Raw genomic sequence first — 72,089 nt, 5'->3', positions numbered from 1 at the left:
TTTTGGGCTGTTTTCTCAATGAAACAACAAAGCTCAGAATCCCATTAAGATACAAAGAGAGAAGATGGAGAGCTTAATTCGGTTTGGTTCTCTTATAGATTTTAACATTTCCCTTAGTTTGAGTAGAGAAATACTAGTCTGGGATTTGACATTGACTGTGACTTTGGGCTAGAAACCTCTTCTCTTTGGTTCTCAGTTTATTTGTTTATTTCAAATGAATTTGGATGGTATGAATGTTTAGGATCCTGCCAGATCAATTAGTTACTACTTATCTTTCTGTCCAAAAAAGTATAAGTATGTTGCTTGAACACTGGTTACCAGCTCCATCTGGCCTCAGTACTGACCTTGGTTTTGGAATGCAAAAATCTGCATTTGGCATGAGTCCTGTCCATGAAGAACTGCAGACTAATCATCAGGGCTTAAATGTGAACAATGGAATATTAGTGCCAGGTCACCATACTGAGACTGACATGTGGGAAGTACATAGACAGTTCTGTTTTAAGGGCTCAGAGGAAGGAGAGGGGCATTTGGAGAAGAGTGGTGAGAAAAGCTTGACAGAGCAAGTGGGATTTCAACTGGACGTTGAGGATGACTGTGGTTAACATAGGCAAAGATAAGGAGGGAGGTTGTAGAGAATGGGGGTTGGTTACCAGCTGGATGAGGTATGAACAAGAAGGCAGAAGTGGAAAAGAGAAAAGCTTATTCAAGGAGGAGGCATTCAGGCCTGCAAAGATCACCAACTGCCCCTCTGATATCACTGCATGCTATCTATTTTAAATATTCCAGGCCATTTTTATTCTTTTGTTTAATGCTTATTATTCATCTGATTGGATCAACCTCCCTAGAAGTTAGTCCTACTCATATAAAACAGCAATTTTATGGGGCTTAGATAGTGCACTCCCTTTCTCAGTGCCTGCATTCCCCAATGATACTCAGTTGAGGCCACAGAAAACCCTTTCCTTCCCACTCAGTCCTGTTCAGGGCCACAGCCAGCCCATCAAGGCTAACACTACATGAGGAGGGTGTGAGTGCTGCCATCTTGACCTTCATACTCATCACCATGGACCATCATGGCCAACAGGACTACATGCCAGGTTCTCTATGCTAAGGCTTTGTAGTTATTTCATTTAACCCTTCCGGCAGCCTTATAAGATGGGGTCTGTATTATCATCTCAAATAAGGAGAATATTGCTTAGGGAGGTTCAGTGACCCACCCAAGGTCACAAGATGGTAACTGATGGAACTGGGACTTAGGCTCTTGTCTCTGATTGCAGGGAGCTCATAATCACTGCATGTGAGAGGTCACAGTGATTGAAGCTCAGGAAGGGAAACAGCCTGCCATGGGTCATGTATCAAGCACAATGGAGAAAAGGAGAGAGACAAATAAAAGAGGATCCCTTGATAGATGCATATGTATGTGTGTCTGTGTGTGTGGTCACCCACCTAGAACACAAGGGAAAAAAATTTTCTTTATTACTGGCCTGAACATCCGAAATAATTAGGGAAAACCAAACACAGTCAGAAATTCTAGTTCCTGCTAATGGATAGTCAGGGAGGAAACTCAGTCTCAAATGGGCTCTTCTTTCCAGTGGATAGTTTTCATGGTGTGTGTATTGGTGGGAGGTACACAGACCCCCTCCGCTGGCTAGGCTTCCATGGCTAATCACCCCAAGGAGTACTTACGTGGGAGGTAGAGCTCTTTCCCATTGACCAATGGGGACACAAATGCCCTCTCCTAGCTCCCTTAAGGGCTCTGAGACTCAGCCAGACCTCTGAGGTCAAGTCAGGAGGTCAATTGCCTTGGCCAGAGCCCTGAGGTGGGGCTTTGGAAACAGTGAGACCTTCAGGGCTCTAGACTCTTCTGAGCTGAAGTTGAGCTCTGTGGGGCAACTCCAGGGAAACAGGCCCTTTGTGAAATGCTCCTTTGATGAGAAACATAATATACATACAAATTGCTATTACATCAGCTTCTGAGAAGCCACTTCAATCCATTTGGGCACCTTTGATTTTATTCTCCTCCAATTCCTTTCCTTCTTTAAAAAATTTAATAAGAGCAAGTTTTCATCTGGCCTCAAGAGAGTGATTTATTTATTTAAAGTAATAATAAAGTTTCAGCATAATCCTTAGTTCCCAAGGGGGAAAGAGACTCTTTGAACAATTTATTTTTCCCATTCTTTAAGTGCGAGGGAAACCAAGAGGCTGCCATGCGGTGTCCTAGAGCCCACTGCCATGGCAACAGCCAGAGCCTCTCAGCTGCCCCACCAGAGGCCGCTGGGAGGCAGGGAGATGGGAAATGATCTCATAACACTCTTCTTCCCCTCTCTCTGCTACTAGTCCTCCCTTTAAAGAACTGATAGGCAGATAAGAACAGCAACCGTGAAAGCTTATCACGGCCAATCAGGCACCAGGTTGGAGGCCCACAAGAGGCAGGTCAGGACAGATGGGTGGGATGATGGCTCTGAATTCACGCTTCACACAACAGAGTTAGAACATGAGGCTCTGAGGGCTGTGTATGTGGGACCAGCTATGGGAGACCGGAAATCTTCAGAAATCTTGGTCTTCAGTGGATACTGGGGGATGATAGAACCACCTCTGCTAGGAAAAACCAGTGTTATTTCACACTGATCTGCTAGCCAGTGTCTTAAGCATTTTATGTGAATTATCTCATTTGGTATTTATATGAGCACATCACACTGTTATTGCTATATTTTGGATGAGTAAAACGAAGTTGTGGAAATTAGGTAGCTTGTCCAAGTTCATACAGCTAGTAAGTGACAGATCTGGGATTCAAAACTGATTGGCTTGGAGAACTCAAGTTTGTATCCATTATGGACATTGCCTCTTGGTTTGAATTGGTTAGGGAAGGCTGATGAGAGTAGTTCTATCAGTTAAGAATAGTTTTGATTGCAAATAATAACAACTGGACTTATTGTCACTTAAATGAATAGTTTATTTTCCACTCCTAATAAGATTCCGCAGGTGGGCAGCAGCTGGCACACATTCAACAGCTCAGTGACAGAGACTGTTCTTGTGCCCTTTCTCTCATGCTCAGCAGCTTCTCACAAGAAGGCTGCGCACCTCCAGACATCACATCTGTATTCAAGGCAAGAAGAAGGAAAGTAAAAAGGTTGGTGCCAGCACTGTCCATCATCTTCTAGCAGGAAAGAAAATGCCTTTCTCTCCCCAGCAAAAGCAGACTTCTGTCGTACTGGTGAGAAAGAATCTCACTAGCCTCCCAAGCTGAAAGGCAGGCTGAGGAAAGCAGGAGTTTGTCTCTCCATGCCCTGCAGTGGAAGGACAGGAATGGCTGATGGGCATTGGATGGTCAAAAAGGACAAAATGCTAAAGGGGAAAGTTGCAAGTATGACGAGAGTATCTCAGTCCATTTGTGCTATTATAACAGAATACCACAGACTGGGTGATTTACAAAGAACAGAAATTTATTTCTCACAGTTCTAAAGGCTGGGAAGTCCAAGCTCAAGGCACTAGCATTTGGTCTGGTGAGATCCTTCTTGCTTCGTTATCACATAGCAGAAGGCAGAGGGCAAGCTAGTCAAAAGAAGCGTCTTTTATTTGGGTCTCAATCCCATTAATGAGGGAGGAGCCCTCCTGGCCTAATCACCTTGTAAAGGCCCCACCTTTTAATACCATCACATTAGCAACACCTGTCTTTTGGAGAGGCCACATTGAGACTGTGGCAGATGGTGAAGCACTTCTGGGTCTGGATCTGGGGTTAATGTGGAGAACTGGTGGGAGAATAAATTGGAAAGCCAAATGGGGCTTAGACTGTGATGCAGTGTAAGTACCAATGCAGAAAGTCAAGCTTCATCTTTACAGGCATGCACTGTTGTTGCCACACTCCCGTCAGCCCCATTCTCTTGCTCCTGTCTTTAACAAGATACATGTGTTAGTGACTTTAATTTGCTAAATTTCAAAGTACTTATCCCAAGGCTTGGAGCTGAATTTCATTGCAGGAAAAAAGATTCTAAGTTCATATATAAAGAGATCCTTTGTGTTTCATTTAAAGTGGATTGTATCACTTTAAATCGGTAATAGATTAATTCTTCCTTTTCTACTTCCATTTTCTCATTGCCATTGGCAATGTTCTTTCCATAAGACAACAGAGAATCTGCCATTGATTAAAGGGATTAAGAGACAATGAAAATAACTGTTGCATTAGGTGACAGGATATGGGGTGATTTATTACTATTACAACATTTTCACGAAAGTTGAATTTTATTTTGGTTAAAACGAGGAAATATTTAGGGTCATTGGAAAAGAATATATGGTCAAATTACTGTGACAGTGGTTCTAGAAGAGAAGGATGAGTCTTAATAAATACATGGTCAGAAACTTTTCTGGAAGGGGAGCTGTTACCACAGGCTTGGGGGTGGACTCTGGGAATCCTCTCTTTGCCCTGCCTTGATGTGCGGATGCCCTTCTCCCCAGGTGAGGCCCACTGTCGCCATGGGAGGCCTGCTTTGGCTCTTGGGTTCTTCCAGACTGGACTCTCTAGGGCTATTGTAGTCTCTGGGTGACACAGAGGTCATGCCCAGGTGACTTGACTGCCAGGAACTCAGAACACAGGTCAGTGTCCCTCTTTATAGGAGATTTCTTCATAGGGATCTCTGGGCCTTCCCTCTTCTTTTCTCTGTTATGGGGTAGGGGAAACATCCTTTACTAACCTGCAGGAAAACCAAAAGTTTAAAGTGTTGCCACAAGGTCCTCTCTTGAACTGTTCCCTGGCATCAGATTGTCTTTCACCCTCATCATGATGTAAAATGCCACTCATCACCATTTTCCTTAAGAAAGCTAATCGTGTTCAACACTGTAAGCTTAGGACCTTGACAGAGGCTTTGGGAGGCTCCAGTGCTTATGGTGAAGGCTCTAGCTATGCTTCTCAAGCCCCTCTCCTTTAACACCCATACTCCTGTCATGTGACTAAGCATTGGCCCAGTTCCACCGCCAGTGTTTTCCAGGGCCTTCCCCAGCACACACATCCCCCACAACTATTGCCATCTGTCCTGGAGAAGAAATCATGGAAACTGCCAAATATGGTATCCAAAGACCCTCTCCAACTTTTAGAAAGACTCTTTACCATGTGTATGTTTCCCTACTTTTGTACTGTGAATTATTGGCCTGTAGTCTTTTCAGAAAGCAGACAAGGCACACATCCTCAATAGAATACATTCAAGAACACATGACTCAAGTCTTCATGTATTTACTGAATTCTTTTCTAGTACGGTCCTGTGCTGATTTAGGCTCTGTAGTACGTGCTGGGAATACATGCAGATCGACGCCAGGTCCTGCCTTCCAGAGGGCCAGACGTCAGAGGCCAATAACTAAGAGGTTAAATGTTGAGGAAAAGAAGCAGAGTTTGAAAAGTAGATAATAGATATAGATATAGATCACCTGCAAGTTAAGACAGCAATGATTCCCATAGGCTTACAAAAAAAAAAACAAAAGAAAACAACAACAAAAAAAGCCCTCTCCCACCGCATTCCCACTCTTGCTTTCTTGATAGGTCAGGTGAGAGCTAAGCGAGTTTTGCTGTGTCACTTCTTTACTCTGAAACTTTCTATCTACCTACAGATTAGAACCTGAGTGTCTAGCATGGCCAGACCTACACGATTGTTTTGCAGCCACTTTTCCTACTTGCAACTACTGGTAGACCCTCCTGCACTCTGTGTGGTGTCAGCTTAAACTCTTCATCTTTCCCCAACTGCAGAGGTGTTCCTATGACACTGTTCACATTACTTTAGCCACATAGTGGTCTCAATGGCCTCTTGACTCAAAATCCTACTTACCAGTTCAAGGTCAAGCAATCCTATTTAACCTGGGAGGTTGCTTCTGGGTTCCCAGGTGCAACTCTTTGCCCTACGAAGTGAACATGATTAAAAGTGTAAGTGCCAAAGCCAGACTGCTTGGATTCAAATCCTGGACCGGCACATGCTTGCTACATAGCCTTTGGCAAGTCAATTAATATTCTCAGGCCTTGGTTTCCATCTGTAAAATAGGGTCAACAATAAAATATATCAAGCATTACATAAATTAATCTGTATATTGCTTAAGATGGGGCTTGGCGCATGGTAAGCTCTATTTGAGGGTTATTGTCATCATCATTGTCATTAATATCATTGGCTGATCCCACTCTTGCAGAATTAATCCCAGATGTCATTCAATTGTTGTGACTTCTCTTTGTTCCTCCTTTGTTACTTCATGAGGTCTGTGTTAGTTTTCTATTGCTACCAATAAAAAAATTACCACAAGCTTGGTTGCTTAAACACCCCAAATGTATTATTGTAAAGTTCCGTGAGGCAGAAGCTGAACATGGGCCTTGCTGGTCTGAAATCAAAGTATCGTCAGTGCTTTGAGGGGCGTCTAAAGGAGTATCCATTATCTTGCTTTTTCCAGCTTCTAGACCACCTGCATTACTCAGCCTGTGGGCCCTGTCTTTCATTTTCAAGGACAGTGACATTGCGTCTATCTGTTCTTCCATCGTCATGCCTCCTTCTCTGGTCAGAGCCAGGAAGGGGTTTCTATGAAGGAGCTGTGAAATCAGATTGTGCCCACCCAGACTGGTTAATCCAGAAAAATCACCCCATCTAAAGGCCCTTAATTTAATCACATCTGCAAAGTTTCTTTATCCATGTAATGCAACATATTAATAGGTTCTGGAGATTGGAACGTGGGCATCTTTGGGGGCCATTATTCTGTCTACCACAAGGTCCTTGAAGGCAGATCTTCTTTTTTCCCCTAAGTATTCCTTGTAAGGGTTGGCATAAAAATGCTTTTAAGAAATGTTGAACTGAATCCAATTCTAGAGTATCAGGAAAGGAACACTACGGGAGAGTTCCAAAGAGCTGGTAGTTGTCTTCCAGAACATAGATGCTTAATATTATTTGTACAAATTATTGAAATATTATGCTCTTTTGAGTTAATACCTCAGGCAGAAAAAAATATTTTTTTGGGCCCAGGTTTCAATTATGTTAAATCTTTAACAAGAATAACAACAAAAAAAGTGTATTGGCAAGAGTGCTGAAGTCTAGTGTGTTTTATGTTCTCTTACCAGCCTCCTAGACTAGAAGGGCATTGCTATCCATGCTTTGCACAGTAAGAAATTGATGCACAGAGGAGCTAAGTAACTTGTTTAAAGTCACAGTGGATAACTCAGAAATAACATCTTGATACTGTTTTTATTTTTATTTTTATTTATTTATTTTGAGACGGAGTCTTGCTATGTCACCCAGGCTGGAGTGTGGTGGCACAATCATAGCTCACTGCAGACTTGACATCCTGGACTCAAGCTATCCTCCCACCTCAGACTCCTGAGTACCTGAGACTACTAGTGTGCATCACCACGCCTGGCTAATTATTTTACTTCTTTGTAGAGACAGGCTCTTGCTATGTTGTCCAGGCAGGTCTTGAACTCCTGGCCTCAAACAATCTTCTTGCCTTGGCCTCCCAAGTGGGAAATGCTGTGATTACAGGTGTGAGCCACTACATCCATCCCATGTTGGTATCTTGATGTTTAAGTTAGTTTTTTCTCACGGCTTGTGACCCTGAAAACTCTTCCTTGTCTCCAGTCAGGATACTCTGATCATTCCTTTCTCATCATTAAACACTCAAATTATGCCCAATTGTCTTCATGCCATCTATGACATACTCTCCTAATATGACCATATGCAAATGGCATGATCAATAATAGTGCAGGCAAGTTGGGGGTCATGTTTGGAGAATGACACACACTTCAGTTATGCTATGCTATGGGGTGTATGTGAGGAATTTGGTAGTTCATTCAATGAGTAGTTATGGAGCGTCTGTGAGTGTTACGAGTTCCCCTGCTGCCCTTCTGGAGTGTTTATAGTGTGATGATGAAAACAATCCTTCAAATAAATAAGTACGTGTGTGAAAAGTGTTAACAAAGAAGACACACAGGCTGCTTTGGGAAGAAGCAACTAATGAAGTTGGAAGCCTTTCATATAATGCCTTGAGAACCAAGCTAAAGGATTTCAACTAAGAGTCCATTGTAATAGTAGAAAAAAAAAAAAAAAAGCAAAATGAGTGAATGAACCAGGGTCGAAGCTATGGGAGCATAAAGGGAAGTCTATTAGTCCATTCTCACACTGCTAGAAAGAACTACCTGAGACTGGGTAGTTGATGAGAAAAGGTGTTTAACTGACTCATAATTCCACAGGCTGTAGAGGAAGCATGGCTTTTACCTTGAACAAGTAGCATTCCAACAATATGTTTTCAATATATGTAATGATCAAATCAAGATAATTAGAATATCCATCACTTCAAACATTTATTTCTTAGTGTTGGGAAAATTAAAAATCATGTCTTCTAGTTATTTGAAAATATGTAATAAATTGTAACTACAGTCCCCCTACAGTACTATAGAACACTAGAATTTATTCCTCCTATCTAGCTGTAATTTTGTATCCCTTAACCAACCTCTGTCTATTCCCTTCTCCTCTCTACCTTTCCCAGCCTCTAGTAGCCACTATTCTACTCTCTCCTTTCTATGAGATAATTCGTTTGGTCCCCATTATTTGACTGAGAACATGTGATATTTGTGTTTCTATCCCTGACTTATTTCACTTAATATAATGTTCTTCAACCTCATCCATGTTGCTGCAAATGACAAGATTTCATTTGTTTTATGAATGAATTGTGTGTGTGTGTGTGTGTGTATCGCACAATGGAAAAAAGTGTATACACACACACTTTATCCTTTATTCATCAATGGATACTTATCTTGATTCCATATCTTAGCTATTAGGAATAGTGCTACAATAAATTCAGAAGTGCATATCTCTCTTAAACATTGTGGTTTCCTTTCCTTTGGATATATACCCAGTAGTGGGATTGCTGGATTATATGGCAGCTTTATTTTGGTTTTCTGAGGAAGCTCTATGCTGAAACATCCCCTTTTAGATCTTCTATGATAGTTTAGTGGAGTCAGCTGATGTCTATGGGTGGGAAATAACTTTAAACATCTGGAGCTATTGGTCTGGTCTCAACCCTGGGGCCTGCAAGTCTTGGGGGAGAGCCCAGAACTTGTGCTGCTGGGCATATGAATGTAACCACTGACAGCTGTAACTAGGAGGTCACAAGTGAGGAGACCTACTACAGCCAGTAGCAGAATGTAGACCAGAAAAGGCATCAGTTCAGCCATAGAAAGAACAGAGAATACTATGTGGTATATGGCTATTTTCACCTAGTGACAATAGAAACAAAGGCAGATCCACTGGGGGCTCACTAATAAGCACATGAGGGCCCCAAATTCTCTCTTCTGACATTTGAAATGAAAATTAGCCCATTTGGCAGAAGTTCTTGGATAACTAAATAAGCCTCAGGAGGAAAGCACTAGACCCCTTGCTTATATGAACCTCTAGGATCCCCAGGAGAGTATCCCTGGTTACCTAGAGATGAGGTGAGGTATAGGCTCTAGGTAAAGAGTTGGAGGACTTGGCCCAAGGTCACATGGCCATGCAGATCCCAACACTCAGTCTTCCTTTCCAGCCCCTTGCTAGTTCTCTAGTAGGCATAGCACACTGGATGCACTCCTAATGACTCTGCCTTAACTACATTCCCCATTCCTCATGCCTCTGAGTGGAAATGTGACCCTGGAGTGGTGGCAAATCATAAATCCTTCTGAGGCTTTCTGCTGCCCAAGCGTTGGTTGTTTCCCATCTAATTTTTTATATTGTCAGGGATAGTTCTTGGAAACCATTAGATGTATCATCTAAGGGCCCTTAGGCACAGTTCTGAAATGCTGAGAACTCTTGTCTTGCTTGTGGGACTCTGGAGGTAAAAGATGAGTCTCCTTCTCCAGACCCTTCCTAAGAGGCTGACAGTAAGACCAGGAGCACCTTAAGGTTTCAGCAGAGTCTGCAGGGCCCCTGACAGTGCATCGTCCTGGCTCCCACAGATTTCCATTGTGGTTGGTAGTATGCATGATAATGGTAGTTTAGTTCTTTTCCCTTGAAGATAGCTTTTAAATGTGCTCTGTTGGCCTCTTGATGAAATAGCTTCATGCATATTAATGACATCTTTTATTTACTGAGCAGCACCATTAAGCACTTTGAAATACCAGATTCCACCCAAGGTCTCCGGGGAGACAAGCCAATATCTCTAGACTTATTGGATGAATTGTCAACTGAGGAAACAAAAAACGCTCAGTAACTTCCTGAAAGCAATACAGAAAGTCCCTGAGTTACATGTGCTGTCTGCCTAGCAGATGGTTATGGTCTTGATTGGGTAGTATTATATCAGGCTTCCGGCATGCCCATTCATTCTTATAACAGGCTTTTATTGAGCACTTGCCATGTGCACAGCACTCTATGGGACACTGAGTGTGAAGGAAGGCGAATAAAGACTAATAAGGCACAAAATGAAAGGGCAGACTCTGTTTAAGAAACAGTCTGGTCTCTGCAAACCTGGGAGACTGGTTAGAGTGTAGAAAGCAAGATGCAAAAGGTGAGACGGCAGCACACTGTTGAGGACCTCGGGGGATTGCTGTTCGCACATGCTCATGCTTCTTGACCCAGTAACTCTACTTCTAGAAATACAGCCAGTAACAGAAATGAGTTAGACACAGGTGACTTGGAAAAGGCGACCATTATGTAGCATTCAATGGGGAAAAAATCTTTAGACCAATGATTTTGTTTTTATAAATGTATGTGTACATGTTTGGGATTGTATGCATATATTATGCCTGTAGATAAATAGATGTGAGTAGGTAGGTAGGTAGATAATAAAAGATAATAGAAATAACTAAAAAAATTGGGGAATTTTAGGAAACATACATACAACTAATGGCAATGTCAGCGGGGATAGAAAGAGGCACCCCCACCAACATTGCTATTAGTTGTATGTATTCTAATTTTACGTTGTATTTTAACAATCAGGTTAGATGTGATTTTGCTTGTTTTTTATTTTAAAAACAAACTACTCAAAAATTAATACCTAAAAGGCATTGTCCCCAACCTCAGGGACCTTATAGTCCAGGACAGAAGACAAAGAAGCATTAACAACACTATCAGAAAAAAATAAAATAAAACAAAAACACTATTAGCATATGAAGGGTGTCTTCAATGAGTATATATAAGATAAAAAGAAAAGGTGTATATAAGGAAAAAGGGCTGCATGTTGAAAGAAAGTTTCCCACCAGGAGTGCTGGCCAATGACTTCTTTCTTCCCTTTCTAGAGTAACGCCTGCTAGTGAATCCACTCTTTAGGTTCTAGGGCGGCTCCTCCCCAGATCCACTCACCTAAGGAGGGAACTACAAGCCAGTCCAGGATCCCGCAGGTAAAGTGTCAAAGATGAACCAACTCTTACTAGGCCTCCATTTCAATCCCACTACCACTATCCGTTTGTTGGAACAGAGACCTATAGGTGTATTAGGGCTGATCTAGGGGAAGATTTTCGTAGCTTTATTGATGTGAATTTTCCCAGGAACATTGAGCTTTGTTTGCCATGTGTCAAGACTAACTAGAGATAAGGTAACATAAATGAACTTTTCACTGTGTGTGTTTATGCAACCCAGGGCAGGATCCCTGAGGTGGCACTCCTCGAGGATGAGGAGGGCAAGCCAGGCTGATGCTCTGTGCAAGGTGCCTGCTGTGTTCCTGCTGCTGCTGCTGAAAGTCATGCCCATCAGGGCAGAGACACATGTTGTAGAGTATCAGTAAAAGTTCAAAAATACATGTGGAGGGTGGAGATGGCAAAGAAGGGTGCCTTATTCTGATGGAAAAATCTAAGATGGCTTCACTGGAGAGGAAACTCTTGTGCTAATCATTGAAGGATTGAATTTTAATTAGTAGAGAACATGGGAAGGTTATTATAGAAAAACAAAATGCAAAATCTACCACTCAAATAGGGGCTAGCATTTAAATAGCACTTACCCTGCCAGGTTCTAACTGAGGATCTTCACATAGAGTGAATGAATGAATCCTTACAACAATCCAATGAGGTTTATTTTACTTACCATCATGTCCTCCAGGACCATCCATGCTGTCACAAATGACAGGATTTGATTCTTTTCTGTGGCCGGACAATGTTTAATTGTGTATCATACCACATTTTCTTTCCTCATTCATCAGTGGACAATTAGGTTGATTCCATGTCTTGGGTATTGTGAATAGTGCTGCAATAAACATAAGAGTGCAAATATCTTCTCAATATGCCAATTTCCTTTTCTCTGGATAGGATGCTCAGTATATATGTGATTGCTGGATTACATGGTAATTCTATCTTTGGTTTTTTGAGAAACTTCTATACCGAAACATCCCCTTTTAGATCTTCTATGATCTAAATACTGCTATTATACTCATTTTACAGATGAGGAAACTGAGGCACAGAAAAGTTAAGTAATTTTCCTAGGATCTCGGAGGGAGAAAGTGGTAACACTAAGCTTCAACCCAGGGAATCTGGCGCCAGAGACCTGCTCCTAGCCTCTGAGAACCTTTAACTAAGTGGAGGAATAATGAACTACAGGAGGAATGACGAGCCACAGGAAAAGGAAAGGTGTGAAGCACCAAAGGCAAAGCATGCACAGCGGCTACTCCACTGGCGTGGCTGCAGTAGAGGCAGCAACCCTTGGGTGATGAGCTGGCACTGCAATGGGATGGTCCTTGGCCACTGAGTAAAGGGCTAGGAACTTTGTTTGAAAAATCGGGAAGCCACTGGACTTGTTTTCAGAAAAGGAGTAACGTGCTCTGGCTGCTGTCTTAGAAAAATATCTCTGGTGAGGACAGGAAGACTGAATGTAAGAGGAGCGAGAATGAAGATTTAGAGGCCAGTTAGATAAGAGTTGCTGAGGGACTGAATTAGGTGGAGTCATCTGAGTGAGAGAAGACAATGGAAACAAAAGGCCCTTGGTAGATAAGAAACCACCTTCTATCTGCTTCTGCTTCGCCATGGGGTCCCTGGTAGGAAGTGAATGGTGAAGACAGAGGTACAGCCTGAAAAGAAGCTGGCAGCGGTAACTACCATCTTCAAGCAGTCCTCTGACCTCTTCTCAGCCTTCGCTGACTTACTTGATTTTCAAAACAATCTTGCCCCATCAGCACCTTCTCCCAAAACTCTCCCTTTCCCAACCTTGAAACTGAAAACTTACACATTCAACATGCCTAGGACAGTGTTTCAGAGTGCCTCACTGCACAACAAAGCCAAAAGCAGCCAGCACGATTTTGGCTTTTTCTGGTCCTGGGGGAGGTGGCTTGAAGAATTCCTGGGGGTTTGGAAGCAGAGACGCTAAGCCCGGGCCCAGTTTGCTCTACTCCATTTGTAATTTCCTCACACTGTAAATTGTAGACATTACAGCCGGGCACTCTCTTTATGGCTTACTTTCATCTTGAAATGTTCCCGTGCTACGTTTTCATGTAACTTATGCACCTCAAATGTTGTAAAAACTGCCGTAAAAGTCAATATAAATGCAATAATGTCACGTAGGTCAAAGGCGGCGGAGCAGCCCTTTTGAGCAAACAATTGGGAAACTAGAGGGAAAACTCAATTGCTCCATGTTGCAAATTGATTAAAGATATGAATCAGAAAATTAAAGGGCTTTTGGAGTTTAGGTTATTACTAACTGCTTTACTTTATGGAGCAATTACTTTGATTCTATCTTGAGTCCAGTAAAGTGACTGCTGGCATATGGTGAGATGGGGCCCTGTGTCTTTCTTATTAATGTGAATTACTCAAGATCAGGCTAAATGAATGCATACATGCGTCTTAGCCATGTGAATTCATTTATTAAGCAATGTATCTAAAATTGTAAAGAAGTAATTTATAGTTAGGGTCACAGCTCGATTAGCCTAACTTACATGTTCTTTTCATCTGCCAGGAGGACAAACCCTATTTTCAAAGAGTGAGATGTTGCAACAAGTCACCTGTATATTTAGTTTATGTATTTTTAGGCTATGTTGGAAGTGCAGAGAAGCATGGGGCATTGTGTACATGAGCTGGTATGTGCTACCCCCAGGTTTGGCCTATTGAGCTAAGTATTGAGATGTCAACCTCATCTGATTATCTCAGTATCTGAAAGTCCATAATGAGATAGCCATTCCTTTCGAGCTTAAACCTTTTTGTACTGAGCTCCTTGTATAAGTATCGTAGGATTGAAAAAACTGGAGCTCTGAAAAAAACCTTAGCAATAATTAATTTGGCCCTTTGGGCCTTGGCAGCCGGGAAGCTAAGAGCTAAATTTAATATTCAGTTGTAGTAATTACTCTGCAATGGATTCCTGGCCTAGCATGAGGCCAGGCACATTCAGTGGGTGCTCGGTGAGGGAAGGCTGAATAGAGGCATGAGAGATAATGAATAATAGTCACATTTATTATTGCTTACTGTGAGTGAGAGCTTGCAAGTGTGCCAAGTGCTTCACAAACGTTACCGTAATTAATCCTAACAATAGTCTTCTCAGCCATTTTCATGACCATTTTACAGATGAAGAAGCAGGCTCGTAGAAGTTAAGAGACTGGTCTGTGTTCACCCATCTTGGATTTGAAATCAGATCTCTGTGACCCCAGAACCAGCAGTCCCATCTCCCATCCCAAGGAATGATCACATGGATGCTCACAAGGACCTGAAATTAGGAAACTAGGGTTGCCCTCAGAGTTATTTAGAAACACATGGCATATCAGAACAGAGATTAGCTGTTCCTTATAGAGAGAAAAGTTTCCAAACTAGGTGATTTTGTTGTAAATGTATTAGGAGTTTTGAGTCATCCTTAGGAAAGATGGATCAAGAAGAAATATTGTTCAGCAAGAGAAGCACCGACCCACTGGAAATCAAGGAGGCAGGTGTGACTGAGAGACCGGGTGTCATAGCTGGGCCTTGCCCACCACAGTTCTGTTGGCATCTGAATATAAATTCACTGATTGTCAGAATTCCCCTTTTCTGTTACTGTGCTCACCAAGAAGCCTTCTGGTTTGGTTTCGGCATCCCAGGTATGTCTGTCTACAGGCAGAAATGTTCTGGCTATACCCAATCTGATTGGCACAAGAGTTATGGTATCTGGGTAGATTAATTAGCCGTCTGATTTATACAGTGTCTCTGGGGTTAGTTGGAGACCATTCCTGGCCAGGCTACTCATTCATGGGAGCTTACCAAACCAAGTTTCTGAGACTGCAAAGCTGAGAGTCAAATCCTGGACTGCCAAGTTCCAGGAGCTTAGAAGGCAAGTCTCCGAGGCCCCCAGGGCAGGCCAGCAATTGCCCTTCCTCAATACGTAACTTCACATTTATTCAAATTTTTATGAATTACTTTATAAATTACTATGCTCTGTTTTCTTTAACAATGATTCTGAGTCAGCTGGTCACTATTTTATTTGTTCAGTTTTAGTCATGTCTTATAAATAAGTTATTTCAGACTCTTTTTTTTAAAAAAGGGGAGGGTGCCAGGCACAGTGGCTCACTCCTGTAATCCATCCCTTGGGAGGCCGAGGTGGGTGGATCATGTGAGGTCAGGAGTTTGAGACCAACCTGTACAATATGGTGAAACTCCATCTCTACTAAAAATGCAGAAATTAGCCAAGCGTGGTGGTACATGCCTGTAATCTCAGTTACTTGGGAGGCTGAGGCAGGAGAATCTCTTGAACCCAGGAGGGAGAGGTTGCAGTGAGCCGAGAGTGTGCCACTGTACTCTAGCCTGGACAACAGAGTGAGACTATGTCTCAAAAGAAAAGGTGGGTAGGGGGCTTTGAAATAAACAGATGTGTCTGTATGAGGAAAGCCCAAATCAACAAGAAAGATGATATGGCATTCCTGCTGTGATCAGAGTAGTGAACGAATAAGGTACAGGGAAGTTATGGTAGAAAGAGGCAGAAAAAATAAGAAAGACAGTTTTAAACTCTCTAAAATTTTTGCCAAAGAAGACCCAATTGTCTCACATCTATTCATTCATCCATCTGTCTACTAATCCATCCATCCATTCATTCCAGCCAGTACCTACCAAGAATTAGTCATGTGCCAAGCACTGTTGAACCTAGGAATGTAAGTGGAAGGTGATGATTCTATTGGCAAGGCGATCCAACTCTTCTTGCTAAATGTTTTATGCCATGTGCCAGGCCCAGACATACTCATCACACAATGGCATGAAGGGTGCCTCTCTCAAACTCCTGTGACTCCTTCCACCCTAGCCTTTTCCTGCACCTCCTTTCTGCAGGAGGATCAAGGAGTCTATAACAGGCATTGGAACAAACTTCTAATTGAGGTTTCCAGTTAGAAGTGGGAAAGGGGTTTGGGGTTTAGGACCTGGGGATTTCTATAGTCCTTGAATCATTTTATAACCCTGGCTTGCCTTATGTGTGAATAATTTTAAGAATGTAGCTGGAGATTTTCCCTAGGACTTCATGGCAGCTGGAGTCTGTGAGGTCTCCACTGTGTTCTCTGTGCTGCAGTAACTGCTCATTCTTGTCCCTTGTCACCATCGCTATGACCCTTGCCTTGCCATTTCTCCATCAGACTCCATGATCATCTAATCTCTTGAATTTGCCAAAGCTCTGTGCAGTAGAATTTCATCAAAGGCAATGTCAGAAAAACAAAGGAAATTCAGGAAGCTCTCTGAGCATCCTGTCTTCATGCCTCTGGATTGCTGTGCACACACTGACTTGGCCTTTACTTGCTGGTCACAACTGGCCACCAAGTGGCCCGGTGGAGTGCAGTTGAAGGGAAGATATTTTCAGTAAGTGCTGCCAGTTTGCTCTGTGGAAACAGTATGGAGAAGAGATCATTTCTACACAATTTAACTCATCATTCCTTCATAAAATACTATCCATTCACTCATTCAGTCATTCATCATCAATTTCTAATTATTCATTCATTTCTATATTCATATATTGAGTTCTACTGAACACCTCTTCTACAAAACTACAAGCTGGGGGAATTTTCAGGCTCCCTGTCTTGGTATATTTTCTTCATGAGCAGATACTATTGTTTTACTCTTTTAAAAGATGCTTTGAAAAGTAAGTCTAGAGCAGCTTCTGTGTAGATTTTTATCAAATGGGATTATGAACTGAATTGTGTTTCCTTCCCATCACAAAACCCAATGTGATTGAATTTGGAGATAGTGTCTTGAAGGAGACAATTAAAGTTAAATGACGTTATAAAGGAGGGGTCCTAAAATAGTAGAACTTGTATCCTTACAAAAAGAGGAAGAGACACCAGAATTATGTTCACATAGAGAGAAAAAGCCACGTGAGGACACAATGAGAAAGTGGCTGTCTGCAAGCTAAGATAGGAGGCCTCAGGACAAACAAAACCAACAAACACCTTAATCTTGGACTTCCAGCCTTCAGAACTGTGAGGAAGTCAATTTCTGTAGTCTAAGCCACCCAATCTGTGGCATTTTGTTAGGACAGCCTGAGTAGACTAATACAGACTATAAGAAGGGATAATGTAACATGGTCCTAGGTAATAAAAAACTTATGATATTAAATAATACATATTTTATATAACGTATTGTTAGTATCTTACAGTAATGTTCCATTTAAACTGTCATTTCATAGGCTTATCTCATTTCATACCTCTTACTAGCATTGCAGAGTAGAATTAACAATTATTTTTGTTGCTGTTGTTTGTAAGATAGTCTCACTCTGTCCCCTAGGCTGCAGTGCAGTGCCACAATCTCGGCTCACTGCAACCTCCACCTCGCAGGTTCAAGCAATTCTGCCTTAGTCTCTCAAGTAGCTGAGATTATGCTGAGAGTGGTGGTACATGCCTGTAATCCCAACACTTTGGGAGGCCAAGGCGGGCAGATCACAATATCAGGAGTTCAAGACCAGCCTGGTCAATATGGTGAAAAGTACGACTATTATTATAATCCCCATTTTTGCAGAGGAGGGAAATGAGTCTTAACAGGGATAAGTGACTTGTTCAGACCATCCAGTTTGAAAAAGAAACTAGAACTGAACTCTATATACCCCAAAGGACTGCCTTACCTACAGTGATAGGAAAATACCCATGGTACAACCACAGATGCTTTTCAGAGCATCAGATTAACAGAACATCAAGTTTAATGTATAGGTACTTCCTACACTGACCACCCCTAGAATTTCAGCACAACCAATATAAAATGTGTATTCAAACACAAGGTAAATTCTAAGGCTATTTCAGCACCATTAGCAGAATTACTACTTTGTTTTAAAGTTTGTTTCAACACCAAACTCCCTAGTACAGTCAAAATTTTATTCTCTCTTTAGAAAAAATTGATTTGCACACATTTTCCATAGACATATCTATTGTGTAAAAAGTTATATAACTTTGCTAGAATCAAGCAAGTAATGTTGAAGAGATGCTGATAAGGAGACTAATAGTGTATGGCTTCCTTCAATGGATAGTGGAGGCCTAGAACCTGTGACCTAAACATCCCTGGGTTCTGGTCTCAGTTACTTATCTGTATTCAGTTTAAATTTGGAGAAAGATTTGTTTTACAAGCATTTATTGGTTTCTCTGATAAACATATATAACTTTGTATATTCCTCCTGCTTCTAGAAATACAGTATTCCTCTTCCCTTCTCAGTAGTTCAAGTGGGTTCTGCCATGTTCTAATAGAACTCACCCATGAACAAGCTGGGCCAATTATAGAACCTTAGCCTGTGGACATCAGTTGGTTATTCTGGTAATGTGGGCCTTTTTAAATATATCAATGCAGTCAAAGCACCTTTTCAGCATTTTTGAACTCGGGTTCCATAAGAAATTTTCTGGCAATGCGATATGAGGCACTGGAGTTGTAAGCAACCATGTCTCTCATTACAACAGAAGCTAGTCTGTGGTAGGAGGGAATGAAGCTGGCAGAGACAGAAGCATCGATTGGAGAGGAAGGTGTTGGAATTACAATGCCTGATTCCAGATGTCCCTGAGGCCCATAACAGCCATGCCCTTCCTGTATCCAGTTGAGCTCGTAAGTTCTCTCTGTGCCTAAGTTCTCTCTGGCTCTGGTTGAATATGTCAATAGGAAGCAGAAGATCCCTTTCTATCAGTGAGGTTTTGAGAGTGTATATCAATAATCCATTGGGAAGATGGTAGCAGGACAATTTAGATTTGTGCAGTAAATGCTTAGCTGGCAAGAGTCACTGCTTGGTAAAGGAAGAAAATGTAGGGAGGCAGCAAAAAAGCAACAGCCTCTCCCAGTTTCGCCAAGGATAAACTGCCTTAAAGAAAAAGCCCCTCCAATACGCTACGAAGTCATAGTCATTGTCAAACCCATTTTATCCTCCCACAGAAAATACTGGATGCTTTGAATTGATTTTGATTTCTTCTGTTCTTGAGACATGCTGAGGTTCATGAAAGGCACTAGTCCATGCAGACAGTTCCTGATCCCTGGGCACAAGGGATTTGAGCTTGATTATTCTTATCCCAGCGTGAAACCGGAGAACTTGGCCCATTCCCCCCAAGATCTCAGCCCTCATAAGACCCCTGGACCACAGAATGTGGGACTAAAAAAATTGGTTGAGCTTGTTCAAACAAAGTCTCAATTTCCCGACACGCAGTTGGAACTTGGGGTTACATATTGAGGTAGACTTCAGACTATTTTAATGGCATGCAGAGACATGGCTCTCCAACCAATTGGCATTCAGGAAATGTTTATCAGTTCTGACAGCCACAAGTTCCACCCTGGCCAATTTTAGCTCCTGTGACTGGAAGTGACTTGGATGTTTGAAATTCTGTAAAACACAGGCTAGTTTTGAAATGGAGCCACAGAACTTCAACAGTATTCTGGCTTAGCTCTTAGGCAATTTAGGTCAAAATTCTCCTCTCTCTTCTAAACGGGGAAAAGCTTCCCTGAAAGGACTGGTGATAAATTTTCAATAAATTTGCTGGGTGGCGGGAAATGAGAGACGAATTTTTTAAATGATTTATGAACCTGAGTGAAATGATATTTTCGTTGCTGTCCACTTTCCATAATTTTTCTCTTTTAAATTCCCTTTAGTGTCTTTTCAAGGAAATAGAAGAAAGGAGCCAGTGTCCTTAGGGAGTTGCCTCCAAGATAGTGAGCACAGCACAGGACTATATATACACATGTGTCTGTTCATGTGTGTAAGCAGCTTCCCTTGGGAGCAACTGATAACTCCATTTATAAGTGTGCTTGCGCTTATAAACAGAATTACTGTTTCTATATACACATCCATAAGGAAGGAAACATTTTATATAAGTACATTTTTAAGATGTTTCCCTCATTAAGAACTCTTAGAAATTTTTCTTACATAGTCGTAGTCAATGCTCCAGCCTTTTTTTTTATCTGCCCTGTATGTACATGCAAAGGGTGGGGTGTGGCTAACTGTGTATGTGTGCCTGTGTGTGTGCTGAACATGCATTGAGCACCTGCTCTGGGTTTGTGCTATTTACTTTCCAAGCATTGTTTTTTTGTTTTTTTTAAAATATTCTCAAAAATTCTTGAAACAACTACTATAACATTCATTTGAGAAAAGACAATTGATCTCAGAGAGGTTGAGTAACTGGTCTGAATTACAATGAATGTGTGGTCTTTTAAGAAACATCTGGCCTCTCTGATTTTATCTCCTCTTCTGTCCAAGGAGCATTCAGGCAACAATCCTTGACAACAATGAATGCTACAATTCCTTTAGAAAATACCTATTTGGTCAGGCATGGTGGCTTACACCTATAAACCCAGCACTTTGAGAGGCTAAGGCAGGAGGATTGCTTGAGCCCGGGAGTTCATGACCAGCTTGGACAACATAGCAAGACTCTGTCTCAACTACAAATTAAAAAAAAAAAAATTAGCTTGACATGGTAGTTTACACCTGTAGTCCTAGCTACTAAGAGGCTGAGATAGGAGGATCCTTTGTGCCCAGGAGTTCAAGGCTGGAGTAGGCTATGATCGTGCTGCTTTACTCTAGCCTGGGTGACAGATCAAGACTGTCTCTAAAAAGAAAAGAAAGAAAATGCTGAATTCATTCTATGAATCACAGTCGTTGACTAAATGATCAATCTCATAGCCACCAGAAGAAAAGATGGACCTGCACAAAGGCCAGATCCTGGATTTGAAATAAAATAAAGGAGAATATGAACCCACATGTGGAAACTCAAACAATATGATTTACTAACAAGCATTGATCACACTACTGAAAATACGTTCACTTTAAAGAAACACGTGACTAAATTAAACAGAAGGCACTTAAAGCGGTACTAATGAGCATTTGTATCATGCGTCTCTGCTCAGAGCATTAGCTCCAGTTTGATCTTTGGGTTTTAGATCATGAGTACCATTGACAAACATACGCACAGGCGCACATTTGGGGCTACATTTTTAACTAGTCCTCTTTGGTACTTTATTCTCACTTTCATGACTACTTTAAAACACTTGATTGTCATATTTAGCCTAATTCTTCCCTCCTTGTTAATTTTGTTCTTATCTTTTTCCTCTTTGTTCTTTTTTCTCTCCTCCTTTTGTGCTAATTTTTATGACTTGTTTTCTCTCTCGCTTTGAGTTTTTCTTTTCCATCCTTGCTGTACTCACTTCCTGTTCTTCCTACTTTCTAAACATCCTTCCCATTTCCCTTGTCTCCAAAGCACTAACTGGGGATGGATAGAATTAGATCAGGATTTTCCATGGGAAACCCACTGGATTGTGCTGGCCTGGGATTGAGAAAGGCCCAGGAGGTCATAAGGGCTGAATGTTCCTGTACTGGTCTTACAAACGAATCCTCTGGCCAGTGGCTTTTTTTTTTTTTTGGAGACATCTTGGGGCAAGAAAGAAGTGTTATCTTTATAGGACTATTTTCCTGAATTGAAAGCCAGTTGTGAACATTATTAGAAACTTTGAAGATGAGATGCCTGAGGCAAGTTAACTGGAAAAATGTGTAGGCCCCACCAGAAATAATACTCACTGCTCCTCTGAGTTAGTGGAAGGCTGCAGAGAAATCAGGTTGAGAAAACTTCATAATTCGGCCATAGACATTAGAAAAGAATCTTTTTTAAAATTAATTTTTTATTTCCATAGGTTTTGGGGGAACAGGTAGTACTTGGTTACGTAAGTTCTTTAGTAGTGATTTATGAGATTTTGGTGCACCCATCACCCAAACAGTATACACCGAACCCAGTTTGTAGTCTTTTATCCCTCACCCTCTTCCCGCCCCTTCCCTCTGTGTTCCCAAACTCCATTGTCTCATTCTTATACCTTTGTATCCTCATAGTTTAGCTCCCTCTTATGAGTGAGAACATACTGTTTCCTTTTTCATTCCTGAGTTACTTCACTTAGAATAATAGTCTTCAGTCTCATCCAGGTTGCTGCAAATACCATTGATTCATTCCTGAAAAAGAATCTTACTCAGAGAGACTTTCCACTGTACTCAAGAAACCCAAACTACCCTCTTTTGGTCAGAAAAGGACTCTTCTCCTGCACGAGCATCCTGATTCACCATCTGGGTAGTGTATCAGTTTCCTAGGATTGCCATAACAACAACAACAACAACAACAACAACAACAAACATACTGAATGGCTTAAACAACAGATATTTAAAGTACCAATCCTGGAGACTAAAAGTCCAAGACCTAGTTGTCTGCAGGGTTGTTTCTTCTGAGGCTGGTCTCCTTGGCTTGTAGAAGACCATCTTCCTGTGTTTTCACATGGCTTTCCCTCTGTAATATATATATCTGTGTCCTAATTTCCTCCTTTTATAATGATACCAGTCATATTGGATTAAGGCCTATGCTAATGACCTTGTTTTAACTTAATTACATCTCAAAGACTCTATCTCCAAATGCAGCCACATTGTCAGGTATTGGGGTAAGGTTTCAGCATATGAATTTTGGGAGCACAGAATCAGCCCATAACATGTAGTGAATAGAACATCTATGCAAATATAGCAGCCTCTAGTTAATGATGATGACGGAGTCTCTCCTGCTGTGGAGTCTGGAGAATCTGAGAAGCATTAGCTTGGAAAATGTTAAAATTGTGGTGGAGGAAACACATACCTGGATTCTTTGCTTTAATGCAACAGCTTGTCTCAGAGGCTCTGTTCCTGATAGAAAGCTATTCCTGCAATAGAAAGCCCTTGGTCTCCTTTGTGAGACCAATCCTCCTCCTTGGTAGGATTCAGCAATGAGAATCCTACCAAGGGTGTGCTGACTTTCATGTTAAGCTCTGGCCTAGACAGACCCTGCCCTCTGAACAGCTGTATCAGGGCCATAGACTTGTTTTCTTCATGAAAAAGCCCAGGAATCAATTCTATCATGAGAAGATTTGAAATCTATTGTCACCTGATATTGGGAAAGTAGAAAGATGAGGATGAGATGATAAAATTTTGAAAGCACACAGAGACCTTGGAAATCATCTGTATCTGTGTTTCCTGGGCTTTTTGCATTTTGCCACCAACAATTTTTAAGAGGGTTGTCCCTGAGGGCTCCCAATTTTTGCTTTGTCAAATATAGGTAGACATCAATGAATGTAAATAACATATTAACAACAAAAAGTTAGATGGATATAATTCAGACCATAACCAGATATTTAAATGGAATAGTTTGTCCCAACAAGCAGGCAAACAAATGCAAACAAGACAGAAACTCTCTTCACTTAAACATCTTGCCTTATTCTGACAAGAACTTCAGTGTGCATCAGGAGCCGTCTGCTGACTCATGTTTGAAACCCTCGCTGTTCTAGATCAGTGATGTTCAAACTTGAGAAAGTTCAGACTCTCTACAAACTCAATTTGAGAAACATTAAAATCAAAGTTACATGTTTCACTTTGAATTTTACCTTGGTGCCAACATACTCATAGCAATATTGACTTTTTTTTTTTTTTTTTTTTTCCAAATGAGAAAGCTTAATGGAGAGAGGTCATAGGAATTAAAAAGCATGATTGGGCTGCAATAGAGCAAAAATCGCAAGAGATGTCTGTTTCCTCCCATCATGTTTTTCAATGTAAGATTTGAACATTTCTACAGATAAGCTAACATAAGGACAGCCATTCATAAAAGACGGGTGTTGGGGTGCTCAGGAAACAAAGCAATGACTGATGAAATAATAAAGGCCTCATCCTTCTGCTCTACTGTCTTTTCCTGCTCAATTCTTAATCCCTTCTGCATCAGAATCACCCAGAGGACAGGTTAAAACCAGATTATTTGGCCAAAGTATATCCAGAGTTTCTGATTCTACAGGTCAGGGTAGGACCCAGTATTTCACATTACTAATGATTTCCCAGGTGGTGGTGTTGCTGCTGGCTGGAGGGCAACACGTTGAGAACCCTTGCTCCAACACAGTCTGAGAAGTGGAGCATCTTGACCATCCAGTACTGGGAGGCAGGAGAAAGCAAATGGGGAGATAGAAAATGCAATGGAGGAAGGACAGAATGCAGACCAAGAAGCAGCCCCAAGAGAGTGTGGAGAGATCCAGGGATTTGGGGATATGAGCAGACTACTTCTACACAATACTTCTTAAAATAGTTGTTCTCTGCATTATGCTGGATGCTTTGAAAACAGACATTCATTACAACTTTAAAAGTCAAATGACTGAAAAAAAAAAATCTTAATTTGAAAGCACAGAGCCCAGGCACTTTAAAATTTGGTTGAGTACGCATGATTTTCCATCACCAGCTGTTAGGAGGATAATCAAGGATTAAATTTCATTTAATCATTTTTAGATATGAATATACTCCTCTCTCCTTCACCCCCAACCCAAGCCGTTTGAAAGATGGAACTGAACCTCTGGCTCCAAGTCTTCAGAGAACAAATAGATTTACTTTAGTTTTGTAAACTCATTAAAGTGATTTAAGAAATATTTAATTCCTATTTTCTAAATTAACTTTTTATGGTAAATAATAGTTTGTTTTGTTTTTACTGTAGAGTTCTCATGTTCCTGAGTGGGTGAGGAGATTGTATTCTATGTCTAGAAATAAATCTGGGCAAATTATGTCTTATTTGAATCCAAGGCTTTTGTTGGAGATTGGTGGAAGTGGACATGAAGGGGGCATGAGGAGATTTCATAGCAGAACCAAAGAACCACATGCTAGAAGGGGCCCTGGGGTCATCCAGGACCATAGCTTTACTTTACAGATAGGAATTACCGGGTCCTGGGACGATCCCTGTGCCAAGCATCACACAGCCAGGCAGTGCCCATCCTGGGGCCGTCAACCAGCTTGTCTCATTCACAGTCTGAATGCTCTTGCCAGCTGGCTGTGTGCCTCCTCAAAGAACCAACAGAACTCCATTTCTATTAACTGGGTAAATTGTCATGTCTTGTCTTTGGTTTTCACTCCAAGTCCTGGCACCCTGGGGAGACAGCCAGGAACCTAGAGGAGCTCGAAAGCAGCCTGAAGACAAGCCCTGGGTACATGTCAGTCACTAGGCATCTCCGGCCCAGAGCAAGTGAGCTAATGTATTGGAGGCCACACACATGTTTCCATCATATGACTAAGATGCTGAAAATTTGGAAAGGGGTCCTCAGGGGAGGAGGAGAGAAGTGCAAATACAAAGCATCCAACAGCACAATTTGGTGAAGGTTTTGCTTCCATAGACTGTGAAATGACCTCAATTTTCATGCTTTGAAGGCCTGCAGGCAGCTGACTGGATTTTGCTTTTTCTCTGGGAAGAATCCACACTCCCTCATCTCTATGTTTGAGGAGAGAAATCCTCTATTTGAATCTTCTTTATTTCAACAATCTTGGTGAAAATAAGAAGTCAACGGAGGAGTCGGGTGGGAGGACCCTAAGCCATCCTCTGGGGCCTGGGTTTCTGTCTGCAGCAGCTCGGAGTGGGCCACATTCTTTCTGTCCCCCACCGCTGCCCCAATGAGGCCAGTGATACTGGCAGGCTCACGCCAGGCTTTGCCAAACCAGAGGGAAGGACTTCCCACCCCTTCCCTGGGGCAGTCCTGGGCAGCTGCCCACATTTACTCCGATTGATTCCAGCTGCACAGTGCCTGGCTGGCCCGGCCTTCTGTATTAGTAATGCTGTGTGAAGGGAAAGGAGTACCAGCACACTCACTCCCCTACCCATCCCCTTCACCTCCACGTGGCCATCTTGCCAGTTCTCTCACCATATTCGCTTCCATTTCCTACTTCTTGCCTTCTCTCTCTTCTTTACCCATTCCCTCTCTCCACTTTCCATCCTCCCATTCCTCCCAAACACACTATGCTACCCTTCCTCCTTCTCTCTGCATCTTTTCTGGCTCTGCCTTTATATCTACCCAAACTTTCTCCCTTTCCCGGGGGCCGTTCTCACACCCCCATGTTTTCTCTTCCCACTGCTGGCTCTCATCACCTCTAGCGTCACACCAGAGTTAAGCCATCCTCATTGCTCCTTTTAAATAGAGAGATCTTGATTTTGCACAGCTGCAAGCAGGATTGAGCAAGACGGTTCTTTATGACATGGTCTTTTGTGGCCAGAAAGAGAGAGCACGTTTGTGTGTGTTGTAGCAGCTTTGTCCGGAGCTCCATTGTCCAGCATTCAAGAGCAGATCCTTAATTTGCCGGAGAATCATGGATAAATACACAATTTGCTTTAAAAGACTCTTGATTGAAACCTTTGGAGAACTCTACCTCTGGCCGTGGTTTCAGAAAGCAACTGCCTGTCATCTCAAGATATTAGAGTCAACAGCAGGTCTGCTCAGGACCACATGTTTATTTTCCACAGTGGCATGTGCTAGGTCACGTGGTGTCCATTTAATTTCCACGACTGACATTCCACAGATCTGAGATTTCATTCCTCTGGGATTATTTCAAATACTTGTGGTTTTAACTAGCAGAGGGAAAAATATAAAATATATGTGTGTGTGTGTGTGTGTGTGTGTGTGTGTGTGTGTGTGTATTTAAAAAGGAAATGCATAAGCCACCAGTCCCAGTACCTCCTTCAATGGTGTTCTTGGCAGTTTTGTGGGCAGCTCCTCCGCCCTTTACCTCTCAGAAACCTCCAGGCAGAGAGATCCCAGAGAGCACAGAAAGGCCCAGATGAATGGCTTTCTAGAGATCTTAAAAGACTAAGCCTTTTGAATTGACTTCAGCCTTTCATAATTGGGGCAGTCATTGTACTTTTGATTCCTGACACCTCCCTTTGTCTCTCCCACTGATGAGCTGGGTTATGGGGCTCAGCGTTCTGGAGGTGCCGGAACAAATGTCCACCCCTATCCCCAGGGTCCTTGATTTTTCCTGGTGAAGAGATTGGTGGTACCTTTTATCTAAAATTCCCTAGTTCGATCTCAGATGGTAGAGGAGAGAGGAATAAACTCTTATTGAAGTATTTGGATTGTTAATGCTTCATGGGGAGTTAAAGGAACAGAAATAGTCAGATAAACTATGGCTGCTACAGAAGAATGAGGTATCAGTGACAGGGCCAGCCCAAAGCTAAATTGTGGGGAAAAAATAGGATGACATCATCTTTATTTCAATCACCCCCTTCCACCTCTTTGAATTCCACTGGAACTTGGCACTTTTCTTTTATGACAGTCCAACTGCCTGGAGAACTCCTTATAGGTGTGTGGTGCAGGGTCGAGAATGGCCTTCTGTGTTCTGTCTGTCCTTCTTTGTGATTCTTGCAAATCCAATGTCTCATTCCCTCTTAGCCAATCCTATGCAAAGGAACAGATAAACTCAATTTAGTGAAGGCATCTTAACTGATCATACTTTTATGTTGCTCCTCTGATGTGATAATTTGATTTTAACAAAGGCCTACTTACCAATGATAGAATTATCATGAAGACAGATTCTGTAAGGTTCAAATCCAACAGGAAACTTGCTACCACCAGTTGATGACCAAAATCAGAACCTAGTGGTTTGCAGTTTTTACTTCTCAAAACTTTCTTGACTGTGTTGGGAAAGAAAGGGAAAAGGATTAAATCTCAGGAATAACCTAAATTAGGATTTTGGAACGTCAGCTCTGGAAAGACCTTGAAAGGTCAGTCAGACATCATAAGTACCCTGTGAGGTCTCTTAGCCTGGTGATCATGGTCAAGCCCATGGAATGGCCGTATGTTATCCCTTTACACGGACTGGGTTTGCTCTTGTCTGCAGATTGCATGTTCTAATGTGGAAAAATTATATTTGTTTACATTTCTATAGACAATGTCAGACATTAACTTTTGGCAGCTCCTGCTACCTTTATCTTCTTTCCTGACACCTTCACCATGTTCTTCTGAAGGACCCATCTGAAAGAGGGACAATGTAGTCAAGGTGGGCTTGTGCAGAAGCTGGTAGTGGTGACACATTTTCAAACAGATGTAAGTGAACATTAATCCGATCACTGCATTTGGATCCATTGACTCTATTTTATAAGGTGCCAATTTGATTTTGGAAATTAATTGTTCCAGGGATGATTGACACTGAGGAATTTTTTATAAATCCACACATAATAGGCTAAATTGTCTAGGAAGTTATTCCTAACTTTTGTGTTTACCAGTGCATAAGACACATGTAATCCTAATGCATTCCTTATGACCCTTCTGCCATTATTGAGACTTTGCATGTCAATTCTTCAGCTCTTTCTCTCTTCTTTTCATAAAATTGCAGGTCAGCTATTGGCCAGAGGAAAAAAAAGTCAGTATTTCAATCAAATTTAATCTATCAAATAATGAGCTAATAATTAAAATATGTAAGTCATGAGTTTTTAAAAATTACTCACAATATGGTTAATATTATTTCTCATTGATTTCATTATTTCTGTGTAGCTCTTGGTGAGCTGAAAATATTGATATATTGGAGATTTCCTGTTTCTTCAACCTCATAAAGGAGGTTCCTCGAAGTGTGCCCTATGGAGAAGGTATCAGATCACTGGGCCCCAAAGTCAAGTATGTTTATATTACCTAGGTTGGCTAAAGTTCAATCTCTTTATTTAAGGTCTTCTCCCAAGTTTCAATACTAATGTGCATTCTTTTTCACGTAAAAGGTGGCAATTATCACATATTTGAACCACAGAACACCCTCTGGGAGGAATATCAGGCACAACTAGTGCTCACAAGGACTATTGCTCCCAAATGAAGCACTTTTGAAAACACTTTGTAATAATACTGGTAACAATAGCAACAATAAGAGTCACAACTGTCACGAGCATTACTGAGCACATAGTATATGCCATGCACTGTTCTTCATACATGAGATGTCCTAGACACCTGTTTCATCCTCACTACCATCCTTTGAGAGAGCTACAGTTATAACTCCCAAGGCATAAATGGTACGAATCACTTTTCCAAGGTCACGAGCTCTTACTTTAGGAGATGTGACTTGAACGAGGCTGACTGACACTAAAGCCTGAGCTCTGCACCATCACATTGGGCTCCCATCCCTCCTTTCTGTGATGGGAGGTTGACAGTGGTAGGACACAGTGCCCAGGAGCCTACCATAAGCCCAGAAGTGCCCTCATCCCATGGACTACCCCTGTTACAATAATGAAAACATTACTAGTATCAGGAGTAGGAACATTTGGCCAGTATCATTATTTCCTATCTGAAGTATTTAAACCTCTGAAATCTTAGAACCATTGCAGAATATGCTATTGCCCACAATTTAGCACCTGATTTTATCTGCTTTCTTATGGATCCAGCTGTAGAAGTCTGGACAAGCTAGGTACTTTTGTCTTCTCAACTGAACTTTAAGCTTCTTGTGGGCAAGAACCCTTCCTAATGCTTCATCCTGACTTAGTAAGTGCAAATTATATTAATCAATTGATTTGGATGACCATTTTAACAACCATCCTTTTATTCTTTGCTATAGAATCTTATTTTCTGGTAACATCATCCACATGGTCCTTTGCAGTTTGCAAATGCTTGACCAGTACTGAGATCATTGATCCCAATGACAGCTCAGTGAAGGAGATGCAAGTTGACTCTCCCCTTTCCAAAAATGACCAGGGAGGTGACTTGATCAGGCTCCTAGAGAGTTTGAAGGTGGAAGAACTGGAATTCATTGTAGGCTTTTCAAATCCAGACCTTCCACTTCTCTCAGCTGTCTTGATCTCTGCATCACCTCAGAGAAGTACAGCATCTCATTCAGGAACTACCATTCTCCTTGGAGTGTGTCCCTCCTCATGCTGACATTGCCACACTCACATATGGGTTCCCCTGAGCTCTGCAGCTGCACTGCCTTCTATCCCCCACAGTTGCTCTTCAAATAGAAGGCAATTGTTTTGGCCTGCAAGACATCAGGCAGAAAAGAAAAGAAGAGAAAAGAAAAAAAAAAAAGAAAAGGAGAGAAAAGAAAGGGAGGTTTGGAAGACTTCAGTGCTACAGTTTTATCTCCTCTCTCCTCATCAGAAAGTAGAGAAGGATCCCTATCACTCTGGAATAATTTTTAGGGTTAGGACAGCAATCAAATTCCTTGGAATCATGAATTATGTCCACTGTAGAGTCATAGAGGCCAAGCAGGAAGAAATAATATGTTGGAAAGAAATGATGACCCAGGGCAGAAGAGAGAAACAGCATTGGGATAATTCTTCATGGCACAATTGCTGCTGTCTGCAAAAATGAAAGGAGTTTGCAGTGTGCCCCAAGTCTATGGGACTTCATTTCATAAAAATGGCACCAAAAGAATGATGATAAAGATAGCTACGGACTCAGGATTCCAAGTTGGCTGCCTTATGTTTGGCCAGAAATAATTTAGAAGTATGTAAGTGGGAGAAATACAAAGAGAAGGAAAGGTGAAGAGTAAAGATAAGAGTGATTCATAAGTTGAATGATGATTTTTTTTCCTCTATGGAATAATGCATTCAGTGGAAACAAGTATGTCTTCAAGGGCACTGAAGGAGCATGGCACTTTAGATATTGAAAATGGAACCAAGAAGAATGTGGCCAAAATGCTTAACAAGAAGGGTGGTATTTTATTTCTTTAGTAACTGCCAAGCATTGAAGCTCGAGTTGACTCTGAAGGCATATTCTTGGAAGAAAAGAACATAAAGGAATAATTTGGGGAAGTAGATGGCAGGATTTGTTTTTTTGTCCCCCGACAAGAGAAAAAAGAAGGGTAGAGCACAAAGCTTGAGCACTGGGCTCACTATTTCTGAATTTGTCTTCTCAGATATGGTGCGGATGGAATGATTTTTTGGTAGAGGGGGATGGGAGGGAGGGATGTCAAAAAGGTAACTACTCCCTTAGCAAACTCTGACAGACTTCAGGAAAGTCCAGTTCTAGCACTAGAGAATTTTCTGTTTTCCAAGTTTGTTTAAATATATACAGATGACAAGTTGACCTGAAGCAAAATTGTGAAATAGGAGAACATTGGCTTTAGGCCTTACGAATCAATCCATCATCAGATATTTATTTAGCAGCTCCTCTGCACAATGCATTGTACTAGGGAAGGCAAAAGCACAAATCACATGTGTCCCTGCCCTCAAACAATCTATAGTTTAGGAAGGTGCAAGTTGCCATACTCAGAAGAATTAAATAGTATTCTGAGTCACATCATGAAGCATCAGGAAGAAAGATGTTACTGAGATCTTTAAATGTTAAGAGCAAACACTCTGTAGCATTTACCATGTTGCAAGTCAACTTTTAAAAGCTTTACACCCATTTACCCTGCTACTGGATACATACGCAAAGGAAAATAAATTGTTCTGCCAAAAGACACGTGCACTCATATGTTCATTGCAGTGCTATTCACAGTAGAAAAACATGGAATCAACCTAGGTGCTCATCAAGAGTGGGTTGGATAAAGAGAATGTGGTACATATATAACATGGCATACTACTCAGCCATAAAAAATAATGAGATCATGTCCTTTGTAGCAACATGGACACAGCTGGAGGTCGTTATTGTAAGCGAATTAACAGTGCAGAAACAGTCAAATGCCACATATTTTTACTTATTAATGGGAGCTAAACATTGAATATACATGGATATAATGATAGGAACTGCAGATACTGGGACTACTAGAGTGGGGAGGAATGGAGTGGGGAAAGGGCTAAAAAACTATACATTAAGAACTATGCTCACTACCAAGGTAACGGGACCATCCATACCCCAAATCTCAATATCATGCAATATACCCATGTAACAAACCTATACATGTACCCTCTGAATCCAAAATAAAATAAATTTTTAAAATTAAAAAATATATATATAAAAGCTTTGCAAATTGCATCCTTTTATCTTTAAGACAAGCTTATGGATCAGTTCTGTCACTACCCTCATTTTATAGATTAGGAAATTATGACACAGCTGGTCAGCACTGGAATAGGATAGGAACCAGCAACATAAACCTAGAGCATGGGCCCTCCACCGCTGTACCTGCTGCTGCTCGTGGAACACTGTGATGTCCAGCAAAAGGGGAGTTAGCCAGACAGTCACACCACAGGGATTCTGAGGAAGGGGATGCCACAGTCATCTTTCTGGTCTGGACTCTCACTGTGTGCTTTGAGCCTAGCCATAGCCCTGTGAGGCAGAGAGGATAGGCCCCAATTAATTAATGCCCATGTCTACAATAGAAAGGATTGAACAGCTTTCTCAAGGTCATACCACCCCAAACAACAATTTGGTGAAGCCAGAACGTGAAAGAAATAAGATCCTTCATGGTAGTCAGAGCTTCCCACACTGTAGGGGGGACCATCTCACTTTGTAGTCTAGGCACAAGGCCCTGTCCTGAGTACCAGCTGCCTTGCTGTCATTTCTTCATTTGACAACATTAATTGAGCACGCTGCTGCAGTCTGAACATCAAGGACAGGATAGAACAAAGGCATCTCCAGCATGAGCCAGAAACAGTGGCCAACCCCTGAGACCTTGATCATGGCTTTACACCTTGTATTTTGAATGAATTTTGGACTTACAGAAAAGCTGCAAAAGTAGTACAGAAAATTCCCATGTGTACTTCCTCCAGCTTCTCCTACTGTTAACATCCTGCATACACATAACACAAATATTAAAACTGAGAGATTAATGTTGGTATAATATTATTCACAAATTCAAGACTTTATTTGGATTTCACTAGTTTTTCCAGATTTTGTTTTCTGTTTCAGAATCTAATCCAAGGACCTACGTCACATTTAGTTCTCCTCATTTCTAAATCTCCTCCAATCTGTTTCAAGTCCTCAGTCTTTCCTCATCTTTCATGACCTTGAAACTTTTGAAAAGTCTTGATCATAAATTTTGTAGAATATTCCTCAGTGTAAGGCAGCTGATGTTTTCTCATGATCAGATTGTGGTTATGCATTTTTAGTAAGAAATTTACCAAGGAAGTGATGTGTTCTCAGGGTATAAGATCAGGGGTTAGTGATATTGATGCTGCCATTGATGGAGGCAATATTAACCTTTATTACTTGCTTAATTGGTGCTTGCTGAGTTGCTCCACTGTGAGGTTTCTTTTCTTCTTATTTGAAATTTGTGGACATCTTAGAGGAGATAGTTTGAGATTATACAAATATCCTGTTTTGAAATTTATGGACATCTTAGAGGAGATAGTTTGAGATTATACAAATATCCTGTTTCTCTGCAAACTTTCTTCTACTGATTTTAGCACACATTGATGGATCTTGCCTGTACCAATTCTAACATAGAGTTTCAATGATGATGATTTCCCCCATTTTCCTACATTTACTGAGTAAAATTCTTCTGGATGGAAGAGCTGTTTCTTCTACTATGTTTTTTATTTAAGTGTTTATATGTATCAGTTTTAACTCATGGATATTCGTTGTATTCTGCTGTTGCAGATTGGGTCATTGAGAACTCCTTCAGATTGGTTTTTCTGCCCTTTTGATCTGCCCACATTCTGTTTAAAGCACTTTCTTGCTTTTGGCCACTGCAATATGTTCCAGGATCATTTTGTATTTTCCTTACCACAACTTTGGAATCAACCAGGTCTCCAAGGACTCCAATAAACCGGATTCCGTTTATTGGGGAATGGTATTTAGAAACCAAGATTTGGGCACTAGGTATACCCATTGCTACTGTTGTGACATTACTCCTAAGTCCCCTCAGCAGACAGAGCTTAAAAATATACTAATGGTAAGCCAGTTGCAATGGCTCACACCTGTAATCCCAGCACTTTGGGAGGTCGAGGTGGGTGGATCACAAGGTCAGGAGTTTGAGACCAGCCTGGCCAACATGGTGAACCCCTTCTCTACTAAAAATACAAAAAATTAGCTGAGTGTGATGGCACATGTCAGAAATCCCAGCTACTCTGGAGGCTGAGGCAGGAGAATCGCTTGAACGCAGGAGATGGAGCTTGTGCTGAGCAGAGATCACACCACTGCACTTCAGCCTGGGTGACAGAACAAGACTCCATCTCAAAAAAAAAAAAAAAATACACACACAGGCTATTAACACAAGCATACACACTGTCTTTTCTGTCTATCCATCTCTATTAGAATCAAAGGTGTCATTATGAACAGTATGAATCAAAGATGTCAGTAGATCTACCTATTTATCATCTAACTATCAGATATAAGTTCATACACCTCTGATTCTAATCCAATACCACAGAGTTCATTGTAGCCCTCCTATTTTCCTTTTTTTTTTATTGCTCATTATTTGTTCATTTATTCATTTTCCAACAGTGAAAAGGAACAGTTTTTTTCCAACAGGATATTAGGTTTTTCCAACCCACTCTCATTTTCGACAATATATTACTTCTTCAAAGCTATAATGCACATCAAGTATTTTCAGAATTATTAACCCATATTTTTTGGAGAAATAAATTTACTAACGATATCACAGTATTTTTATGTAGTTTGTTTTATCTTTAGCCTTAGTGTATTAGTCCATTTTTACACTGCTGATAAAGACATATCTGAGACTGGGTAATTATTAAAGAAAAAAAGGTTTAATGGACTCACAGTTCCACATGGCTGGGAAGGCCTCACAATCACAGCAGAAGGCAAAGGAGGAGCAAAGCTATGTCTTACATGGTGGCAGGCCAGGGAGAATGAGAGAAAACTGGAAGGAGAAATCCCTTATAAAGTCATCAGATCTGGTGAGACTTACTACCATGAGTACAATATGGAAGAAACCTCCTCCATGATTCAATTATCTCCCACTGGGTCCCTCCCACAACACATGGGAGTTATGGGAGCTACAATTCAAGATGAGATTTGGGTGGGTGCACAGCCAAACTATTTCATTTAGTATATAGTTTTTGAGTTTTGAAAAACAGAAACTTACCTTGAGCTTTCAGCTGTACTGTTCTGTGTGCAGGCCATATCTCTCCTGGAGGGTTATGTTCTAGAGATTTAACTTTAAGAGGGATGCCAGCAAAGTAGAGAATATCCAGAAAAGTTGGTGAAGATGTTAAGGATTTCAGAAACATGACATTCATTAACCCAGTGAATGGGCCATGTCTTTGCATGCACCTGTACATTCATTCAGTTATTACTGGTCCACTTGCCCATTAAAAATCATTTATTTGGAGTATACAACACACCATATTCTATTAGCAACAAAATAGTGGGATTGTTGAGGTTGAATCAGAAGTCAGAGTAAGGCTATGACAATTTTCTTCAAGCTTATGAAGAGTTCTCATGTAGAATAAGAATTAGACTTTTTCCTAACTACCTTCACAGAGCCAAACCAAGACCAATGGGCAGAATTTAGAGTGAAGCAAATTTCAGTAAGAAAGAATAATTCTTAGAATGGTCCAACAATTAAATGGGCCATCTTGTAGAGTTATGATCCTCATTGCTGGAAAACTCTGTCAGAGGCTAGGAAGTTGAAACAAGGTCCTCTAAGGTCCTTTTGAAGTATGATTTTTCTGTGGTTCTATAACATAGCCCTTAACAGCCAGATAGTCATTTGCCTTGTGTCTGCCTACCCTTTCATTTTATTTGGTCTCTTGTCAAAGGCAGTTGGCTTGATAGAGCACCATCAGAGACTGCAAGATCTGCACATGAGTAACAGATTCTGTCATATTAAGAGGGAAAGGAAATTATAACCTAGACATTTAAAATTGGATGCTTTAGCCATCATTTAGTATTCACTGGCTGAGTAAAAGGTGCTTCAGGAATAAGCCTGAGGAGAGGGTAAGCCCATCATTTGGTAAAGAAGTGGAGACAAAGGTAATTTATAAGCAGAGGGTAAGTTGCCCTATTGTCACTGTTTTTGGAATTGATTTCAGGTCAACAAATATTTGTCAAGCACTTTATATGTGCTGGGTATCATTTTAGGTGCTGGGGACAGAACAGTTATCAAAATAAACAAAAATCCTTGCTATCAGGGTGTGTACCTCCTACTAGGCAGGGACAGACAGTAGCTAATTAAAGAATATGGTAGGTTAAAGTTGATGCATAAAACTGATTTAAAAAAAAACAGGGTAAGGAGAATAAGGCTCACCAGGGTAGGAGGTTGTCATGTAAAATGAAGAGGAGTTCAGAGTGAATCTCCTGAAGGTGACCTTGACTCGAGACCTACAGGAGGGATGGAGGTCATTGCTGCCAGCTGTGCATCCTGAGGAGCGTGCTGGAACTGTTTTTCCTGGTTCCCTCCTGCTTCAGTGAGGCCATGCCATCAGTTCTGACTAATGAGCTAAGAGAGGAAGTGAGCACATTCCACCCGTGCTGCTACATCTAATGGCATTGAATTTGGGATTTCAGTTCTGACAAGTTCATCTCCTACTCACATTGCACTAAAGCCTGAGAAGGGGAGCAAGTCTTGGCCATGCCATGCGAACTACAGGGTTCTTTAAAGTCATTGGTTTTATTCACAAATCTGGGATCCTTTCATTTGTATTCTCTAAACTTCTGTCCAGACGAGTTAACTGCACTTTACTGAGTGTAGGGCCTCTTCACAATTATTAACCAAAGCTTTATTTTCATGGAGAATTCAACCTAAACTCCCTTCAAAAAAAAATTGGGTTGTTCATACTTTCCTTATAGCATTTGATGGCCATAATGCTGTGAAAATCTCACTACAAACTAGAGATTATCAGTTGGTATGTGGCAGTTCTCTGGGTGCCAGTTACCCTTCGCAGATACATTGCCAAATCATACATACAACCACATGTACAATAACTTCATTACAACTGAGGACCCATAATTGTATAACTATAGCTGTCAGGCCAAATGCTGAACTGAGTGATATGAATACTTCTGCTATAGGTCAGGGGTAAGGAATATAGTATGTGATCAAACAACTACCAGCCTAACATCTGGTATTATTTTATAACGTGAGAACATTGCTTTTTGAGCTAATAAGGGAATGGAGTCAGGGCAGTGACACATATCCTCAAACATGGCATAGATCTGAAGGGAAACCAGGCAAACCGTGTGTACACTAATGTGGAAGCTTTTATGGGCACTGGGAGATTCTCCAATGGTACTAGTAATGCATTCTCCTCATGGACAACTTGTTTAGGAACATTTAGTATTCAGTGTTCTGCCAAAAATTCCAATTATTCAATTCAAAAAATTCTGACAACACATCCGGACACAGGCCTGTCCAGTAGAGTCACGTTTTCAAACACGAGGTAGGTGGGAATGTCATAGCAGATTTGCTGAGATCTGATTCCCTCATGCAGCTGACAGGAGACGGAGCTGAGAACCTGACTTTGCCCCCCAGTTCAGACCTCCGGGTCTCCATGCTCTGCTGCCTCATTTGACAACTCCACAACATTTTCTGAACTCCTACCCTTCTGGTTCTCCTCACCACACTCTTCCTAGCCCCAGCATCATGATGATACCATGCTCTATGCCACTGTTCTATCAACCCGTTTTAGGCTCATGGCATCCATTGTTGGGGAAACTGGGTACTTTTAGGAGTGTGAGCTAGCCTGCACATCAATGGGCAGTCATTTTCAACATTGATCATTATCAGTAATGCAATCACTATTGAATGTCTACTGTGTGCCAGTGCCAGGCACTGAGATATAATCATGAACTGCAAATGTTCAAATGTCACAGAATATCAGATCTCTTGTTTCTAAAGTTCTCTGGATCCTGTGAATCATACCCCTACTTGCCATTTATGTAATGTGGAGGACATTCCTGGACAGAAATATGATCATTATTGTTATGGGAAATATAAAGACAAGAAACCAAACATCCTGACGCTGAGGACACTTAGATTGCAAAGGTGTTTTCCAATGACTGTGATGGAAACCGGATCCTTAGCAGCATTCAAGACTAGACTAAACAGAATTATAAAGAGATAAATTGTAGAGAACAGTTTGGCATGGACTGAAAGATGGGCCTGTTTTGTGTTCTTTCATCTCAAGTCCATGACTGTAAAAATTTTATTTTCTCAGGAATTTCGGTTTGTTTTTATGCCTCTATAGCAAACATAGTTCAATGCCTACAATGCAGCCTTTGACCGTCAAATGTCGTGCGTTCATCTCTATTTGTTTCATGCTCATTAATCACATCTGCCCTCTCCCCTGCAAAAAAATTGTCATCTCCAGGGAAGGGAGAGCATTATAAAATTTTATTCTGTAAATCTCACAGTAACTAGAACAAAGTTGAAGCAAATACCAAGTGCTCAATAAGTATGTGTTGATAAACTATGGGTTTATTTAACACAGATATCTGTCTAAGCCCTACCCTAGGATCCAGAGAATGTAAATAAGTTTTTCCTCAAACTATAGGAGAAGTAGAAGAAAGGCCACAAGTAGTTAAATGTTCATATAAGAGTTAAATAGAAATTCTGAGAAGTAATACTAACAAATAGCAAAAAAGAGATCAAAAAGAGTCTCTAATATGTGATAAATAAATGGTATGATGTGATCTATGCAGCCACCTTGAGTGCTGTGTTTCATAAACAGTTGGACTCAAACCAACAGAAGATTTTATCTCAGCTGAAGTGAAAAAGAATGCTCTGATTTTTTCCTGCTTTGTCCTGCTGTCTCTGGGATAGCGACACAGTTACATGAAGTCTAAATGTGTGGCATGTGAGAGATTTGGAAGCACTTAATACAGCAATTATGAGCAGCTATAGTCTTGACTAAAAGGTAGTGGACAGGTGGTAAACAGTCTGGACTGCAGGCATTTCATCTATTGAATGGAGAAGGGTAGAGAGTTGGTATCCACCATGGCTCAGACTGGCCAAAGGTTGAGCTTCATATGACAGATGAGGCTGGACAGTCAAGCATGAACTATGAGAGTAATTGGAAAGGTCTATTGTCCAGCAGGTTAGAGAAGCAAAGGTAGAGGAATTGAAGTGGAGGCACCAAAGGGAGTTCTGATCTGGTTGGAAAGAATCTTCAGCATCACTTTGTGTCCTTTATGCTGTGGTGTGTGTGTGTGTGTGTGTGTGTACAAAATGGGAAAGGAGGAGGCTTGGGTCACTAACAATGATCATTGACAGGAGGGAAACCCTGAGGGGAATTCCTTCTTCCCAAAAGAGATCTGAATGATCCAAGCTGTATAGACCAAATCAAGATAAACAATGAGAATGACCTGGACCTCATTCCCAAGGCTCTCCCCTTTCACTTTCACTACTAGGGCCCTCTTCACTCAAAAGCAGAGTGGATGGGCAGAATTTCAGTTGTGCTAGTAAGGTTCTTCTCATTGCAGCTGATGACTAAAGACATTCCTCTGGTATAATATTTTGTTTTGAAGTGAGGATATCTTATGTAGAAAAACATGATAATATTTTAACTGTCATTTGTACATTAGTGAGGCTGTTCTTCAAATCCTTCCATTTAGGTCAAGAAGTAGAGGGCAGATAGATGGGGAGTGTAGCTGATTGATACAGCCCCCAGCCTCACTGTTCCCCATATGACATCTTTTTTTTTAATTGCATTTTAGATTTTGGGGTACATGTGAAGAACATGCAAGATGGTTGCATAGGTGCATACGTGGCAGTGTGATTTGCTGCCTTCCTCCCCTTCACCTATATGTGGCATTTCTCCCCATGCTATCTCTCCCCAACTCCCCATCCCCCGCTGTCCCTCCCCTATTTCCCCCCAACAGACCCCAGTGTATAGTGCTCCGCTCCCTGTGTCCATGTGTTCTCATTGTTCAACACCCGCCTATGAGTGAGAACATGCGGTGTTTGATTTTGTGTTCTTGTGTCAGTTTGCTGAGAATGATGGTTTCCAGGTTCATCCATGTCCCTACAAAGGACACGAACTCATCGTTTTTGATGGCTGCATAATATTCCATGCTGTATATGTGCCACATTTTCCCTGTCCAGTCTATCATCGATGGGTATTTGGGTTGGTTCCAGGTCTTTGCTATTGTAAATTGTGCTGCAATGAACATTTGTGTGCATGTGTCCTTATAGTAGAACGATTTATAATCTTTTGGATATATACCCAGTAATGGGATTGCTGGGTCAAATGGAATTTCTATTTCTAGGTCCTTGAGGAATCGCCACACTGTCTTCCACAATGGTTGAACTAATTTACACTCCCACCAACAGTGTAAAAGTGTTCCTATTTCTCCACATCCTCTCCAGCATCTGTTGTCTCCAGATTTTTTAATGATTGCCATTCTAACTGGCGTGAGATGGTATCTCAATGTAGTTTTGATTTGCATTTCTCTAATGACCAGTGATGATGAGCATTTTTTCATATGTTTGTTGGCCTCATGTATGTCTTCTTTTGTAAAGTATCTGTTCATATCCTTCGCCCACTTTTGAATGGGTTTGTTTGTTTTTTTCTTGTAAATCTGTTTTAGTTCGTTGTAAATTCTGGATATCAGCCCTTTGTCAGATGGGTAAGCTGCAAAAATTTTTTCCCATTCTGTTGGTTCCCAATTCATTCTACTTGCCACAAGTCCCTGAGAGTGCCTGGGTGCCAGGGGTTAGTGCCTAAGTTCCAGCCACCAACCCCTCCATCATCAGTCAAACTACCTTTGACTGATGATGAAATAGATCAGGCTAAGTCTACAACTAGATCTTGGGCTTCATTCACCAAAACCAGCAAATGCAAAAATACTCTAAAAAAGTGAGAAAGCCCAAAAGAAAGCCTCGCTGATTTTAAGCAAACACAAATGTAGCTTTCAGCAGGATATCAGTAATTATAGCAGGAAAATGCCTTCTTTTGTGTAAGGTAAAACAGTTCGGTAACAATTTCTCTTTTCTGCTTCCCACACACTTGGTTCCCCTGCAGCTTAAATGGTGTATCCCACTTTCAGATAAAGAACATTGGTGATGCTTCTGCTTGAAAATCAAGTGACATTTGCAGAGCCTAACCAAGTTAGAATAGCAAAGGAAGAAGTACTTCTTATCCAAGCAAGTAGTTCTTGTCAGCTCTTCCCCAAGGGAAATGGCCTCTGTTGTGTAGACATCTTAGTGACTGGGCCAGTCCAGTTTTAGTTCTCTCTAGCAATGATTGCTTTTTCCTTTTCCCTTGGGAGGTGATTGTAGAAGCTAAAAGACCATCTTAGCTTAGAACCTAGAAAAATCAGGAAATTCATGACTTGAATAGAAATACAGACTGATAATTAATTGTAATTCATGACATTATTCAAAAGAAGATAGCAGCCGGAAAGCAACTTTAAAAGTATTACCAAAACATACAATGATAAAAAGCTACCTACAGTGAACAATCTGGAAAAATAAAAATAAAAAATGTAATCCCCTTTACAATTGCCACAAATTAAATACTTATAAATTAACCAAAGAAGTGAAAGAACTCTATAATGAAAACTACAAAATACTGATGAAGGAAATTGAAAAGGACACCAATAAAATGGAAAATTATTCCATGTTCATGGATTGGAAGAATCAATATTGTTAAAATGTCCATACTACAGATCCAATGCAATCCCTAGCAAAATATCAAAATACCAATGACGTTCTTCAAAGAAATAGAAAAATATCCTAAAATTTATATTGACCACAAAAGAACCAGAATAGCCAAATCTGTCCTAAGCAAAAAGAACAAAACTGTAGGAACCACATTGCCTGACTTCAAATTATACTACAGAGCTACAGTATCCAGAACAGCATGGTAGTGGCATAAAAATAAACACATACACTGATGGAACAGAATAGAGAACTCAGAAACAAATCCACACATGTATAGTAAACTCATTTTTGACAAAGATACCAAAAACATACACTGGGAAAAGAGAGTCTCTTCAATAAATGGTGCTGGGAAGGCTGATAGCCATATGCAAAAGAATGAACCTAAACCCCTATCTCTTACTATATATGAAAATCAAATCAAAGTGGTTTAAAGACTTAAAAATCTACCACCTCAAACTATAAAACTACTATAAGAAAACGTTAATGAAAATCTCCAGGACACAGGTCTGGGCAAAGATTTCTTGAGCAATACCCCACAAGCACAGGCAATCAAAGCAAACATTAGGCAAATGTGATCACATCAAATTAAAAAGCTTCTGTACAGCTAAAAAAATACAAACAACAAGGTGCAGAGATAACCCACACAATGGGAGAATGGGAGAAAGAAAGTACTTGCAGACGATCTCTCTGACAAGGGATTAATCACCAGAATATTTAAGGAATACAAAAACTCTACAGAAAAAAAAAATCTATTAATCCAATTAAAAAATGGGCAAAAGATTTGAATAGACATCTCACAAAAGAAGACATACAAATGGCTAACAGGCATATGAAAAGGTGCTCAATACCACCTATCACCAGCGAAATGTAAGTCAAAACTACAATGAGATATCTCACTCCAGTTAAAATGGCTTATATACAAAAGACGAGCAATAACAAATGCTGATAAGGATGTGGAGGAAAGGGAACTCTTGTACACTGTTGGTGAGAATGTGAATTCTGTATGAAGAACAGTTTAGAGGTTCCTCAAAAAACTGAAAATTCAGCTACAATGTTATCCAGCAATCCCACTGCTGGGTATATACCCAAAAGAAAGGAAGTCAGTATACTAAAGAGATGTCTGTACTCCTATGTTTGTTACAGCACTGTTTGCAGTAGCTAAGATTTGAAAGCAACCTAAGTGTCCATCAACAGATGAATGGATAAAGAATATGTGGTACATATACACAATGGAGTACTATTCAACCATAACAAAGAATGAAATCCAATCATTTGCATCAACATGGATGGAACTGCTGGAGGTCAATATATTCCATCCATATTACTGCAAATGTTGCAACAACGTTTTACTATGTTAAGTGAAACAAGCCAGGCACAGAAAGACAGACATCACATTTTCTCACTTATTTATGTGATCTAAAAATAAAATCAATTGATTTTTAGTAGTAGGACCCTTCTACTTTCATGGACATAGAAAGTGAAAGAATGGTTACCAGAGGCTGGGAAGGGTAATAGGAGGTTGAGGGGGAGATGAGGATGGTCAGTGGGTACAAAAAATAGAAAGAATGAATGAATAAGACTTATTTAGAAGCACAGTAAGGTGACTATAGTGAATAATAACTTAGTTGCATGTTTTATAGCAACTTAAAGAATATAATTGGGTTGTTTGTAGCTCAAAGGATAAATGATTTAGAGGATGAATACCCCATTCTCCTTGTTGTGCTTATTTCATACTGCATGCCTGTATCAAAACATCTTATGTACCCCACAAATATATACACCTATACACCCACAAAATTTTTAAAAAAATAAAAGCTACCTGGGCCAGACTAAAATAATCATGGCTTATTCATGCCTATAATTCCAGTACTTTGGGAGGCTGAGATAGGCAGATCACAAGTTCAGGAGTTCGAGACAAGCCTGACCTACATTGTGAAACCCCATCTCTACTAAAAATACAAAAAATTAGCTAGGCATGGTGTGTGCCTGAAATTCCAGCTACTCAGGAATCTGAAGCAGGAGAATTGCTTGAACCCAGGAGGTGGAAGTTGCGGTGAGCCGAGAACGTGCCACTGCACTCCAGCCTGGGTGACAGAGACTCCTCCTCAAAATAAATAAATTAAAACAAAATAAAAGCTACCTAAGCCAGCAACTGAATCATTTATTGGGAGCCTAGTCATTAAGTAAACTCTACACTGCAATACCCATCAGGAATCTTGCAATTGCAAATATCGAAATAATGGACTTGATTGACTTAAACAAAAGCATGATTTTTTTTCCCCACTCATCTAACTGAAATGTCAAAGAGTTTCAAGAGTTTCAAGTTCAGATGGATCAAGGAGTTCTAAAATCATCAGAATTGGTTTTGTCCTCCATCACTCCTCTTTCGCTTTGCTATGTACTGGTTTTATTTTCAGTGGCTTCATCCATTGCAGAAGTGAAATGATCATCCAACAGTTCTGGGATTACATCCTCACAGCTGTATGATCAGCAGTAAAGAGAGAACAATTTTCTCAAAATAGTCTCAGAAGTCTTGTAACTGCCTCGTTGACTCTGATTGGGTCACATTCTCATCCCTGGACCATTCACTGTAGACAAGAAATGGGATGCTATGATTGGTTAGACTTGAGTCATCTTGTCTGGAGGTAAAATCAAGATAACATGCAAACTATAGAGACTTAAATAGGTAGGGGAAGAATTTCCCAGGAGAAAAGGGTTCAGATGAAGGTCAGAATAAAGAGGGATGAAGAGGGAACGGGTAGTCTGCAGTACAACCATCAAATATCCCTATACTCTAGACTTGACTTTTTTTCTAATAATGTGTGTGTATTTATGGAAAGGAGTGGCCAAGAGGAGAAGGGGGAAACACAAACAGGGGAGCAGAGGTAATTGGGTTTGCAAAGAAAGTCCAACAGTCCTTTCAAAAAAGGATTAACCAGGAGCTAGGCGGCAAGATGTAGGCCAACAGCTTGAAAAACAAGCTGAATCCAATGTGTTAGCACAGATTGTACTTCGGGTGACAAAATTCTCATCCCGTTTAGAAATTAAAGCTTAACTGTGACATCTGCAAGACATTTTTCTTCTCTGGACTCAGTGTGAGCATCTATAGAACAACATCCAAGGGTGAAGAAAATTTAGATCAACTGAATACTGAGATTCCATTATGCTATACATTTGTTATATTTAACATTTAATGCATTTTATTTGATTTGAGTTATAATTCTAAGACAGGACTAATGAGAATTAGGTGCAAGAAAAATGCAATACAATGCACACTACTTTCTCATATATTCGATTCCATTTATGCTATAACAGGCTTGCCAGGAATCCCTTGTTTTGGTGATAGCACAGTCTAACCTGATCAGCAATGGCACCCACAGCTTCGAGATCTTCTGTGTAGTATTTAGGGGTAGGGGAGGCCAAAGTACATGAATCAGCTGTTATTTGGCTGGATTCTCTCACCCATGTTGACCTTTCCTGGGTCAGTTCGTGCAAGATGTGTGTTGTTCTTGTTAATGATTCTAAACATCTGGCTTAATGAGAAAATTTTAGTCTGCTACTTGCTCAAATAGCAAACTCTAAACAATCTACTAAGCTGAAGGGTTTTTTCTTTTTTTTCTGCTTCACTTTTGGAAGTCTTTGGGGTTAAATGCTGCCTTAACCATTGTCTGCCAAGGCCAAGACTCAGCTATCGATCTTTTTAAAATTTTTCCTTATAGTTGTATTCCAGGCTTTCACAAGGTCCAGGTTTTCCAAATGTCTCATTACTGCACAGTTATCAATGCAACATTTTGTTAAGCTGCCTTTGTTCTTTGAGTCATTCATAGAGGAGGAAATCCAAGCTCTAACAAATTCTTCCTTTCTCAGGGCAGGATACTGCCGGTCAACAGATGTCTGGGTTGGGACTACCGCAACCCAAGATTTACAGCAACATCCTCAGATCCAAACATATAATTAATTCTGTAGAAGTAGTTTGGGCCTTGCCCAAGGGAGTCTGGCCACTTAATTCTCTGTGACTTCCTTGATAACTCAATTCATTTGTCCTCTTGAACATCATTTGCCCCTTATTGAACACATCCCCAGCTCCCTTGAGAATGTTATTTTTGGTGTGTGTTTCTCAAGCAGAGCTCTTCCAAGAACAGTTTTTCCAGACTTGATTCTCTGTTTGATAAATGCATTTGAAGATCTCTTCCAGGGAGAAGCTGTAGAGATGTGTTGACTAAATTCTCTTTCTTAAGATCTCTCCTTAGTTATGATTTTTTCCTTTTTCCAATTTATGATTATGTTTCTCTTCAATACTTTATTTAAATCAAAACATTATAGAACATATGGCTTGGAAAAGGGTTGGGGGTGGAGGCAAGTAAACCACTGTTTTTTACATTTCAGAGAACATGTGGAAGTTTCACATTCATAGTGACTTTATTGTTGGATGAAAATGAGTAATAATGAAAAAGTATGTGTAAAGAATAGAAAGTTGAAACAAATACTTTGAAATTTTCTTATAGGGTTTTGAAAAACTATATCTCTACTACATTGGAAAAAGTTTGATATTTGTTCAAACATGTAAGACAAATGGTTGTATTCATCTCTCACAAAGGAAATATATAAGATAAACTCAATAGTACTAAGTGAATTATTGAATAAAGATGATGGAGCAGATTTGCAAACCAGTCTTACTTACCTTTATCTATTCCACACACTGCTCCTCTCTGTCCTGCAACAATAAGATAGTGCAAAGAGAGCAGGGTATAAAAGAAAGTGCACGGGATTTGGAAGAAAGATAATGGTTTCCTCTTTTTAAATAGGGGATTAAGGTACACATATGCTAGAGCTATTTGTGATTAATGAATTAGACAATATGTGTAAAGATCTTAAAATGGTGCATCTTATTGAAGGTGCTCCAAAAAAGTGACATCCCGTAGAGGTACTATGCCTGCAGTTCTGTTCTCTACCACCAGGTAGTAGTCTCATTAAAGATAGTAATAGATTTCATTTACTTTTTACTAATTGAGTGATCATTTGTTTATGATTTGGAGATCAAAATCCCTGTCTTCACTGAGCTTCCATTTCAATGAGGGAGACAGATAAAATTTTTTAAAGTAAATAAATCCAAATTATGCAGGTCATTGAGAAATGCTAAGAAGAAAAGGCAGGTTGAAACAGATAATAAAAAATAAAGGTGCTTTTTTTTTGACAATATGATGAGGAAAACCTGTTTGCAAAGATGGCATTTAAGCAGAGATCTACGTCAAGAGACGAAATGAGTCATGGCAGATAACTGAGGGAAAAGTGCTCCAGACAGTTGCAACAGCAAGTGCAAAGGCCCTGGGGCCAACTGCTTGTGGACAGTGGGTTTGGTTAGAAGTGTGTGAGGCAGAGAGTATTGGTAAATGTAGTCTGTGGGGCAGCTGGGGCAGATCATCTAGAACCTTGTAGGTTGTGGTAAGAAAATATTTCACAGGGGGCGCATTTCATTTCTTTATTCCTTCAGCAAGTTCACTCTTATGTGTAAATCAGATGCTATGCTGATAGGGACCCCATAGAAATGCAGAATTTTCAGTGCAGGTACCTGATTATTATAACAGGTGTGTACAAAGTGCAAAGGGGGCATAGAAGAGGTTGTGAAATCTAAGAAACTCAAAAAAGACTTTCAGAATATGTTTTGAGAAGTGAAGGTTGAATAGTTTTCTATGCAAACAAAAAGGTGGAGAGCAAAGAAGGTAAGGTGAACACTCCAGATAACAGCAGTCAGACATTGGAAAGTGTTCTCATTCAAGAACACAATTGATATCTGATAGAAAAAGCCTACAATACTGCATATGATTTTATTTCTTTATTTTGTATTGAACAAAAATTTATTAGACTTTACCTACCTATGTTAACATAGACTTAGAATACAATTTGAAACAAGCTTAAAATAAATTTTATTCCTAAGCACTGACTGGTGCCATAGAAATAACTGAATTATCATCAAGTACTCTTAAGTGACATTTTATTTTATTGGTCTGCAACCTCCAATGCAAAACTGCATTACTGTACCAGTGCCCAGGACAAGCTACAGCATAAAGGTTTAGACCTGACTTTCCACTCTAGCTCTGGCTGCTTCAACCAGTGATATCACTTTGCTTTAATTGCTTGTCTTCTTTGGTAGACCTAGATCCAATCTCTCATTATTGATGTTAATAATAGTGATCCTGGACCTTTGGCCTTTATCTTCTTCATTCTCTCCCATCAGTTAAAACTGTTCTAAAAACAGAGAATAATACGAATGTGCCATTTTCCTTAACCTGTCACTGGAGCCAACCAGTCATCTCAGGAACAAACACTTCTTAGCTGACTTTCCCAGAAGATTGACACCTGCCACTTGAATTTCCTTGGTTGATAAGAAATAAATAACAAACATGTAACATCTTATGGTGTCTAGCTTTGCTACATATTAGCTGTATGACCTTGGGCAAGTGACCATATTTTATGAATTTAAGAATCCAAAGATTGTCAGATACATCCTTAATCATACACATTAAAATATGAAAGGAAAAAAGCCCAACACATCGTAAATGCCACAACTTTATAATGCGTATCTATTCCAGAATGTTAAAATGTGAAACTATATTTGTTTAAAATTTGAAAAGTATATAGTAGTTAGTTTTTTTTTTTTTCTTTTTTCTTTTTTTAGAAACAGGCTCTTGAAGGCTGAAGTGCAGTGGTGCAATAATAGCTCACTGCATCCGTCAACTCTTAGACTCAAGCGATCCTTCTACCTCAGCCTCCTGAGTGGTTGGTACTATACATGTGTGCCACCACACCCAGCCAATTTTTTATTTTTATTTTTGTAGAGACAGGGTCTTGCCATGTTGCCCAGGCTGGTCTTAAACTTAGGGGCTCAAGCGAACCACCTGCCTTGGCCTCCCAAAGTGTTGAGCTTACAGGCATGAACCACTGCAGCTGGCCTACCTAGTTTGTCTAAGCCTCAGTTTCCACTTAATAAGGTTGCTTTAAGAAAATGGGAAAACATATGTAACACAGGATATGATATACAAGAGGCACACAAAAATGTGCAGAGAACAAAAAGTTTCTGTACTTTCTTATTCTTTATTCTAAAGGAGTTTCCTTTTTCCCACCTTCTACACACACTTAACATTTATATAAACAGTCTCACATTGTGGATTTCTCCCAGTAAATACACACTGCTTTTACTCCACCTCCCCCTTCATGGCAGACTGACTTTTTATAACTGAACTCATGCAGGAGAACTTTACCTATGAGGTCAAACTCATATATAGTTAGGGTGTTCCCCAAACACACCTAAATTCTGTAATAACCATTGTGACTCTGAGGTTTAGTGAACATATGGTAATTGACAAAAAAAGAGCTATTTCCAGGAGTTTTCCATTGTAACTCACAGCCCTTGAGATGAATCAATGCCTTTCTTGTAGAGGGTGGAGTTTTCTGATATTTATTCAGTGTGACATTCTTGTGCTTTTGGTGGAAAGAATATGAGATTCCCTGTTAAGGCAGGGTTTCTCAATCTCGGCATTAGTGATATTTGGGGTCGGACCATTTTTTGTTGTGAGAACCTGTCCTGTGCATTGCATGATGTTCAGCAGAATCCTTGGCTCTGGCTACTGGATACCAATAACACCCACCAATTGTCATATATCCCCTGAGGCAGACAAATTTAAAACTACTATGTTAGAGCATCAGATGTAGGAATTCTGACTTTGACCCTGGCTGAGCACCTGACTTGGGTGGAAAATAATAACATTGGCTCACCCATATCACAGAGTCATTGCGATGGGCTAAAGGAAAGGAGCTTTTGAAGTGCTGTGCCAATACAGTCATTCCTCAGTATATACAGGGCATTGGTTTCAGGATCCCTAGGTATACCAAAATCCATGCATACTCTAGCCCCATAGTCAGCCCTGTGGAACTTGTATATACTTGAATTTTGCATCCACAAATAAGATATTTTCAGTATGTATCTAGTTGAGAAAAATCCACATATAAATGGACCTGCACAGTTCAAACCCATGTTGTTTAAGGGTCAGCTGTATTATCAATTATAATTTTCCACCCAAAACCTGAAGGGAGATCATTCCTCACTTTATTTATTTATTTATTTATTTTGAGACAGTCTCGCTCTGTCACCCAGGCTGGAGTGCAGTGGTGTCATCTCAGCACACTACAACCTCCACCTCCCAGGTTCAAGCAATTCTCATGCCTCAGCCTCCTGAGTAGCTGGGACTAAGGTGCACACCACCAAGCCCAGCTAATTTTTTGTATTTTAGTAGAGATGGGGTTTCACCATGTTTCCCAGGCTGCTCTTGAACTTCTGAGCTCAGGCAATCCACCCGCCTCAGCCTCCCAAAGTGCTGGGATTACAGGTGTGAGCCACTGTGCCCTGCAGTTAACTTTTCTAAACGGTGTGGTTGCTAACTGGTGTTTACCACTGCACAGCCACTGTATGGGAGGCTTAATGTAAAACACTCTTTATGTATGATCTCACAACAGTCCCAAAAGACAGGTGATGTACATGCCCAATCCATAGATAGAAACAAGTGCAAGAGAGATAATAAATAACTTGACCAAGGCCACAGGCAGTAAATTGGGGAGGTGAGACCTGCCCAGGTCTACTGGCCCAGGGCCTGGCTCTGGTCAGTTCTGCAGGCCATGTGGAGGGTTCAGCAACCCCTCAGCAGACATCTACTGACCATCCAGTGGGCCAGGTTCCATGCAGGACGTCAAGGGACAAAAGGGAGCATGCAACAGCAGTAACAGGTTGTCTGAGATATTTTAGGATAATTATGAAGCAGCAATTGGAAGACCCTGAAATTTACCTACAATATTTTCTAGCAAAAATGGGTCACTTGAAACATTTCTGATGAATTTATGTGCAAAGGTGAAGTTTCCTCGTACTGCTCATGCCTTCCTCATATATCACTTTGATGGCTTGCAGTAAAAATGGATGGATGGAGTCAAACAGCCTTTCCTTTGTTGGCAACCTGTTGGAAAGCAGGAACTTGACTTTATTTTTCTCTTTTGAACTGTTTTCAAGTGATCTGAATGTAGTTTCCATGTGTCTACTATCGGGTTTTGTTGGGGAGTGGGGACGCATAGTGTGTCGTTTACTTCCATCTCATGCCTTGAGCAGATGAACCAGTGGTACCAAAGCAGATGATCCTTTTGCCAGGAGAGTCAAAGTCTTTTCTGTGGTTGCTTTTACCAAGCAGGTGATGGCTTTTGAGGCTTTTCACTGTGCAAAGCTCTGAATGCGAAACAAAGAAGCTTTAGACACAGCCTCTGCCTCTGCCTGCCCTTAAGAAACTTAGAACCATCCAAGATTCACACACATAAAAAACGCAAAGTGACCCATGAGAATAGGAGTTGTCATTAATGAAGAATCCACTCTGCACCAGACATTTCATAAGTAACCTCAGCACTGTTCACATTCTAGGCTGCATAATTCTTTGATGTGGAGGTTGGAGGGTGTCCTGTGCCTTTGGGATATTTAGCAGCTTCCCTGGTCTCTGCTCACTCGATGCCAGAATCCACACCCACAGCCCTGTGGTTGTCACAACCAAAAAAAGGTCTCTACCCATTGCCAAATGCACCCTGCTGGAAAAGTGCTGATCTAGTTCCAACAAACCTGCTATTCATGCTGCGTAATAGTCACTCCTCAAACCAGGAAACTGAGGCTCCAAGAGGGTAAACATTTTGTTAAAGAGCACACAACTAATAAGAGGCAGAGGTAAGGTTTGAAAGGAGCCTTCCTAACTTCAGTGGGGTGTAGCCCCACTGCCTTCTGGGAGCTATGGGAGCTACTGCTGTGCACAACAGAAATCACAACAAAGACTCCACAGCCACCAGAAGAGGCCGGGCATGGCGGGGAGAGGGACCTCAGCGCAGACAGGAGGGCTCAGGGAGGGAGGCGGACAGCCGGGTTCAAGGTATATAAGGGTGTTAAGGGGCCACAATCAGGGAGGAAGCAGCAGGGAATGGTTTGATTTGGGTAGACTGAGGTTACACAATTGTGGGGGTGACATTTCCACCACCACACAGGGGTCTCCAGCCTCGAAGGCCACAGATTACAGTGCTTTGATACCAGGCCAGGCTCTAGTTTCCATTCTGGGTGATGTGTCTGCAGGTCCAGGGCGAGGGACACTTTCTTTCTGGATGGCTGCCTCTGGTCGAGCTCTGTTCCCTGACCCTCAGCCCCCCTGGGAGGCATTTGTCATTGCGATTTCCCTGCCTGGAGCACTAAGCAAGCTAAGCTCCAGGTGCCACAAGCTTTGAAGAGAAATAAAGCACTGGGAAGTGATGCTTATCCCCCAGCGGTCTGGCTTTTGGCCCCTGCCTTTTCCTCTTGAAGAATCCCTGAAGAAGTAGACCTGGTAAATGCAATTCTGCCCTTCCCACCTCACCCTGCCACCAGCATCCCGCCGTCCCAGCATTGCTGTGCCTTTATCTTTCCTTCCTTTCTCTCTCCTCCCTCCACTTCGAAAAGAATTCCTGTGCAGGCTTGTCAATCTGTCACCGAGGTCTCCAGCCTCCTCCCCATCCCAACGTGCCAAGCCCCACCAAGCAGCCCCTCCTTGGCGCTGTACTTTGAACATCAGTCTAAACAGTCATTCCGTGTCTGTCAAAATACTGACAGCGCCTCTCCCTGCTCGTAGAGCATCAGATCCCATCTGTATCACAAGCAGTCTTCCAGGTTTATTTTGCCTATCACGTCTGAACACTTGCTATTTAAATTCCAAATCATTTTTCTGGGGGTTAACAGTGTCCCTGCTATTCTTGGAGTTTACTCACTATGTCTCCAATTCAGCAACCTTATTTGTATGCTGCTAGTATCATATATATACACACTCACACACACACACCATACACACATGTGCATACCATACACACAGGTGCACATGCACAGACACATCAGCAATGACGGCGCCACACCATCGCTGCCATCAGCACCAGACAGGGTTATCATTGGTCTGCATGTTACGTGAACAACAAAATGAGATCATTCCTGCCTTCAAAGGCCATTTGAATTATTGGGAAGAAAAACAAAATATGGAATAAGCTTATATATTTTTTGTTTGTTTCTTCAGGCTCTTTCCAATCCAAATTTCGTTTTGTGACTCTGTCAGTTGAAATATGTTGAGAACGGTTGTCATCATTCTCTCTCTCCTCTCTTGGGTGCTGGGAGGAAATTTAGAAGTATCTCTTGGTAAATAAAACATGCCTATCACTTTCTCTACTTAGTAGAAACAAGGGCACTTAATGGCTAAGGAGGGTGAACTCATCCTGCCTGTGTCAGGAATAGGAGTCTCTTACCAAAGCTGACACCTTTCTGTTAATGTGAAACACTTCTAGGTCTAATGATACCACTGCCATGCAGTTGAGAATGTAAAGTAGGAAGGAGAAACAGGATTAGAGGTCAGCCTTGTTCACCAGAGCTCAGCGGCTCAGGCTGTCACTTGCCAGAGCCCAGACACCTGGCTGCCACCCTTGGCATCTCTCTGACCTGGTTCCTACTTGCGTCTTTCCCATGAAGCTGATCTCCTACCTACCTTGACTTCCTTTTTCTTGAATCTGTGCCTGGAATGCCGAGTCTTGGTGTAGCTCTCTTCCCTGTGGCAGTAGACGCCTTTGGTCATGGAAGTGACATCACTGAGCTAATGCAGACAAAATGACATGCTGAGCCATTGCACCCCAGGTTTGAGTCCAGAGCAGGGCTTGAGAGCTGGCGACAGCCTCAGAAGAGAAGTCCGTCAGGCCCTTCTTAGTCAAGGCTGACTTGAAATGGCCTGAAGAGTCAGCTGTGAGTGAGAGAAGACGAGCAGCTGGAGTGCTTCAGTTATGAGTCATGGGGTGCTCAAGAGCTACTTGGACCCCAACTTAGTACTGTGGGTTGTTTTTCTCAAGCCTGGAGTTATTCAGGGACTGTCCCTGATCTCTGATGGGCTCAGCTGGCCTTGGAAGCAAGGTTCTACTTTTCCACCACACCCTTATTTTTGAAACTATGTGCCTGTCCTTTTCTCTTATAAAAGCCAACCCAAAGGTCTGTCTTCAAAGAATGATCTCATGGAGAACACAGGACTGTCAAAAGATAATCCTGTGCCGGAGGGTAGAGGGCAATGCTGTGGGCCAGGCTTATCTACCCTGGAGCACGTCTGCCCGTCTAGGAGACACCACCCTTGCTGTGTGAGGCTGGACAGTGGGCAAACCATAAAGATGGGATTTCAAAAATACAGCAAGGCGTCTCTTTGGTTATTGTGCTCTGTGTGAGGTCAACTTACACTGGTTGTATATCCTGCTTTTGTTTGGATTCCTTTAATTTATTTCTTCCCTTCCTCCCTCCCTCCCTCCCTTTCTTTTCTTCCTTCCTTCCTTTTCTTGGATCTTTCTCATTAACTTGTGCATTTGTGCAAGTGCCTTTTGTGATTTTGCTGAGTTTCAAAAGAATACAAAAACATTTGTAAAATATGCATAGGGTGTGAAGACTAGAAATACAATCAACAATGAGGGACCCATGGCTCGGTTAAAGACACATGAAATGGTCACAGCTTTAAACCCCGGCTTCTTTCTTTTCCCTCCTCTGTGAGAACAAATCATTACCCCACACTGTGTGTATCTGACTGTGATCCTCCTGACTTATTGAGATGTCTGTAAGCCCAAAGTGCCCAGATACTGACTTAATACCCGCTCTAAGGAAAATTTCCCTTCAACTCTGAGACGGGTACATGAGAGAAGTTTCTGAACACTTCTAGTCTCCTTATTGATAAAAGTGGAAGCATTAAAAACTAATACATCATCATCCAACATCATCTAAAGAAATGCTGCAGTCACTAGCACAGCTTACAATGCTGAAGCTCATTAATATGATGTGTGAAACGGTTCTAAATGTTATTAAATCTGGTATATATAGCACTGTTTTTCTCAGACTTCTACAATGTGTATCAGCAGGTCTCCCTTGTGTTTGCTTCTTCCTTTTACAATCCTGAGTTCAGTAAGAGTTTGTTGAAACTTTCACTTATCTGAGGTCTTTTTAAGATACGGAGATAGACTCCATGGTGGGTTCTTGTCTTATCTCAAGGATCATATGCTCTCCCACAACCTGAAACCATGAAAAATCACTTGAAGCTCTTAAAGCTGTGCTTTCTAGTAGGAAGCCACTAGCCCTCTGTGACTGCTGAGAAATGTCTAAGTGTTCTGTAAGTGTGAAACATATACTGGATTTCAAAGACTTAGTGTGAAAAAAATGGAAAATATCTCATTTAACCTGGTAATATTGATTACACATTCAAATGATAATATTTTGCATATACTGGATGAAATAAAATATGTTATTAAAATGTATTGCATGTACTTTTATTTTTAAATGCGACTATAAAATTTAAAATAGCATATGTGGCTCATGTTTCATGGCTTGCATTATATTTCTATTGGACAAAACATTATACAATCAGGCATTATAGAGTGTTACACAGATAACACACAGAACTCTGTGGATTCTTGGCCTTCTGCCTTCAGAGCCAGTCCTTGTACTCTCCTTCTTCGCTGTTATCACACGGGGGCTGACTCCTGTAATACCTTGTTTCCCAGATTTCCATGACATCTGGTTTTTGAGTTGGATTGGCCAAGGGGAGGCACTGTTGGAAGACTAGAAGGCAGGAAGAAAGGAGAAATGTTTCTCCCCTCTCTGTTAGACAGTGTTTTGGCAGGCGCTCTGTCTCCTTCATGCTCTAGATCTCTACTCCATGCCTTGCCCCACCCGGCCCTGGGCTCCAACTCCCACCAGGTAAAGCGGCAGCTGGACTCTGCGCTCTGGCGGCACTACCTTCTCCCTTCATCCTTCCAGCCTACAGAGAGTGACTTTCTACTGTTTTCGTTGCAGTCTCACTTTCACCTCCCCATTTTACTTTTCATCTTTCGCATTACTTCTGTCACAGATTCCCTCTGTTTCTCTTTTCCTGGTTGGATGTTGACTGATGAAAAAAAAAACCTGAATGAAGGAAGAGAACAGAAAGGGCTGGAGGAGATGGTGAAATACAAAATGAGGGCCTGAGTGCTGAAAGGATCTCAGAGGTGAGTTAGTGCATCTATGAACTAGAAGTATGGAATGCAAATGGGAATGATGAGGGAAGAGACAGAGGGAAAAGGAAAGAAACATTCAGAAGAGGAGGCTAGCCTAGGGAAAAGCTCAAACTTGAGGTTTATTTGCATGGCCTGTTCAGAAGAGAGGGAATAAACCACCTGAAGGGATCGGGAGGTTGGTTTTTTGTTTGTTTGTTTGTTTTAGAGAAGGAGTCTCCTTCTTTTACACAGGCTGGAGTGCAGTGGCACAATCTCAGCTTATTGCAACCAGGGAGGTTCTTTTTTAAATAAACTTTTAATTCTGGAATAATTTGGAGCATCCCAAGTTTGCAAAAAAAAAGTTGCAGAATCAAAATAGGGATTTCCCACACACATCTGACCTAGCTTCCCCTAATATTAACACCTTACATAACTATCGTTCCTTGGAAGGTTTATTTTAAATGTGAAGGGTGATAAGTTCTATTGGTAGAATAGAGATAGATTATAGAGGATCTATATTGGTTTCCAAATTTTAGAATTTGAAGGAGTCTTGGAGATGGTATGTTTTAATCCTTTAATTTTATTTATTTTTGATATAAGAAACCTAATGCCCAGAGAAGCTAAGTGACTTTTATTCATTCATTTAATATGAATTACAGTCCAGGTGCTGGACTACAATGGAGAGCAGTTTGCACCCCAGGGACCGTCCCATCAGTCACTGCACTGTACTTGGAGCAGAGGAATTTATCTGCTGACAAAGGGAACCATAGTCAGTTTCATGATGACATTTCTCAGGGCCTGCGCCTGTGTGGTCTCTTCTTTGGGGCACAGTTTGGCCACTGATTGGAGGAATCTGGGCTACATTTCCTTAGAGCCGCAGTTCTCAGCCATGGCTTCCCACTAGAGTCACCTGGGAAGTTTGCACAATGCATGTGCCCAGGCACAGCTTCTCACCTAATTGGTCTGGTTTGGAGCCTGGATGTTGGTAATTTTAAAAAGCTCCCTACCACTGCCATAGAGGGTACAGTAGCTCTAGAAGTTAGCACTTCTGGCTTAACAATTCCTGTAGCTGTTATGGGGAGCAGAATGCTGATCTGAGTGTAAATCTTCATGCACAGTATATTGGGCAGGTGCTCTTCCAAGACTGGTCTTCCAAACTTCCTAGGAAACACTCAGTCTCTCATCTGGGAACTGCCCAGACACCTTTATCACTGTTAGTATACAACTGAGTATCTATCTCCTCTTTACCATGGTTCATTGTATCCATCTTTGTTCCTATAATCACATGGCCTTGATTCAGTCCTCAGAGATGCTTGGATTCAGTAACGTGTCAAATGTAGTCTCTGCCACCTCCAGCCTCCTCACTCAGTGCCACTTGTTACGTCCATCTCTGCACATGCCCAAAGCTCTCATTTCATGGTGAGCTTTCTTCTCTCCTTTACTAAAACTCGATTTGTAATTTCTCATTTACACCAAGTTCCAACTCTTAGTTGTGATGTTGGTGATGGAATAAACTAAGACCATGTCTGTTCTGATTTTATAGAGTGCTAAACGTGGCTGCTTTAATTTTAGATCAAATATTGCCCTTGCTCATCTCATACTTTTACTTCTAAAAAGTTGAGAGACTAGGGGTTTCCCAGTGTTCTCAAATTCCTCTTTTCTTATTGACACACACAGTTTTAATGCATGCATAACACACTTTCTCTCACTCCCCCCAACTTGTATGTGTGTGTGTGTGTGTGTGTTAGTGTTAGAGTCTGTAATATACAGTACCTGTAAATGCTCGTAGATGTTACAGAAATGATGGAAGGGCTATGCCAATCTCGCAAACAACAAGCATGCATTATTCTAGGACTTTGGCTCCCCACATGTAAACCTGTAAAAATAGGTGATAGATTTATGTTCATATATTAAACAGGCCACCCAGCTCCAGTGTAAAATCAGGGTGACAACTGAATATATCACTGTTCCCCGCAGCTACCTGTGCGCACTCATTACCCAGTGGAAAATGGGCCAGCCTTGTTCATTAGAACTCCCTTCTCCTAAGGAGAGCCATTTGCACATTGTCTCATTTAAAACAAACAAACCAACCCCACAGAGACTCAAAAGAAAACAGAAAGACCTTTTCCTGAATAGCTTCTGGAAGGTGTTGTGTGTTGTTCCTGTTTGCCTGTGTCTAAGCTGTCGTGGATGAAGGATAACTGCACACCTGCTTAGAAGAGGGAATTGTTTCCTTGTGGGAGGAGGGATTACCTGCCAGTATTAATTAAAAAGAGATAGAATCTGGTAAATATTTTTGGGAAAAATTACTGCAACTTGCAAGAACAACATAGTGATTGTCACCCACATCAGCTCAGAGAAACAAATGGACCAATTGGATTTGGAATGCAAGTGCTGCGAACGTAGCATGCTGGTCAAGGGCCTGCAGAGCAGGCCATCATGTGAACATGTGAGGAGCAGCAACTCGCGGCCCACAGCAAGGGAGCTCATTGTGAGACCAGGGGAGCTCATGGGGATGGGAGAATAGTGGGTCTCCTGGACTTTGCTGCCTGTGGCTTTCCTCTCTCAAGTGCTGACACTATGAAAATTCTAGAGACTTCAAGGACGGAAGCAGAAGCCACAGAGTGGGCATGAAAACCAAACTCTCACTCCTCATTCTGCCCCTTCCTTCTGCCTGCCTACCATGCTGGCTGTTGTGAACTTCCACCTTTGCTGGCTTCCACACCCTTTGGATCCTTGCCCGGGCTTCCTGCTTCTTCAGCCATTTGGGCAGCACTCTCTGCTTTGACCTTCTTTCAGACACCACCAAGTCCTCTCCCTCTGCTGACACCAGCTGCTGTGGATGAAACATGGTCTTCCCCAGCCCCACAGGATCTACACTAGCACAGCCAGCTGTGACCATTGGCTGGCTGTGCTTGCCTAGGTCCTGTGGGGCTGGGGAAGACCATGGGACAGTCCCAGTATGCCATCCTAAGAGCAGAGTAAGTGCCCTTCAGTCCTAGCTCCCTTTGTCTCTGCCCAGTGGCTTTGAGCAAGTTGCTTTAATTCTGTGTGCCTCCATTTCTCCTCCCTACACAGGAACAGTATGGGAGCAACCATCTTAGATACAGGAATATTTATTTCAAAGGGGTTCCATAAGCTTAAATGAGATGAAGAAAGTGAATGCTACAAAGCTCTTCACTGGGGCAAACGGTAGCATTTGTTGATACTGACCCTCCTCCTTCTTAGGAATGCTTCCTTGTGTTTCTGATGGGTTGACAAGGGTTCATCACCAAATACTGAAGCAAATCTCATGTCCTCCCAGTGATTAACTCTGTGCTTCAGGATCAGTTCTACTTGTTGACATGTGAGCTGCCTCACCCTAGACTCATGAACAAACAGATGTCGTGCTGGGCTCCCCACTGCACTCTCAGTGGGGCAGGAGTAGCGATGGTGACAATATTGACTTGCACTTTGGGGTAGAGTTTACTCTCCTTGTCTGAGGAAAGGCCCTGCCCCTGTAGGCACCTCTGTTCTAGTGCCCTGGAGGCTTCTGGATAGAGGTGGGGCAAGTGTGAATATCTTTACCCACAATTTCTAGCTTCTCTATGTGGTCTAAGTTGCCAGACACCCTAAAACAGATCAGAAGATTGAGAAGGTTTTAGCCTTCTCAATCTTCTGCAGCCATTAGGGAGCTGCAGAAACTGAAAGAGTCATAGTTTCTTCCTCGTCCCAATTTTGAGGGTCAACTGAGATAATTATTAAGTGACTGACAGAGGATCATTCTGTAAGTGCAGACAACCTGTACTTTTCTACAGTTTGATCGTGGCCTTCCCAGTCCCCACCTGCCTCCCTGCTCTCACCCTCAAGGAAAATATATGGAGACAGGGCTAGAGGTGTCCCTAATCCTACTTGTAGTTCCCGTGGGGATTCATCCTGCCTTGATGCAGTAAGAGCATATGCTACAAACTCATGTTAAACCTAAATGAAGGAGCCCCAGGGCTCTTTGCCTGCTGTTGACTAACCCCGGATCTCCTTCTCTGAGCATATGTTGGGGACTTTCAAGAGTAACCCCAAGCCCTGAGCAAGCAGGGACCCTGGACACTTGCTGTTCATTCTCAGTCACCTCAACAAGAACAGCCACCTTCCTTCTCTACAGGAGAGGTGGACGAGTGCTGGCAGGGGCTGGGCATGTTGCTCATCATTTGCTTTAACTATTCTATCCACCTCTCTTTCATTATATTCTATTGCTTATTTTCTTATCACTCTTTTAATCTTCTTCTTTACCTTTTCCTTTTAGCCTGGTGGGTGATCCCCACCAGCCCAAGGTGGGAGGCAGTGAGGGGGCTGCTGGAGGACTCAAGCAAAGGAGAGCTTGCAGCTTATCCCCACCTCCAGTTACCTCCATAGTGGTTCCTTGAGCTTCCTGGGGGATGGAATTTAATGAAAATGCCTTAATTAAATCTTCTGGGGATTCCCATGACACAAAAATCTACCTGTCAATATAAAAGGGTGACAATCCTGCTTTTTTAAAAGCTCACAAAGCTGATAAACTCTGATGAACCACAGGCCACTGTTCCATACCCTCTCCCCATCCTTTAGCCAGAGCACCTTGGAGTCTTGCTGTAGGTGCAATTTGACTAAATTTCTAGAATATAATCTGTCTCCCCAAATGAAAAAGTCCTTTGGCATCCTATGTGTCCCAAGCATGTGTGTATCCCCTAAAAGCATCCTTCTCCCTGGGCTGAGCAGAAAGGAGGCAGTGTCTGTTCCCTTGGTTGAAATGTTAAGTCACAAAGACTCTCTCCTTTAAGAAGTGTCAATGTGTCACACAAGGGAGGGTTTTTGCTTCCTCTGAACATCACTGAAATGGTTACTGTCAAAGTCAGATGCAAGACCTGAACAACTCGAGATCACTCAGTGACCTGATAGATGAGTTGTTTACACTGAAAAAGAGAAACATAGTACCTGGGGCGAAACCTCCCTCAATGACAAAATGGACAGATTCAATGACTTCTTGATAATAACTTTGACAGATCTTCAATTCCCAAGATCCCATCTGTGGCCGGTTTTCCCTCTCCCATTAACCTTTAAAAGTTTTCATTGCACTATTTTTTTATTGTTCTGAAGTTCTTTTAAATTTCAACTTTTATTTCAGATTTGGGGGTCATATGTGCAGGTTTATTACAAGTATATTGCGTGATGCTGAGGTTTGGGGTATTACCCCCAGGTAATAAACATAGTACCCAGTAGGTATTTTGTCCACACTTGCTCCCCGCCTACCTCCCTACTTCCACTAGAAGTCCCCAGTAGTCTATCGTCCCATTCTTTATGTCCATGCCGTTGCACAATTTTTAATGCCCACATTGTTAAAAGCAAGACAAACTAGATTTCTCCTGATACTTCTTAGAGGCTTTGTGTGACTAGGGTCTTTTTAGAGGCATTTGCTGGGTTGAGCTTGCAACAGGGAGAGGAAAGAATATTGGCCAGAGGGTTAGGAGATGTAGGTTCTGTTCCTGGCTTGGCTACTAACTGGCAATGAGACTTTAGGCCTGTGCTGTTCAACACAGTAGGTTCCAGCCCCATGTGACTACTAAGAACTTGAAATGTGGCTGGTCTCAACTGAGATCTGCTGTAAGTGTGAAAAACACATTGGGTTTTAAAGACTTGACATGAAAAATAATGTAAATTATCTTGCTAATGATTTTCTGTTGACTACAGGTTGTCATGATACTGTTTTCGATATTTAGGGTTAAACAAAATATATTATTAATTTCATCTGTGTATTTTTACTTATTTAATGTGGCTACTAGAAAATTTTAAATTTCACATGTGGCTTGTGTTGTATTTCTATGAAACGTAGAACACAGTGCTACCTGACACAAAGCTGTACAGCTTCTCTAATTTGGAAAATTAGGTTCATTAGAGACCATCTCTGGCAATCAGCAATTTCCTTGCATGAACTATGTCCTCCAAGATTCATTGCTTCCTTTGATGTGGTTCCCAGCATCATCAATAAATGTTAGAGAATTTTGAATGTTAGAGAATTCTGTTATGTGGGTCACGTGTTGGCAACCAGGCACTATATAGACATTAAAAACACAGTTCCTGCCTTCATGTCACAAATTCTAGGGGTGAAGTTACGAGATGTGAAAACACAAAACAATTACTACTAATATAGTCATGTGTAATTAATTGTCAAATTGGTTTTTCTCACAGTATAGGATGAATAAGGCTTTAACAGGTTCAAAACACTTCAAATTGGGAGATTACTTCTCGTAGCGAGTAAGAGTGAGAACAAAAACAAAGATGAGATGATTCTTTCCCATAAAGAGTTTCATGTTAATAATGGGAAATGATGAGTGAAGGTGAATGAACTAAATGTGTTATTTGTAACAGAACATGCCTTCTGATCCATTACCTTTCCCTCCAAGAATATTTTCCCAACGTTTTCCCCATCAAGATCAGGAAATTTAGGTGGTGCTACTTATTCCCCCTGGCTACACAGAACCTCAGCTGTTTTCTCCTAACCCGCCAGGGTGGGAAGCCAGGAACAATGCCAGTGTCCTCAGAGATAAGAGGGGATGACATTAGAAAATCCTGACAGCAAAGGACAGTAAAAGCATCAGCCACTCTTCAGGAGAGGAAGGAAGTCGTGGTTGAACACCACTCGTTGGCATGTTGGGGATCTTCCCAGTCTGCTTTGTGGATGTTCCTCCCTCCAGCACGAGAATGAATGTCCCATCAGCACATGTGACCAGAGCATTTCAAGCCTACATAGGAGTCACGGTGACAAATCAATCGAATTGTCATTGTGCTATTCTGGGTTTCTCCAGGGGAAAAAAAAAACAGCTTTGGAGAAAACCACAAACTGGCCAACGTCCTCTCTCTCCTTCAAAGTTCTCCTCCCAGATAATTCAGGAAACAGCATCTCAGAGGCTCCCATCTTGGCATGTGTGGTGTTTTTAAATCCTTTGTAAATGACTAAGAAGGCAATTCTTTTCAGCCATTCGCTTTGTGCAGCCCTCCCCTTTCCTGGCGGAGACAGTGTATGTACTCTATTAGAGCATTTTTTTCCTCCATATAATGGCACCAATTAAATTACCTTGCAGCCCGACCTTAATCTGGCAGGAATGATTATTCCATGAAACAGTTAGGGCTCTAATTGACATGAAGTGCCTGCAAAATATGTCTTTTGCAGCAACCCCTGTCAAAGTCACATTGATATGCTAATCCCTATAGCTGGCAGAATCACTTCATAAAGAGAGACATTGAAAATTGAATTATTTCAATTTCAGTACCTAGGAATCTAGTGATCTGTCTGTATATGTAACTAAGTAGGTGCAATACTTTATATGGGTAAACAGCTGTACTAGGGCGTTGCCATGGAAACTGCTTGACTCATGGCAGTTGTGTTAGTGATGAAGTCATTAGCAGTGTGAAATGTACTTTGAGGTTGTCAAGTGTAACACTCCGGGAATATTTCAGCAGTATTAGTGGAGCCTTTTCATTTACATAATTTAGGCTTTCACACATGATCTCATTATGGTGCAAGAAAGGAATGGGTTGTGGGGGCAGTTGTACCCAGACCAGATGAATCTCCATTACCCATTCAGTTATTATTCTTTCTCCTTAAATAGGGTCCCCCAAATAAGTCTTATGGGAAATTGATAACTCCCTGCGAACAATGACTTTGAAACCCTGTTGGTGGTGGGACATGCTAGATTGGCCTATATATACCCTGAGCAATTAGAAACCACTCACAAGATTGGGATGCATTAGTTACTTTTGTTCTGATGTTTCATTAACGCTGTAAGTTAGTTAGGAAATAAAACTTTTCAGTCAAGACACTCATTTTTAATCAATATTCAAGTAAGTGTCACCCTCTTTCATGTACACTCCCATTGGCTCCTTAATGGTCTTCAAGATGATGTGTGAACTTTCAGTTCAAAAATTGTCCTCCAAGTTAAATGACAAGCTTTGTTGCTTGACTCCCCTGCCAAAATGTGACTCAACTTCATCCATGCTTTCCAGATTCAGGTCTTCATGATTTCTGGCTGTTTAATGAAATCAGAACACCCTGAATCAAACGCTAAAGATGCTTCCAAAAGGAGAATTCTAAACATATTTAAAGCAGTAATTAATTACACGACTAGAGTAAGGAGAAAATGTCCCATGGGGAACTTTTTTTGATGTGCAAAACACTCCAATGTGTGTGCTTAGGTGTATGAGTTTGTAACCACATTTCAGTTTTAAGTCTGGTGTTATAATTTCTTTCATTCATTCATTCAGTATTTATTGAGTATGCATAAAGCACTTGCCAGGAGGAGTTGCAGGTACTGGGGAAAAAGTGGTCAATATGATGGCTACAACACCTGTCTTCATAAAGTTCAATTTAGTAGGAGAAGACATATATTAAAATATATATATGCAATTATAAGAACCAGAGACAATGAGAGAGACTAAAGGCAAGTGCCTATTTCAATTAGAGGTGTCAGGTAAGGTCCCCCGAGAAGTGCCATTTAAGCTGAGAATTGGGAGAAGAGGGGACAGTCAGGGAAGAGTAGGGGAATTGTATTTCACACAGAAGGGGACAACATTAACTTTGTCCTATTCATGCCACAGGAGTTTGCTGGGACTACAGAATTTAAAGAAAGTGGGTAGGATCAAGAGAAGAGTTCACCCTATCCCTCACTTTTGGGGAAAAATAGATGCCATCTTAAAAGGGTCATTGCTTTTACCATTCATGTGAGTAGTGAGTTATCAAAGGATGCCCTCCACATAAAATGAGAATCTTCACATTTTTCAGAAATTTAAATATGTGTTAAAATATCATAGCCAGATATTTTTATTTCTGCTTTTTCCTCATGAGGAAATATATATAGAGAGAGTCATTAAGCAAGTTTTAGGTTTTTATTTAAGAAAGTAACTTCTCAGTTATGCCATAGGGGCTAGACTAATTTATTTACTTCCTTTAACTTCTAAACACAGCTTCTTTCTAATGAAAACATCCTGTATTTTGTGTATTTTTGTCACTTTAAGCTGTGAATTTATATTAGCGGGTATTAACATTAGATTACCTGCTCCTGTTCAATTGTAAGACATTTAAGGACAAACAAGCTGTTACTCGTTTTGCATCTCACTCAGTTATCTTTTAGAACTATACAGATATTGTAGAATTTCTGGAAGGAATGTATACAAGATAACTAATGTGCAATGTGGCATGCTTTGGCCCTATACATTTCTTAAGTGCTTACTAAGCTATGTTGTCTTCTGTAGAGGAGTTTCACAAATGTTAATAGGTGTAACTTGAAAATGACTTTCCATGATCAAATAGATTTGGCTGCACAATAAAACCTCTTCATAAACAAACACAGTGCACATTGGCATCTCACAAACCTGGAATCCCGCTTTAAAGATCAAACTTGTCTTGATTTAACACTGCATTTTCAAGCTTAGTTGATCTTGGACCTTCCTCCATCCTCACTCAGTTTTTGACCAAACACATGGGAGCATCTGTAAAATGCAGTTTGGGAAACCCAGTTCATTTAAAAGCTTTTTTAAAAAAAATTTGAAATATGTCTGTTTGTTTTTCACATTTTGAAAGCATACGACATTCTTTAAAGTGAATCCTTAATGAGCCCTGATACTTATTGTTTCATTCCTTTACTCATTTACATACATTGATTACCTCCAGTGGGCAGGTAATGTGATGGGAGCCCACAGTTCAAGGGCAGCAGCTAATAAGAAAGCCTGCACTTGCAGAGCAAAGTGGTAAGTGGGGCTGGAGTTGAGTCCCCAGGCCACTCCTGGCACAGATGGGCAGGCCCTTCCCATTCTGTTTTGGACCACTGGGAGACTGTGATATAGACCCATGGTGGGTTATTTTCTCAAATTGGTTCCCCATTGTCCATTTACACAGCATCCCCTTAACATGTAATTAATACACATTTTTAAAGCATGTTTTCTAGGAATAGGGGGATACTTGTGGAAAATGCAGCTGTTCACAGTCCTCTAAGTCCCTGGACCCCCCACTTACAGCTACGTGACTGTGACCATGATGAGCATTATTACGGGTTGTCATATGGCTGCCCAAGGTCATCATTAAGTAGCTGTTCATTCTCTTCCCAGTCTGTAGCTTTCCACTGCTGAAGAGGAGAACTAGTAAAGAGCCCATTACAAACATTTTCCTAGATGTGTTTCCTTAGAAGAGGTCAGGGCATAGTCACTGCTGGATAAGAATCAGCACATTTCTCGGAAGCAATCCCAATCCTTTCCATCAGTCCTCCCAGCGAGGCATGTCATGTTCAGTCCATTTTTACAGGTCTTATCTATCTGAAGCCTGCCTTTTCACCTTGATAACTGATTTCTGCACCACCAATCACATTGGCTATGGGAACTATCTGAAGGACCACAGAAGTAGGTAAAAGACCAGATTTACACTTTTCCTCTCTGGTCTCTTTTATCAAAGAAACATGACTTTCGATCCTGACTATAGCTATACGACTGCATTAACCACTAAATTTGCTCATCTGCAAAATGGGAATGATAACTAATACTGACCTCAAGGGGCTGTTGTGAGCATAAATACTATGACAAAAGGAAGATACTTAGCGGGGAATCTAGTAGGTAGTGAGCATGAGCTGTATTTTTATTCTTATTATTTCTAAGCTGTTTTTGTCAGAGGCAAATTTGGAAGTAATTTTTGAAGCTTAACCTTCTATTTGCATTAAACAAGGCTTAATTGAGCACCAGACATGCAAATCAGCAAATATTTGATAAGCACCCATAATGTGAGAGGCTTTGCCCAGGACTCTGGGGAAACAAAGGTAAACAGGCTAAGAACCCTGCCCCCAGAAGGAAGTAAAGGAGTAAAGGACCTGAGTTCTTTCCTGTGCCAGGTCCTGTCATGAAGTGGGTTAGGTATAAATGTGGGAAAGAATAGTTCTTGTCTTCCAAAGACCCTAAAACTTCTCTGCTGTTCAGAGACATCAGCTTCGTATTCAGGTAGTAAGGTAAGTTGGGATATAGTTGAATGCCAGATTGACAGGAATGTTTCTCTAGCATTAAATAGAGAAGCCAGTTGTGAAGCTAATCTGGTTAGAACATCTGGTACCCAGGAGTTAATGAAGTATTTTGGGATTCGCTAAGCCAGTGTCTTGGTCCTTTTCATCTTCCAGGTGACCACTTTAAACTGCATGCTGGATTAGGGAGTCAGTCTTCCCTCTGGAATGTTGCTGTTGGCCCATCAATCATAAGTAACTGTATTCCCCTGCTAGGCACCCAGACAGCTCTCTAGGCCCTCTGGTAGAGGTAAGATAGGCCCCAGGCTCTGTTGTAAGGGAAGGTGATGAAGGCTTGTTGCTGAGGCGCAGTGGTCTCGACTTCCACAGTTTAGGGAGGAATGTATGACAACTTTTTTCTGAATGTATTTTTCCCAGGGTAACCATCATAAAAATGTCAGTCTCTGCTGGCTGAGATATTTTTCTCTTTTTCAAATATCCTATTGTTCTTTTCATGTTTATTGTTTCCTTTATGCCTCTTTGATAGCTTCTTTTTGAGGTCTTGTAAGATATTTTGATATTAAGGAAGCCAGATGTGAGACCCTCTATTATTCTGCCTCTTATTTTGATTTAAAGTTACATGCTCCCCTATGAAAGAAAACAATAAAAGTACAGTGTTGGAAGAAGGAAAGAAGGTTGGAAGATGAATAGGAAGCTGTGTCACTGGCAAATGAAAGAAGAAAGATATTGGACATTAACAATACAAGAGATCATGGGTGATGTGTAGACAGTCTATTAACCCAATAATGCCTTGTTAGAAGGTGGTATTTCTTGAAGGTGCAGCAACTATTGAAAGGCAGTCTAAAACTGTGGTTTCTCTTGATAGATTGTCTAATTCAGTGTAATCATCATCTTTTATGTATTAATTACAGCTTAGTTTAAAGTAGAGATGAATGACAGAGCTGACATCAAATCAGGCCAGATTTGATTAGTATCCTTTGACAGGATTCTTATCCAAGATGGCATTTTGAAGATTGTGCCTTCTAAGAACTAACTTGGATGAGAGTGTTTTGCTGATAAAGATGGGTGGATAGCACATCAGCCTGGATGCTCCACGCTGGAAGTTACCCAGCCCTAGTCCCTACTCCATTACCTGCTAGCTATGGATTTAGGACAAATCACTTGATCTTCCTAGGTCTCAATTGCTTAATTTACAAAATGGGAGTAAATATAGCCAATCTGTTGACCCAACAGGATTATTGGGATGGCTCACTGGAAAACAACGTACATGTAGGCGCGTGTTCTAAACTTTAAATTGTTGAACATGTTAGAGTCAGTTCCTGAATGACCAGAGACACCATTCCCAGCTGGACACATAGAGAAATCTTGACCAGTCTTTTCCAGGGTCCAGGTCAGGTGTTTCTGCACATAGCAGGCACCCAGTCAACCTGTGGAACTGACCACATGGCTCAGCTGCGGGGTATCGGCATCACCCTGAAGGAGAGACTTTACAATCCTGTTTAGGAGACAGATAAAATGTGACAAGCCACTCACTCAAAAGGTCAAAAGAAGTTCACTTTAAAGATAAAGAGGCATTTTAAACTTTATGTCTGTGTCTCCATTTTAAAAGTAAATGGAACAATCCTTCAAAGACAAATGTACTTCATCAAGCCACAGTTAGAGCCATGAAAACCTATAATCACAATATAATATCTTCTGAATATTTATTACCTTTAACTGTGCATAAGCATCATTTTTTAAAAATTCCTAACACCATTCCCTATCAAATAGCAAGAGAGATCATTTCAGATTTAGGAAAATGTGTTCCCGTACCCTTTGTTCGAGGAGACATCCCTGTAATTGGTGGAGCAACGCTGGAAAAGCCAGTGATCCAGGTACAGGCTTGTTGCTGTTACTTAGAGAAAAGGCTAATGAAATAACCATTTTTTAAAAAGTGGTTTGTTTGTTTGTTTCCCCTTTAATGCAAATGTAACCATGTAGCATTGCAAAAATCTGCTGGGGGTCCAGGCTACACCTATCCAAGAACATATCAAGAAGTGTGGTGTGGGCCGGGTGCGGTGGATCACGCCTGTAATCCCAGCACTTTGGGAGGCCAAGGCAGGCAGATCATGAGGTCCAGAGATGGAGACCACCCTGGCCAACATGGTGAAACCTCGTCTCTACTAAAAATACAAAAATTAGCTGTGCCTGGTGGTGCATGCCTGTAGTCCCAGCTACTTGGGAGGCTGAGACAAGAGAATTGCTTGAACCTGGGAGGCAGAGGTTGCAGTTAGCCAAGATCACACCACTGTACTCCAGCCTGGCGACAGAGCAAGACTCTGTCTCAAAAAAAAAAAAGAAGTTAGGTGTGAAGACCTGTTTACTCCCTTCAGATTAGATCATTTCAACATAGAATTTTCTTTCCTTGAGGCCCCTTTCACCCACTTTCCATTCCCCAGCCCATGGCCCTAATCATTTAATTTTTCTTCCTCCTGCTTAGATTAGTAAACCTGATCAAAGACCATCTGTCTACTGGCTTTCAACTGAGGTTAGCAAACATCAGAATGTGATTAACATTTGATTGTATATTAACATCATTTTAATTATGAAAACGGAAAGTTAAAGATACCCAATTTAAATCTCAGCCTTCTGTATGATTCTCTGGGAGAGAAGGAAAGCGGATTCTCTGACCTAATTCAGTGGGAGGAGCTGGGGGCCTTGTGCTCCCAAAGACCTGGTTTTATTCCTTGTTTTTTAAATATGAAAATTACATCTTTCTCATTCTCAAGGAAGAAACAATTCTCAAAAGTTTTTGTGTTTTCAAAGACACAAGCTGGAGCTGAGTTACTTGACCCATTGGTTGAAAGCCGTTATTTAGCTGTAAAAAAAAAAGACAGAATAACTGATAAAGTCAAACACAAGCCTTCTGGCTAAAAGGTGTAGTTTTGCTTTGCAAATTAGATTCTTTGATGCATTAGGAATTCAGTCAAAGAGATACAGCATTCAGCCTGGGTCTGAATAGGCAATGTTCACCGGAAGGTAGCTCAGCTCCTAATACATAAACCAGTGGGGTACATTCAAGCTCCACAGTAACTGCTGATGAGGCCAAACTGCCCCTGGTAAATGAGAATCCCTTTCTTTTTAGAGAGTTCCAGCATTCTGCACATTAGCAAGTTTCTAATGTTCTATGTAAAGACTGGGAATTAGAGAGCAACACTTTGCATGCCAGGTTGCCTACTGTCTTCTTGCCATCTTTTCTGTTGTCCTTCGACACAGATTAGCTCCCGGGAAAAGCCAGGGGCGCACACACACATGGAGGTGTGCACACACACAAACAGCCATCTTACTTCATTGTTTGTTTGGGTTTTGGGTTTTTTTTTTTCTTTGAGATAGAGTCTCGCTTTGTCGCCACCCAGGCTGGAGTACAGTGACACAGTCCTGGCTTACTGCAACCTCTGCCTCCCGGGTTCAAGTGATTCTCCTGCCTTGGTCTCCCAAGTAGCTTGGATTACAGGCACGCACCACCATACCTGGCTAATTTTTGTATTTTCAGTAGAGACGGGGGTTTGCCATGCTGGCCAAGCTGGTCTTGAACTCCTGACCTCAGGTGATCCTTCTGCCTCGGCCTCCCAAAGTACTGGGATTACAGGCATGAGCCACTGCACCCGGCACATCCTTCTTACTTAAAATGTAGTTGAGGAAAAGGCAGCAGCACCAAGTCCCCTCCACTGCCCCTTCCTTGTCTCAATCCCAGCCTGAGAGAGGCAGAAAGTTTCTAGTACTTGTGTCTTGACCTGTTCTCTGACGCTGTCTACAGGGATGCTGATGCTTGTGGCTGGGGTAAAGACATGCAAGGTGGTGATATTTTAGTTATTTGGCTGGTAATTGGGTTTATGATTTCGCCTTATGCATCTTGGGCAGCCAGAGAAGGAGTCTCTCAGACATCTTAATCAGACATCCTTATATGTCCGTCTCAGGGTCAGTCCTAGGTTTGACCTGGGTACATTTCAGAAGAGAAGGCTATCGTGAGAAAGAAGGAAAAAAAAAAAAAAAGACCATCCTGTTTGGCCTCACTTTGTTCTTTATCACAGTTATCCTTCTGGTCAGTGTTGAGCCCTCTCAGAGGGGCTGCAGGCTCCTGTGTGTTGTATGTTTACCATGTCTTCCCATTTTTCAACAGGACTAGTGAGTTAGGGACTGTTGTATCTTCATTTTACAGAAGAAGGCACTAAGGCTCAGAGAGGTTAAGTAACTGGCTCAAGTTTGCACAGCCAGTTAAATGACAGAGCCTTCTGTGTCTGCCTCATGTCCTTTTAATTAACCAATATGCTATTCTGCTGAACCCTCCCAAATTAAAGTTCCAAGAAGTTGCAGAATTTCTTTTCCATTTCATCTGAAACTAATGACAATATGGACTTGTAGTTATTTATTTGCTTATTCAAAAAAAGTTTATTTTTTACCCATTATGTGCAGGTTACTGGACTAGACAATACAAGGGATATGAAGTTTTTTAAAAAACACTTTTTTTGACCAGATGCGGTTGCTCACACCTGCAATCCCAGCACTTTGGGAGGCTGAGGCAGGTGGATCACAAAGTCAGGAGATAGAGACCATCCTGACCAATGTGGTGAAACCCCGTTTGTACTAAAATACAAAAGAATTAGCTGGGCGTGGTGGCGTGCGCCTGTAGTCCCAGCTACTTGGGAGGCTGAGGCAGGGGAATCTCTTGAACCCAGGAGGCTGAGATTGCAGTGAGCTGAGATCACACCACTGCACTCCAGCCTGGCAACAGAGTGAGACTCCATCTCAAAAAAACAAAAAACAAAAACACTTTTTTTCATAAATAAAAATAATTGATAGCTAATGTTGACTCTAATCTTATAAACCAGGTACTCTTTTAAGCATTTTACATACATGAATATGACTAATCCTCAGAACATCTCTGAGGTAGGTTCTATTATGATCCTCATTTTACAGAAGAAAAAGTGGAAGCATAGATGGGAAGTGCATTCCTTGTCTAAGATCACCCAGCTAGTGTGAGTTAGACCCTGGATTTGAACCCAGTGCTGTCTGATGAGAACCTGTGCTCTGCATCCCCGACTCTCCGTTCCCTGGGAGTTGGCAGCCTGATGAAGGAGGCATATGTATGCATGAAGATCTCAGCTATACCACAGGAGACACTGCCTGACCAACGGGAAGGGGAGATAATGACTTTGGCATTGAAGCATAGGAAGGATTTGGGGCCAACAATGAGTAGATGATGATGTGACGTCCTATATAAGCAGATCGTCTGCCTGATTGTCTGCCGGAGGCACAGTGCTCACCACTTTTCTTAACACCTTGGCCATTTAGCATCTTCACTACTAATGTGGGCAGGGTGAGTAATAGTATCCCACTTCAGAGATCAGGAAACTGAGCCTCACTGAGGACGAGGGACTGGCCTAAGATCATATAATGGAGTTAATAGTTGAGTCAG

The 72,089-nt window shown here is 41.3% G+C and overlaps 1 long non-coding RNA gene across 1 annotated transcript; it reads right to left on the bottom strand.

Moving 5' to 3' along the window:
• Positions 1 to 23,771: 23,771 nt before the first annotated feature.
• On the bottom strand, positions 23,772 to 53,436 carry LOC105709044 (uncharacterized). Its single transcript, XR_001105432.2, has 3 exons — positions 53,126 to 53,436; positions 27,638 to 27,765; positions 23,772 to 27,529 (listed from the first exon to the last, which is right to left on the bottom strand). It is a non-coding gene; the product is annotated as an uncharacterized LOC105709044 (long non-coding RNA).
• Between the last annotated feature and the right edge of the window lie 18,653 nt (positions 53,437 to 72,089).

The sequence above is a fragment of the Aotus nancymaae genome, unplaced genomic scaffold (genome assembly GCF_030222135.1).
Source record: "Aotus nancymaae isolate 86718 unplaced genomic scaffold, 86718_ANA_hifiasm-v0.15.2.pri h1tg000020l, whole genome shotgun sequence".
Classification (NCBI taxonomy): Eukaryota; Metazoa; Chordata; class Mammalia; order Primates; family Aotidae; genus Aotus; species Aotus nancymaae.
This window is presented reverse-complemented; position numbering and strand designations above follow the sequence as displayed.